Raw genomic sequence first — 60,948 nt, 5'->3', positions numbered from 1 at the left:
GCCAGACTGATTTATTTGCTATGCGTGTGTGCATGTGTCTCCTTGCTTTGCCCAGTAAAAAGTACTATAAGTACTGTAGTGTAAGATGGTAAAAATGAACATACAAGCTGATACCATGCAAAGCAATCTTAATGATCAATGAGAAAAATTATGATTGTTCTGTGACTTTCAAAATTTTTTGCCAAAACATTAAAAACTCTTTCAGTTTTAAATGTACAGGGAAATGAAAATAGTAAAACTAATATTTGTCTGGTACTATGTAATTTAATACATTAGACATATTGAGGCCAGGTGCAGTGGCTCACACTTGTAATCCCAGCACTTTGGAAGGCCAAGTTGGGCAAATCACCTGAGGTCAGGAGTTTGAGACCAGCCTGGTCAACATGGTGAAACCCTGTCTCTACTAAAAATACAAAAATTAGCCAGGTGTGGTGGTGGGCGCCTGTAGTCTCAGCTACTTGGGAGTCTGAGACAGGAGAATCACTTGGAACTGGGAAGCGGAGTTTGCATTGAGCTGAGATTACACTATTGCACTCCAGCCTGGGTGACAGAGTGAGCCTCCGTCCCCCAACAACAACAGCAAAAAAAAAGAGAGAAAGAAAGAAATACTGAGAATTAGTTTTCTTTGTAAAAACCTACCAAGAGGCCCAGTATGGTGGGAGACAAGAAGCAACACAACCACATGCCTTTCTGTGCATGAGTGAACGAAATAACAGACTTTCAAAAAATTATGCAACTTGTCACTGATCATGTACACTTGTTATTCACACAGTGCTTTGTGCACTGAGGAACTGGCAACGAAGTTTATATTTTATGTGATTGCTCATACTTAATATATTGTAGTAACTGATATTTGAACCCTGTTGTTGGGAGACATGTTACTTAACAAAACCATGGTAAGCGAAATCCATGCATATCTGGACCTTGTACAATGAAGTCTGGCTGTATAATGTATTTCTATGACATTGGACAAGTCCCTCCGAGAGATAAAACCACCCATCTCTCAGAGTTACCATGCGAAGTAGTGATCACATAAATATGTTCTACACAGCAGTGGGCAAACAGCTGCCAGGCTTTTGAGTAGGAATAGTTAATATTTGTGGCAGCAGAAACAAAATCTAATTTTTTTGTAGAAAATTCCAAAATTACAGGCGCGGTGGCTCACACCTGTAATCCCAGCACTTTGGGAGGCCGAGGCGGGTGGATCACGAGGTCAGGAGATCGAGACCATCCTGGCTAACACAGTGAAACCCCGCCTCTACTAAAAATACAGAAAATTCCAAAATTAGCCAGGTGCGGTGGCTCATGTCTGTAATCCCAGCACTTTGGGAGGCCAAGGCGGGCGGATCATGAGGTCAAGAGATCAAGACCATCCTGGCCAACATGGTGAAACCTAAAAATACAAAAATTAGCTGGGCGTGATGGCACACACCTGTAGTCCCAGCTACTCACGAGGCTGAGGCAGGAGAATCGCTTGAACCCGGGAGGCGGAGGTTGCAGTGAGCCGAGATTGCACCACAGCACACCAGCCTGGGCGACAGAACAAGACTCCATCTCAAAAAAAAAAAAAAAAAATCCAAAATCGCTTTTAGATTCCTACTGATGTGATTAAACAGAAGACTCAATACTTTATGGAAATACATATATTTCCTACGCCCAGCTAATTTTTGTATTTTCAGTAGAGACGGGGTTTCTCCATGTTGGTCAGGCTGGTCTTAAACTCCCAACCTCAGGTGATCCACCCACCTTGGCCTCCCAAAGTGCTGGGATTACAGGCGTGAGCCACCGTGTCCGGCCAGCAGTCTGAAACTTCTTAAGTCTTACCTAAATTATCTAGTTTTGAGAGGATGAAGGCAGTTAGAATGTCTAAAGCAGGGTACTGTGTAACCACAAAAGAGGACTGTTGCCTTGTTTCCAGGGATGGAGGAGGCAGAATAGCGGTATAAGGTGAGAAAAGGGATGGTGTTCCGCACAGTGTTCTGTGTTTTTCTGAGTCAAATCTACATGGGAGCTTCATTATTTGGTTTGCAATTTCTAAAATACTCTAAGTCTAGTCCCAAGTGCAAGAATGAACATATTCCAGTAACAAATAACAGATTAAATTTTTGACATCTATAATTTAAGTTTTCTATAGCATGTTCCTAAGTGTTCTCTTTTATTTTATTTTTATTTTTTTATTTTTATTTTTTTTTGAGATGGAGTCTCGCTGTCACCCAGGCTGGAGTGCAGTGGCATGATCTCGGCTCACTGCAGGCTCCGCCCCCCGGGGGTTCACGCCATTCTCCTGCCTCAGCCTCCCGAGTAGCTAGGACTACAGGAGCCCGCCACCTCGCCCGGCTAATTTTTTGTATTTTTAGTAAAGACGGGGTTTCACCGTGTTAGCCAGGATGGTCTCAATCTCCTGACCTCATGATCCGCCCGCCTCGGCCCCCCAAAGTGCTGAGATTACAGGGGTGAGCCACCGCGCCCAGCCTTATTTTATTTATTTCTTTCTTTCTTGAAATGGAGTCTCACTCTGTCGCCCAGGCTGGAGTGCAGTGAAGCGATCTTGATTCACTGCCACCTCCACCTCCCAGGTTCAAACTATTCTCATTCCTCAGCCTCTGGAGTAGCAGGGATTATAGGCGTGTGCCACCATACCAGGCTAATTTTTGTATTTTTTAGTAGAGACAGGGTTTCGCCATGTTGGCCAGGCTGGTCTTGAACTCCTGGCCTCAAGTGATCTGCCAGGCTTGGCCTCCCAAAATGCTGGGATTACAGGCATCAGTCACTGCGCCCAGTCTAAGTGTTCTTTCTATATGGAAGTACAGATATATTGATGAGTCATATGCATAAGGATAACAAAGTCCACGACTTTTTTTTTTTTTTTAAGAGACAGGGTCCTCTTCTGTCACCCAGGCTGAAGGGCAGTGGTTTGATTCCAGCTCACTGCAACCTCAACCTCCTAGGCTGAAGTAATCCTTCCACCTCAGCTTCCCAAGTAGCTAAGACTATAGGTGCACACCACCACACCTGGCTAATTTTAAAATTTTTTGTAGAGACAGGGTCTCGCTATGCTGCCAAGGCTGGTCTTGAACTGCTAGGCTCAATCGATGCTCCCGCCTTGGCTTCACAAAGTGCTGGGATTACAGGCATGAGCCACCAAGCCCAGCTAACTCACAGTCTTTAATACAATTTTTTCCCAGCATCTATAAAATGGTCATTCAGAGAGTGTAGAAACAGCTTCTCTGATGAGTGGATTGCTCATCAGATTCTGATAGTAGTCAGTGGAATTAACATTGGTAAGAAGCAGTTGAGACCTGTAAGAGCAAAGAGAGACGATTTATTTCAAGAGGGTGCCCAGATGACCTGCAAACAAGTTTGCTCCAATGAGGCCCCTGAATTTGGAGAAGCAATGAAGGAAGGAGAAAGGGCTAAAATAACATAGTCGGTTGTTGCAATATTCCAAACAGGGGAAGAATGGAAGAAACCACCAATAACATTTTGAAGTACATCCTTCCAGAACTTTTTAATGTATATTAAAGTATACATTATATATTTAATCACTATACCCTAATCCATCATTCTAGGGAAATGTACACAGGATCACTATAAAAGTTCTAGATTATCTCCCTCAGCCCAGCCCCAAGTCTTCCCGAAGGCAGAAAAGTTGACCACTTGTCAGATAGTAGGTTAACCTCTGCTGCGGGTGTTAGGATGGCAGAAAGAACTCAGCCTTGTCTCTAAGCACCCAGTTATTGAAGCATGGAGTACATAGTACAATTCCTTATCTCTGTTAGTGGCCTCTTGTATATATGAGGGTTCAAAAGGAGAAACACCACCAGTCACGCGTATGTGCGATGTGTTTCAGGGATCTGACGTTACGCAACCGCGAGAGGGAGTGGAGGGCTGCAGGAACATGCTGGAACGCACCTCGGGTCTCATGTTCTCCGCGCCTCTGACCTCGGCAGCGAGGACGTCCCGTAGAGGGAGGGGACCCTTCTCCATAGAGCTGCACACGCCTGGCCCCGGAAAGGCGAAAGGAGGAGCCAAAAGAGGCTCTCGGCCGGGCGCGGTGGCTCATGCCTGCAGTCTCAGCACTTTGGGAAGCCCAGGCGGGCGGATCGCTTGAGCTCCGGAGTTCGGGAACAGCCTAGCCAACATGGCGAGACCGCCGTCTCTACTAAAAATACAAAAAAATGTAGCCGGGAGTGGTGGCGCCCGCTGGTGGTCCCAGCTACAGGAGCGGCTGAGGCGAGAGGAGGCTGAGGCTGCAGTGCGCGGTGATCACGCCACTGCACTCCAGCCTGAGCCACAGGGCCAGAGTAGGTCTCAAGAAAAAAACAGAGGCGGTGGCAGCCGCTCTCCGCAGAGCCTGAGAGTCCGCGTCCCGCCCCGCGCAGCGCACCCGCCCCCCCCCCCCCCCCCGCGCAGCGCACCCGCCCCCCCCCCCCGCGCAGCGCACCCGCCCCCCCCGCCCCGCGCAGCGCACCCGCACCTCCCCCCCCCGCCCCACCGCCGCGGGCAGCGCTGGAAGGGAGCTCTGGGCCACGTGGTCCTGCAGCCGCCCCGCCCGCTCCGGGTGGGCTCAGGCGGCCTGCCCCGGGAGGATCCCGCGTTAGGCGGGCTCAGTGCTTCCTGATACCAGGCGGCTGTGAGGCAACTTAAGTTTTCTGAGGAAACTTTGGTTTATTTTTCTTTGTCCGCAAAAGAGGTCAGCCCTATCCCTTGTTTCTCATTTTTCGCGGGTCTCTCTCATTGCCATCACACACCAGTTTTAACCACAGTTAAACTGGGAAGGAGCTGGGCACGGTGGTGGCACGCGCCTGTGGTCCCAGCTACTCGGGAGGCTGAGGACGGAGAGATCGCTTGAGCCCGGGAGGTCGAGGCTGCAGTGAGCCGGGATCGCACCACTGCACTCCAGCCTGGGCGACACAGTAAGACCCTTCAACAAAAAATAATTTAAAAAAACAAGGCTGGGCGCGGTAGCACACGCCTGTAATCCCAGCACTTTGGAAAACGGAGACGGACAGATTGCTTGAGCCCAGGAATTCAAGATCAGCGTGGGCAACATAGCGAGACGCGTCTCTATAAAAAGAAAAATACAAATATTAGCGGGGCATGCTGGCGAGAGCCTGTGGTCCCAGCTGCTCTGGAGGCAGAGATGGGAGGATCGCTTGAGCTCAGGAGGCAGAGGTTGCAGTGAGCCCAGACGGCGCGCCATTGCACTCCAGTCCGGGCGAAAAAGTGAGACCCTGTCTCCAAAGAGTTTAAAAAAATTTTTAAAAAAAATTTAAAAAGGGAATGGTAGGGGGAAAGGAAGGATAAGGAGAGATTTGCTAAACGATATACATAAGTACAGGTATCTGGTTTTCTATGCCATACAATGACTGTGGTTAACCATAATAGTTTCAAATAGCTAGGAGAAAAATATTGAATGTTCCCAACAGGAAGAAATTATAAATATTTGAGATGATGCATGTTAATTATCCTAATCACTATACGTTATATGTATCAGAACATCACTATGTACCCCATGAATATGTACAATTATTTGTCAATTAAAAATTATTTTAGGCCAGGTGCAGTGGCTCACGCCTGTAATCCCAGCACTTTGGGAGACTGAGGTGGGCGGATCACGAGGTCAGGAGATCGAGACCATCCTGGCCAACACGGTGAAACCCCATCTCTACTAAAAATGGAAAAAATTAGCCGAGCGTGGTGGTGGGGGCCTGTAATCCCAGCCAGTAGGGAGGCTGAGGCAGGAGAATGGCGTGAACCCTGGAGGCGGAGCTTGCAGTGAGCTGAGATCATGCCACTGCACTCCAGCCTAGGTGACAGAGCAAGACTCCATCTTTTTTTTCTTTTTTTTTTTTTTTTTTGAGTCGGAGTCTTGCTCTGTCACCCAGGCTGGAGTGCAGTGGCGCAGTCTCGGCTCACTGCAAACTCCGCCTCCCGGGTTCACGCCATTCTCCTGCCTCAGCCTCTCGGAGTAGCTGGGACTACAGGCGCCCGCCACCACGCCCGGCTAATTTTTTTTTGTATTTTTAGTAGAGACGGGGTTTCACTGTGGTCTCGATCTCCTGACCTCGTGATCCACCCGCCTCGGCCTCCCAAAGTGCTGGGATTACAAGCGTGAGCCACCGCACCCGGCCTGAGCAAGACTCCATCTTAAAAAAAAAAATTATTTTGCCGGGCGCGGTGGCTCACGCCTGTAATCCCAGCACTTTGGGAGGCCGAGGCAGGCGGATCACGAGGTCAGGAGATCGAGACCATCCTGGCTAACACAGTGAAACCCTGTCTCTACTAAAAATACAAAAAAATTAGCCGGGCGTGGTGGCGGGCACCTGTAGTCCCAGCTATTCGGGAGGCTGAGGCAGGAGAATGGCATGAACCTGGGAGGCAGAGCTTGCAGTGAGCAGACATCGAGCCACTGCACTCCAGCCTGGGTGACAGAGCCAGACTCCATCTCAAAAAAAAAAAAAAAAAAAAAATTATTTTAAAAAGATCAACTGATCTTTATGAACTATCTTTTTTCCCCATCATCTGTTGTAGGAGGGAAGAAAACTTCAAAGTCAACATTATTAAGAACCATTATGATGAAGATTTTATAAAAAGCTCAGATTTGGCCAGGCACGGTGGCTCATGCCTATAATCCCAGCACTTTGGGGGTCCGAGGCAGGTGGATCACTTGAGGTCAAGAGTTTGAGACCAGCCTGGCCAACCAATGGTGGAACCCCATCTCTACTAAAAATACAAAGATTAGTTAGGTGTGGTGGCGCATGCCTGTAATCCTAGCTACTTGGGAGATTGAGGTGGGATAATTGCTTGAATCTGGAAGGTGGAGGCTGCAGTGAGCCAAGATCCAGCCACTGCACTCCAGCCTGGGTAACAGAGCAAGACCCCGTCTCAAAAACAAAAACACAAACAAAACAGGTTACCTTGGGTGAGGTATGGTGAGGTTAGATGCAGCACAGGAGTCACAAACCAGTTTTACAAGTTTTACAGTTTGTGTTTTTGTTTTTTGTTTGAGACAGTCTTTCACTCAGTCACCCAGGCTGGAGAGTAGTGGCGCTCCAGTCTCCCGGAGGAGGTTGCTCCTCCACCTCCCAGTTTCAAGCGATTCTCCCTGCTCAGCCTCCCGAGTACCTGGGACTATAGGCGCTCGTGCCACTACACCCGGCTAATTTTTGTATTTTTAGTAGAGCCAGGGTTTCGCCATGTTGGCCAGACTGGTCTTGAACTCTTGGCCTCAAGTGATTTGCCTGCCTATGCCTCCCAAAGTGCTGGGATTACAAGCGTGAGCCTCCACGTTGGCCCAAATTTTAGTTTTGTACTCTCATTTCCCTGGGGCTTCACACAAGGCCACTCAGCAGGAGCAGAAGGGGTCGCTAGGCAAAGGGAGTGAGGGAGGAACTGCGGAAGAGCCTTTGTTGTGGTTTTTGCAGGAAGAGAAGGGTTAGGCAAGGCCAACAGGTTTGGGATTGGCTAATTTGAGTAATTTCTGGGGGCTCAGGGGCATGGGGGCTGGCCCTAGTTGTCTGGTAACTGGCCCTGGAGTGATTAGGGTGTATAATGGTCCCAAGTGTTTGAGCCTGATAACGGAGGTGGTTGGGGGTGCAGACATAATCGGCAGCTCAAGAAGAGGAACTAACTGGCCTTTAGCCAGAGCCTAAAAACTAAGTCAAGACAGCACACACCCACACACAAACTACATTGCCTGAAACAATATTCTTTAAAGATATTTACCTAAAGGGCCACAAATTTTATTAAATCTCTGATCTTGAAACTTCAATACTCCCCACTGACTGTATAAAATTATCTTCAGTTTTTTTTGTTGTTTGTTTTTGTTTTTTTTTTTGAGAAGGAGTCTCGCTCTGTAGAGTGATCTCGGCTCACTGCAACCTCCACCTTCTGGGTTCAAGCAATTCTTCTGCCTCAGCCTCCCGAGTAGGTGGGATTACAGATGTGTGCCACCCCGCCCAGCTGATTTTTCTATTTTTAGTAGACACGAGGTTTCACTATGTTGGCCAGGCTGGTCTTGATCTCCTGACCTTGGGTGATCCACCCTCCTCAGCCTCCCAAAATGCTGGGATTACAGGCGTGAGCCACCACACCTGGCCTGTATTTTTAGTAGAGAAGGGGTTTCGTCATGTTGGCCAGGCTAGTCTCGAACTCCTGACCTTGGGTGATTCACCCTCCTCAGCCTCCCAAAATGCTGGGATTACAGGCGTGAGCCACTGCACCTGACCAATTTAGAAATATTTTATCATTCGGCCGGGCGCGGTGGCTCACGCTTGTAATCCCAGCACTTTGGGAGGCCAAGGCGGGCGGATCACGAGGTCAGGAGATCGAGACCACGGTGAAACCCCGTCTCTACTAAAAAATACAAAAAATTAGCCGGGCGCGGTGGCGGGCGCCTGTAGTCCCAGCTACTCGGAGGCTGAGGCAGGAGAATGGCGTGAACCCCGGAGGCGGAGCTTGCAGTGAGCCGAGATTGCGCCACTGCACTCCAGCCCGGGCGACAGAGCGAGACTCTGTCTCAAAAAAAAAAAAAAAAAAAAGAAATATTTTATCATTCAAAAATTAGGCGGCTTTCAGGGATCATTTCTATAGTTTGCTACTAGAGAACTTTCTGTGAAAGTGTAGAGCCCCCGGAAATGACAGGAGGTGCAGTTTTCTCCTGAGTGTGAAGCCAGCTCTTGGTGTTGCTTTCGCCATTGATGTTTCTTCTCCGTGGGGGAATGAGAGGGAGAGGACACAGGCTGAATGGTTTGAGTTACCAAACTAAAAAAAAATTTACAGTAATGCTTTTTAATTTTTATGTATTATTCCGAGACAGAATCTTGCTGTGTCGCCCAGACTGGAGTGCAGTGGTGCGATCTCGGCTCACCGCAAGCTCTGCCTCCCGGGTTCACGCCATTATCCTGCCTCAGCCTCCCGAGTAGCTGGGACTACAGGCGCCCACCACTGCGCCCGGCTGATTTTTTTTTTTTTTTTTTTTTTTGTATTTTTAGTAGAGACAGGGTTTCACCGTGTTAGCCAGGATGGTCTCGATCTCCTGATCTCGTGATCCTCCTGCCTCAGCCTCCCAAAGTGCTGGGATTACAGGCCTGAGCCACCGCGCTCGGCCACTAATTTTTGTATTTATAGTAGAGACGGGGTTTCACCATATTGGCCAGGCTGGTCGCGAATTCCTGACCTCGTGATCCGCCCACCTCGGCCTCCCAAAGTGCTGGTGTTATAGGTGTGAGCCATCGCACCCGGCCTGCTTTTTATTTTATTATTATTATTATTTTTTGAGACTGAGTCTCGCTCTTGTTGCCCGGGCTGGAGTGTGCAGTGGCTCAATCTCGGCTCACTGCAAACTCCGCCTCCCGGGTTCAAGCTATTCTTCTGCCTCAGCCTCCCGAGTAGCTGGGATTACAAGCACCGGCCGCCATGCCCAGCTAATTTTTCTATTTTTAGTAGAGACGGGGTTTCACCATGTTGGTCAAGCTGGTCTCCAACACCTGACCTTGTGATCCGCCAGCCTCGGCTTCCCAAAGTGCTGGGATTACAGGCATTAGCCGCTGCGGCGCCTGGCCAGTAATGCTTTTTTGTTTGTTTGAGAGTTTCACTCTTGTTGCCCAGGCTGGAGTGTAATGGCATGATCTCGGCTCACAGCAACCTGCGCTTCCCGGGTTCAAGCGATTCTCCTGCCTCAGCCTCCCTAGTAGCTGGGATTACAGGCATGCGCCACCATGCCTGGTTAATTTTGTATTTTTAGTAGAGACGGGGTTTCTCCATGTTGGTCAGGCTGGTCTCGAACTCCCGATCTCAGGTGATCTGCCCGCCTTGGCCTCCCAAAGTGTTGGGATTACAGGCGTGAGCCACCGCACCTGGCAATTTCTTTTTTTCTTTTTTTTTGAGATGGAGTTTCGCTGTTGTTTCCCAGGCTGGAGGGCAGTGGCGTGATCTCCACTCACCACAACCTCCACCTCCCGGGTTCAAGTGATTCTCCTGTCTCAACCTCTCGAGTAGCTGGGATTACAGGCATGTGCCACCACACCCGCCTAATTCTGTATTTTTAGTAGAGACAGGGTTTCTCCGTGTTGGTCAGGCTTATCTTGAACTCCTGACCTCAGGTGATCCGCCCGCCTCAGCCTGCGAAAGTGCTGAGATTACAGGCGTGAGCCACCGCGCCTGGCCCAGTAATGCTTTTTAAAGAGTCGAAAGCACCGCAGAGCACTGGTTTATCTGTATCTTTTTTTTTTTTTTTTTTTTGAGACAGTCTTGCTCTGTTGCCCAGGCTGGAGTACAATCTCACTGCAACCTCCACCTCCCCGGTTCAAGTGATTCTTCTTCCTCAGCCTCCCGAAAGCTAGGATTACAGGCACAGGCACATGCCACCACACCTGGCTAATTTTTGTATTTTTTGTAGAGATGGGGTTTCACCATGTTGGCCAGGCTGTTCTCGAACTCCTGACCTTGTGATCTGCCTGCCTCGGCCTCCCAAAGTGCTGGGATTACAGGCGTGAGCCACTGCACCTGGCCTATCTGTAATCTTTTGTCCAAAAACAATCAGAGCAAAATGTCTGTTAAATTTGTTATATATCTATAATTTTCTGTATGTTTAAAATATTCCATAATTTTTTTTAAAAAAATGTACGTTAATAAGAGAAAAAGAAAGGCAGAGAGAAAGACAAGGTGCATGCTATCCTGTCCCTTGCACATTTTGATCCAAATGAAGTTTTCTGACTCTCCTGAGGCTCCATAGAGGTGAAGGCATCTAACTGTACACAGTTTTTGGTAGGAAAACTCATGATCAGACTAAAAGATGATGACTTAGAATGAAGAAAGAGCTGGCCAGGTGCGGTGGCTCATGCCTGCCTATAATCTCAGCACTTTGGGAGGCCAAGGCAGGCAGATCACTTGAGGTCAGGAGTTCCAGACCAGCATGGCCAACATGGTGAAAACCTGTCCCTACTAAAAATACAAAAATTGGCTGGGCGCAGTAGCTCACGCCTGTAATCCCAGCACTTTGGAGGCTGAAGCAGGCGGATCACCTGAGGTCAGGAGTTCAAAACAACCCTGGCCAACATGGCGAAACCCCATCTCTATTAAAAATACCAAAAAACAAAAACAAAAACAAAAAAAACTTTAGCTGGGCATGGTGGTGGGTGCCTGTGATCCCAGCTGCTCAGGAGGCTGAGGCAAAAGAATCACTTGAACCCAGGAGGTGGAGGTTGCAGTGAGCTGAGATCACACCATTGTACCCCAGCCTGGGGGACAAGAGGGAAACTCTGTCTCAAAAATAAATAAATAAAATAAAAGTAAATAAATAAAAATACAAAAATTAGCCGAAAATTGCTTGAACCTGGCAGGCAGAGTTTGCAGTGAGCCCAGATCGTGCCACTGCACTCTAGCCTGGGCGACAGGGTGAGACTCCGCCTCAAAAAAAAAAAGGCGGGGGGTGGGGGGGAAGAAAGAGCTAGAACTTAGCTTACTAACATCCAAGTGAGTCCCTCATTTGCTTGCTTGGCCTGCTGGGGAAATGGGCAAAGTAAGGGCAGCCACTCCACCAACACTGGCCACTACCACCTAATCAAGCTGTGGTCTTTTATTGGGCAAAGAAACCAATTCAAGCAAGTAACCAGCAAGCTCAGGTATCCCATAATCCTTCTTTCACTATTTAATACATAGTAAAAAGTGTTATTTGAAAGAACTGTCAAGTTCTCTGGAAGAATTGCAAATAACCTAGGGGTCCAGCCTTCCTAGTGGTAGCTCACTTCAGTGAGCATCAGAGCAGCTTCAAAGTTGCACTTTTCTTTTTTTTCTTTTTTTTTTTGAGACGGAGTCTCGCTGTCACCCAGGCTGGAGTGCAGTGGCACCATCTCAGCTCACTGCAAGCTCCACCTCCCAGGTTCATGCCATGCTCCTGCCTCAGCCTCCCACGTAGCTGAGACTACAGGCGCCCGCCACCTCGCCCGGCTAATTTTTTGTATTTTTAGTAGAGACAGGGTTTCACCGTGTTAGCCAGGATGGTCTTGATCTCCTGACCTCGTGATCCGCCCACCTTGGCCTCCCAAAGTGCTGGGATTACAGGCGTGAGCCACCGCGCCCGGCCTCAAAGTTGCACTTTTCTATATTGGTCATGAAAATTAACCAGACAAAGCTGTGACTGCCGAATGTGCCTCTTCCCACCTGGGTTATCTCTGCCTCCTAGAGCACCTCGCTTCAAGGAGAAAAGTGACATTTGGACAGGGCCTATACTGACTAGACAGGTCAGTTGGCTTTCTCACTTCCTTCATTCTCCTCTCAGATGGGAAAGGGAGGCGACGAGAGGTTTAGGAGACAGCTTGAAAAACCCCGTTTCTCACTAGGATCTAGACTGCAGTAGATGAGAATGGACCCTGGAATCAGATGGGGCCTCCAGCCTCCATATAACTTCCAGCTCAGCCATCTAGAAGCTGGGTGACTCAGTTTCTTTCCGCCAAATGGTGGTAGTATCTACTGCTGGGTTGTTACGAGGTTTCAATGGGATTAAGTAGAATAGCGCAAAGCATAGTGAGAATGCAGTATGTGTTAGCTACGGTCATTGCTATTTAACAGATACTATGATTTTTGAGCAAGAGACATCTCTGAACCTTGGTGATCCCTGCCTACTTAATGGCACTGTCTTGGAGGAAGGGGGAATCTCAGCTTAATAGGTAAGGTGATTTTTCAAGAACTACTAAGGAGAAGATTTAAAAACCTCTGTAACACTCCAAACCTGTAACCAATTGTATGGATGAGTAGTTTCTAGAGGGGAACTTATTTTTAAAAACTGACAATATTGGCCAGGCGCGGTGGCTCACACCTGTAATCCCAGCATTTTGAGAGGCCGAGGCAGGTGGATCATGAGGTCAGGAGTTTGAGGCTAGCCTGGCCAACAAGGCAAAACCCCGTCTCTACTAAAAACACAAAAATTAGCCGGGCCTGGTGGTGGGCGCCTCTAATCCCAGCTACTCGGGAGGCTGAGGCAGGAGAATCGCTTGAACCTGGGAGGTGGAGGGCACGGTGAGCCAAGATCGTGCCATTGCATTCCAGCCTGGGCAACAGAAGCAAAACTCCGTCTCAAAAAAAAAAAAAAAACCTGACAATATTTATTAAAAACTATTAAGTTTTTGGCTGGGCGCGGTGGCTCACGCCTGTAATCCCAGCACTTTGGGAGGCCAAGGCAGGCGGATCACGAGGTCAGGAGATCGAGACCATCCTGGCTAACACGGTGAAACCCTGTCTCTGCTAAAAATAAAAAAAATTAGCCAGGCGCCATGGCGGCCGCCTGTAGTCCCAGCTACTCAGGAGGCTGAGGCAGGAGAATGGCGTGAGCCCAGGAGGCAGAGCTTGCAGTGAGCCGAGATCGCACCACTGCACTCCAGCCTGGGCGACAGAGCGAGACTCCGTCTCAAAAAAAAGAAAGTATTAAATTTTTGATAATAATGAATGTACATAAACAACAGAAAATAATCAGGCAGGTCAGTCTGTAAGGGTCAACATCTTGGAATTCAATTGTTTTAAAACATAGATCTTAAAGGTTCACCTCTGTGAAGATGCTCTCAAGCATCAAGGTGCTCTCTGAATGTTTAGATTTCAGAGCTTAGGTAAGACATTTCTATGGACACAGAGGTGAAAGGGCTACAGATAAGGAGGTAGTCCAGGTGGACCAGGTGTGGATGAGCATTTGCCAGTTGGTGAAGTGAGCCCAGTGTGGAAAAGGCCTAGGACCTGTGGCATCATTCTGAGTGATGCCACGTCTTCACTGTGGAAGAAAGCCTACATGTGACTGTGCTGGTACTCAATGCTGAAAAGATATAGTGGACACCTGGGATGACTCCTTAGGACAGCAGGAAGTTCATAATCAGGCCAAAGTACTTGTCTTTTTTTTTGAGACAGAGTCTCGCTGTTGCCCAGGATGGAGTGCAGTGGTGCGATCTCGGCTCACTGCAGGCTCCGCCCCCCAGGGTTCATGCCATTCTCCTGCCTCAGCCTCCCGAGTAGCTGGGACTACAGGCACCCGCCATCTCGCCCTGCTAAATTTTTTTGTATTTTTAATAGAGACGGAGTTTCACTGTGTTAGCCAGGATGGTCTTGATCTCCTGACCTCGTGATCCGCCCGCCTTGACCTCCCAAAGTGCTGGGATTACAGGCGTGAGCCACAGCGCCCGGCCAAAGTACTTGTCTTGCATTCAGAGAAGACCATCTTCAACAACTATTACCTCATTTATGAATAATGGAGAACTGTCAAATTTGAGTGAGGGGATCAAAGGTCCACTTAGCTCAGAGGCTTTTTTTTTTTTAAACTTTTAAAATACAGACTGGGTCTCACTATGTTCCCCAGGCTGGTCTTGAACTCCAGGGCTCAAGCAATCCACTGGCCTTGGCCTCCTAAAGTGCTGGGATTACAGGTCTGAGCCACCGCGCCCAGCCAGAGAGACTCTCTTAATACAAGGATTGCATGAATATATCTTCTTGCAGCTGGTTTAACAGTCCCTGAGTTCTGAAACATTACTAGTCTTTTGGTTTAATTTTCTTTTCTTTTTTTTTTTTGAGACAGAGTCTTGCTCTGTCGGCCAGGCTGGAGTGCAGTGGCAAAATCTTGGCTCACTGCAACCTCCATCTCCCGGGCTCAAGCAATTCTCCTGCCTCATCCTCCCGAGTAGCTGGGATTACAGGCATGTGCCACCACGCCCGGCTAATTTTTGTATTTTTAGTAGAGACAGGGTTTCACCATGTCGGCCAGGCTGGTCTTGAACTCCTGACCTCAGGTAATCCACCTGACTCAGCTTCCCAAAGTGCTAGGATTACAGGCGTGAGCGCTTTTGGTTTAATTTTCCTAATATTCGATTTAAATTGGCTGCTTGAATTTTTCTCTCCAGAAACATCTTTCTACAGCATGAGCTGTGATGCAGTCACTGTATGACTTTTTTTTTTTTTTTTTTTTGAGACAGTTTCGCTCTTGTTGCCCAGGCTGGAGTGCAATGGTGCAATCTCGGCTCACTGCAACCTCCGCCTCCTGGATTCAAGCAATTCTCCTGCCTCAGCCTCCAGAGTAGCTGGGACTACAGGCACGCCCCACCACGCCCGGCTAATTTTTTTTGTATTTTTAGTAGAGACAGGGTTTCGCCATGTTGCCCAGGCTGGTCTCAAACGCCTGACTTCAGGCGATCCACCCACCTTGGCCTCCCAAAGTCTCGGGATTACAGGCGTGAGCCACCGCGCCCGGCCGGCCACAACTTATTAAGAATACCTACCTATCTGATTTTCACCCCTTTCCTATGATGCTGAATACCTATCTGATTTTTGCAGGAACTATTTTCTGTAATTTTGCTTCAAATTACGCAGTTTTCTCTTTGGACATTTTTACCTATTCTGACAGCTCCTGCTTTACTCTTTCCATTCTTTCTTGGAACTAGCTTTTTTTTTTTGACAAACTCCTTCCTTCATCACAGTCATCCCACTCATCATCTGACACTATTCTGAGCACTCCTTTACTTTCTCTGGTGATTTAAAAAATAACGTTCAGCCAGGTGCGTGGCTCAGTCCAGTAATCCCAACACTCTGGGAGGCGTAGGTGGGCGGATGGCTTGAGTCCATGAGTTCCCGACAAGCCTGGGCAACATAGCGAAACCCCGCCTCTACAAAAAATACAAAATTTAGCCCAGAGTGGTGGTGCTACTCAGGAGGTTGAGGCAGGATAGCTTGAGCCCAGGAGGTCGAGGCTGCAGTGAGCCGTGATTGTACCACTGCACTCCAGCCTGAATGACAGGGCGATACCCAGTCTGGAAATAATAATAACAATAGTAACAATGTTCAGCTTAACCTGTGATGAGTGCCTTGACATCATCTCTTCATGAAGAAGGTCCACCAAAATAAAATGGTTACAATTATTAGCCCTACAAAGCATCAAAAAAAAAAAAATCTGTCCCTGGCTTAGCCATTAGCCACCAAATCTGTGTGTTCAGGTGCTCTGTGACTGAAAATCTTGCCCTCGACCTGGGCCTGAGTTACACTCTGAGGTTTGGGGGTTTCTCACACCACGGAATTATCACCTGAGCAACTTCAACCTGACAAATCCCTCCTAACGCCCCGCTCTGAGACGCCTTTAGGCGGTCTCTGGAGTACGCAGTGTACGTTTTTTTTTTTTCTTTGAGACGAAGTCTCGCTCTGTCGCTAGGCTGGAGTGCAGTGGCGCGATCTCGGCTCACGCAAGCTCTGCCTCCCAGGTTCAAGCGATTCCCCTGCCTCAGCCACCCGAGTGGCTGGGACTACAAGCGCGCGCCAGCACGCCCGCCTAATTTTTTTGTATTTTAGTAGGGGTTTCACCATGTTGGCCAGGATGGTCTCGATCTCCTGACCGCCTGATCCGTCCGCCTCGGCCTCCCAAAGTGGTGGGATTACAAGCGTCAGCCACCGCGCCCGGCCCTCAGTGTACCACTTTCCTTATTTTATTTTTTGAGACAGCGTCTCGCTCTGTCGCCCAGGCTGGACGCAATGGAGCAGTCACGGATCACTACAGCCTCGACCTCGCGGGCTCAAGAGATTCTCCCGTCTTAGCCTCCTCAAATTAGTGGGACCACAGGCTTGCGCCGCCACGCCCTGCCATCGGTTCTCATTTCCTTTTCCCATCCTAGTCTTCAATCAGGCATCCTTTCGGCGCACATTTCAGTGTCCTGCGGGGCTCACCAGTGTCCTTCCTCCAGGGCCTCAGGGTCAGTCAGAGAGATCTTTCCCGCCGCTCCACTCCCTCCTCCTCCTCCCATCTCCTCCCCACCCCTCCCTTCTCCTCTCCAGAAACGTCCTCGCTAGTCCGCCTCCCCCACCCGCCGTGTTGGCTCTCTGCTCCGCGCCCTGTCGGCCAACCGGCGGCTCAGCTCTGGGCGCGTCACAATAGCGCTGTCGGCCCCGCCCCCGGACGCCGGACGCAGAAGCCCCGCCCTGCCGCGGTCCTTGCGTCCTTCCGGCTCCGTCGTGGAAGCAGGACTGCGCCGCGTCTTCCTTAAGGTGGGGTTCGGGGGGCCACCGAATCGCTGTCAGCCGGCAGGTAGCAGCGGGGTGGGGATGCGGGCTCCTTGGGCTTCTGTTTCCTGGTGCCCAGGGCAAAGGGCCGAGCCGGGGAGTATGACCTAGTCGGGGCCTGGCACGCCGCTAGCAGGAGGGCTTCCGGCAAAGCCGCGTGCGCTCGACGGGCAGGCGCTAAGGATTGGGGCCGGCAGCGCGCCTGACCCCGCCCCTCGTAGGTCCCGCCCCGTGCTCGCAGCCGGGGGTTTCCATGGTGATGGTCAACAAGCCTCAACTGCCTCTGCTACAACTGCCAAGTTCCCCGCGTCCCACCCTCCTCTAGGTGTTCCGAGGGACCACCGGGGTGCCTGATGTGAGAGCGGGAGTGTAGAGACTCGGAGGCCGAGGTGAGGGGCGGCCGAAGTCTCCGAGGTCGAAGGCCGCACACCCGGGACCGAGCGGGGACCGGGTCCCCCTGGGGGTGGGGACCGTGGGGCTGGGATTTAAGATTAGGGAGACCATCCGAAGTCCAGGGCCCCGTACCCGGACTACCTGGGCATTGGGCCTATTGGGGTGGGGATCGTTGGGCTGGAGCTGGGATTTGGGATCAGGGAAGAGAGATCTGAGTTTAAGCGCCGCACACCTGGGACCGAGCGAGGACTGCACATAATGAGGGGCCGTGGCGCTGGGAGATTTGGGTGACGGGATTCGAGGTCGAGGGGCCCGTACGTGGGACGGGTGAGAACTGGACCCACTGGGATCGGGAGACGCAGCGTCGGAGGTCGAGAGCTGCATGCCCAGACAGTGTTCCCACGCGGTGAGCACCGCGGGCTGAGATTTTGGAGTTAGGGAAGCGCGGGGAAGGCACGGACGGCCGGGTGCGTTAGTCCGGCCTCCTAGCGGGGCGCTGGCGACTGCCCTGCCGGAGGGCTCTGAAAGTGAGAACAGGCCTGGCGCAGTGGGAGGCCCAGCTGGGAGGATCTCTTGAGCCCAGGAGTTCCCGACAAGCCTGGGCAACATAGTGAGACTGTCTCTACTAAAAAGTAAAAAAAAAAAAAAAAAAAAAATTAGCCACGTGTGGTGGCGCGCGCCTGTTGTCCCAGCTACTCGGGAGGCTGAGGCGGGAGGGTCGCTTGCTCTGAGGTCGAGGCTGCAGTGACAGTGATTGTGCCACTGCATTCCAGCCTGGGCGACGGAAGTGAGACCTTGTCTCAAAAGAAGTAATAATAATAGTAATAATACCTGAGTAAAATGAAAGCCGCGCGCTCACGTGGCTGCAGGCGCCTGAGAGTTGCACAAGACTTCCTTGTGGGGAGTTGGCTCCGCCCTCCTCCCACGCCCGGTTCCCGGAGCCTTCGCTCTCGGCCCTGGGCCCTTTTTCTTCCTCCGCGGCGCCGCGTGTCCTCGGAGCGCGGTCCCTGTATTGGTCTCCTGCTTCTAGAGGTATCGTGTTTGTATTTGGGGTGAAAATCTGACTCGTGCGTGCTCTTCAGGTTAGTTTTCCTTTTTTGTTTTTTCCTGTTGCTTGTTTGTATGAAGTATTTTCGTCGATTCCGCCCTGCTCGTAGGAAACTTGTGGACGGGGCCCGGCTTCTGCTGCGCCGGCTGCCCAGCTCCCCCAACCGCAGAATCGTGGACCAGGGTTTTGAGGCGCAGGGCACCCGACTCGTCCTCCCCGCCAGGCCGCCCTGGGCGCGGGAACCCCTCCCACTAGGCGCCTGGGACCCCCGCTCGGCTCCGCGTGTGTCCCGGCGGGAGGGTGGAAGGAGAGCCGAGCTCGGCCATTGCCCGCGGGGCGCCTTTCGTTGCGGCTTTTCGGTCTCCAAGCGTCCCGGGGACGAGCTAACGCTCGCGGGCGCTGGGGGCTCGAAACTGCTCGCGGGCGTTGGGGGCTCGGGCCGGCCATCTGCGTGGTGGGACACGAGGCGCGCGCTGGCGGCTGCGCGCGAAGGGCAACGGGCGGCGGCGGCTTCCCGGAACCGCGCGGGGCGGGCGCTGCGCCGGGGTCAGGGCCACAGCCTCAGGCGACAGGGAGTTTTGAAAGCGTAGTCTTCAGTTGTTCCGTTCAAAAAGTCATCTTAATTCTTCCAAAAATATACACATATAATTCTTTCTAAGTTATATTTTTAAAGGTTAAATACGTGGTTGTCTCTGAATTCCTAGTAAGATGAAAATTTCTTGGGTTCTCCAGGTAGGTGAAAGATACCTTAAGTGCTATTCCTGCAAAGTGACTCGTTGCTCTTACAGAATTTATAAACTATAAAATAAGACATTACTACTTTAATGAATATTAAGAGAGAGATTGCTTTATTCCTAAGCAAGAAGATCTTTTGCCTTGTAGGTATTACATTCCGGTGTGCATTCTGTAAATTAGAGTCATTATCGGCCTGGCGAGGTGGCTCACGCCTGTAATCCCAGCATTTATGGAGGCCGAGGTGTGGGAGGATCGCTTGGGCCCCAGAGACCGACCCCGTCTCTATAAAAAAATACATATATCATTTTTTGAGACAGGGTCTCACTTTGTTGCCCAGGCTGGAGTGCAATGGTGTGATCTTGGCTCGGTGCTGGGATCCTCCAGCAAGCCCGGCAAATTTTTGTATTTTTTGTAGAGATGGGGTCTCCTTATGTTGCCCAGATTGATTTTCAAACTTTTGTGCTCAAGCGAGTCTCACGCCTCTGCCTCCCAAAGTGCTGCGATTACAGGCGTGAGCCATTGTGCCCGGCCACTTTTTTGTAAACTGGCAAGTTTTCTGTTAAGGGTAGCGTTACAAAGCTTTATTCAGGTAAAACTTGGAATTTATTTTAGGGAAAAGACTGAGTAAATAGAAAGTTATTTCTCCCACGTGGCCAGAACCTTGGAAAGCCTGGAGGCAAATGAGAGCCTGGTGGGGGTAGATGCCTGCAGGAGCTGCAGAAATGTGACAGGCCCTTTCCGTGGAGGTGACTTCTCTAATTCCCTCTCCCCCACTGAGCTCTGGTTCTCTGCTCTTGGGGAGAACCACATTAGTTGACTCTTACTAGGTCCTAGAAGTTTTACTCCATTTTCTAATTACATGCTCAGAGCTACTCCAAAAGGGGTTGCTATTAGCCCCATATTTCAGATGAGAAAATGGAGTTTGGGAGAAGTCATGTGTCCAGGGACACAATTGGGACTGGGTCCCAAGTTGGACCGGGACACCCCCTCCCCTGCCAGGGCCCTTGCCCTGTCTTAGTTGCCCTGAGCTACGGTTCTTGTGGAGGGCAACAGGGTGGGCAGAGGGAGAACTGAGCTCAGCCAAGACCACCCTGGCTTATTTTACAGCAAATCCCAGACCAATAAGGTCTTTATTAATAAATAAATCCGCAGTATTTCTAAGAACTTTTAAAACCTAACCATGATACTGCTCTCATACCTAAAAATACATTCCAAAATACCAAGTATCCAAGGTTTAAATGTTTCTGTATTAAATATTTTAAACAGCTGGTTGGTTTGAGTCAGCATCCAAAGTCACACCTTATATTTTGTAGATAACGTTTTAAATTCAGAGCAGCACTGTCCAATAGAAATATAATGTATGCTATAAATGTATTATATTCGCTAGTGGTGAGAGGAAACATGATTCATTGTATTAGTAATTTAATATATATCCACTACTATTTTGCATGTAAGTAATTTTAAAACACTTTTTCGTTTCTCCATGATCTTGACTAAAATAATTAAAAACAAAATCCTGTGAACTTGTCAAAATCCAGTGTGAGTTTTACACATTTCAAGTGTGGTGAATGGATGCTGTATAAGTGATCATGTAGAGGTTCCCCTTTCTTAAAAGGCTCCATTCCCCGTTATATTTGTCGGGTTGTGTTGCAGCATTCCTTCCCCACACTTCGCATTTTTGTGATTGTTTTTCCATGGTGGTCTTTGAGTGTCTGTTCTTTATATTTCCTGTAAAGTGATAGTTACCTCTAGAGGTAGTTTTGGGTTTGGTTTTATTTTTGTTTTTGAGACGGAGTTTTGGTTTTGTTGCCCAGGTTGGAGTGCAATGGTGTGATCTTGACTCACTGCCTCCTGGGTTCAAGCAGTTCTCTTGCCTCAGCCTCCTGAGTAACTGGGATTACAGGCGTATTTTTAGTAGAGACGGAGTATCAACTTGTTGGTCAGGCTGGTCTCAACCTCCTGACCTCAGGTGATCCACCCGCTTCAGCCTCCCAAAGTGCTGGGATTACAGGTGTGAGCCACCGCTCCCAGCCTGGAGGTAGTTTTGATTCAGATGAGAGTTTTTGGAAAGAAAACTTACTTGAGGTGCTGTGCTCCAGCCGGAGGCACATATTGGTTGGTATTTTCTCTTTTGTCATGTTACAGCAGCTATTAATGATCATTACCTAGATCCATTATTTTCTTAAATGGTTTCCAAATTAGTGATATTTTAATAATCGATTCCTTTTCATTTATTAGCAGGAATACTTTTAATAAGAGGATAACGCTTTCAATAATCATGTGATCGCTCTAAGATGTACTTTTGTTTTCCTTTTTTTTTTTTTTTTTTTTTTTTAAGAGAGATTCTCACTCTGTCACCCAGGCTGGAGTGCAGTGGCAGGATCCCGGCTCACTGCAGCCTCAGCCTCCTGGGTTCAGGCGATTCTCAGGCTCATAAGCAGCTGGGATTACAGGCGTGCAGCACCACCACGCCCATCTAAGAGATGGTGGGGTGGCAGGGGGTGGGGGTTTCACCATGTTGGCCAGGCTGGTCTCAAACTCCTGACCTCAAGTGATCTGCCTGCCTTGGCCTCCCAAAGTGCTGGGATTACAGGCGTGAGTCACCCACCACGCCCAGCCCTCCACATTTTTTTTTTTTTTTTTTTTCGAGAAAGGGTTTCACTTTGATGCCCATGCTGGAGTGCCGTGGTGGGGACGGAGCTCACTGCAGCCTTGACCTCCTGGGCTCAGGCAATCCTCCTGCCTCAGCCCCCCAAGTAGCTGGGATTACAGGTGTGTGCCACATGCCCAGCTATTTTTTTTTTGTATTTTTTGTAGAGAAGGGGTTCTGCCATGTTGCCCAGGGTGGTCTCCTGAACTCAAGTGATCTGCCCACCTCGGCCTCCCAAAGTGCTGGGATTACAGGTGTGAGCCACTGTATATGGCCTCAGTTCTTCCTTGACATAAATTCGGCTTAGCATTTCTCATAAAACATTAAAAAAGTACCTCTATACTTTGTCTCCATTAATACATCAGTATGAGAAATTGCAGTGATTGAGTTTGAAATGATCAACCACACTTGCATTCCTGAAATCCAACTTGGTCATAATATCGCTTTATATATTGCTGGATTAGGTTGACTGATACTTGGTTTGGACTTTTGCATCTGAGTTCTTGAGTGAAATTAGCCTGTGATACTTGATTAACTAATTGTAAAACTCTTTTGGAAATGAAAAAATCAATTCCAAGTTCATTGTAGATCTAAGTGTAAAAATTTAGAGAACATCAGCGCTTTGTAAGTTCAGATAACCATATGGGCTTGGGCTAGGAAAAAGATCTCTTCAAAATGACACAGGCTGGGCGGGGTGGCTCACACCTTTAGTCCCAGCAGGGCCAAGGAGGCGGATTGCTTGAGGCCAGGAGTCCAAGACCAGCCTGGCCAATGTGGCGAAACCCCATCTCTACTAAAAATACAAAAATTCGCCAGGTGTGGCGGTGTGCCTCTGTAATCCCAGGCTGAGGCAGGAGAATGGCTTGAACTCAGGAGGTGGAGGTTGCAGTGAACCGAGAGTGGAACAATGGTTTGAGCTCAGGAGTTCAAGACCAGCCTGCGCAAGATGGCAAGACCCTATCTTTTCAAAAACAGAATTTTTAATTAGCCACGTGTGATAGCGAACACTTGTAATACCAGCTACTTGGCAGGCTAAGTGGGGAGGATCCCTTGAGCCCAGGAGATAGAGGATGCAGTGAGTTGTCATTGCACTACTGCATACCACCCTGAGCAAGAAAGCAAGACCCCGTTTAAAAAACAAAAAACAAAGCCATCATAATTAAGGAAAGGCATGACAGATTAAGACTCCTATTAGATGTATCCTAACGTTATGCCTCCTGTTAGACAAAACTCTTCACCTAATACAAATACAGATACTCTTACTATGTTATATCCCGATAAACCCATCATAAATTATTTGATTAGAATAGTGCCATCTAATAGAATTATGATGTTTATGACAAATACATATCTTTTCTAATTTAAGGTGGTGTTAGATACCATATATGACCCTCTTAAAGTACATAGAATTCAGAAGTTAGTTTTCTTGTGATGTTTTTGTCTGGTTTGGTAACACGTTGTATTAGTGTGCTAGGGCTGCCATGCAAAGTAATACAGACTAGTAATAAATTTTCTCACAGTTATGGAGGCTAGAAGTCTTAAGATAAGGGTGTTGATAGGGTTGGTTTCTTAGGAGAAATAATGTGAATAGTAGGAATTCCAGAAGGAGAAAAAGACACAGATGGAGGCAGCAAGAGAAGCGATAAAGAATAGAAGTGAATTTTCCTGGCTTAAGATCCCTGTAGTTCCCATTAGGATATTTTGAAAAGACACAGCAGGCCGGGCACGGTGGCTCACGCTTGTAATCCCAGCACTTTGGGAGGCCGAGGTGGGCGGATCACGAGGTCAGGAGATCGAGACCACAGTGAAACCCCGTTTCTACTAAAAACACACACACAAAAAAAAAATTAGCCGGGCATGGTGGCGGGCACCTGTAGTCCCAGCTACTCAAGAGAGGCTGAGGCAGGAGAATGGCGTGAACCCGGGAGGCGGAGCTTGCAGTGAGCCGAGACTGCGCCACAGCGCTCTATCCTGGGTGAAAGAGCGAGACTCCGTCTCAAAAAAAAAAAAAAGAAAAGACACAGCCCAGGCGTGTGTTGGTAAAACTCCTAAATTTAAAGTATAGAGGAAACTGCTTTGGAAAAAGTATGTCCTCCACATCTCTTCTCCAGTTTGTTTTGATGTTTATTCTACTTGGTTTTCCTTTCTTTGAATTCATTACTAACTTTTAAGTTTAAAACTCAGTTTTAGTTCCAGAAAGTTTTTTTTTTTAAGTTTTGTAATGGAGTGGTATCTGAAGTTGCTCTTTTTTTTCCTATTAAAATCATTATGGTTTTTGTCTAGCATTTCTTGTTCCCTGAAACCTGCCTAAGTCTGAGGTGTGGTGCGTTATTTCTGGGTGCCAGAGCCCCCCTTCTGTAAATTGTCAAGTTCCTTTCCTCCTTCCATCTCTCTGTTCTCCACAATTCCCCCAAGGCAGAATGCAGTGGTCCCCTGGGCAGCACAGCTCAGGGCCAGCAGTCTCAGCTCAGGGCCTGCTGCTTGGAACCTGACTTAGGTGTCATGTTTCCATGGAGGCTTCAGGAAGAATTCCCATCCCAAGGAATGTACCTTCCTCAGGGGGCTGAGGATACCCCACAGGCCTCCTGTCTGTCCAGTTCCAGGGTTTGACTATGCACCTACTTAGGGGCTGCTTGCTCAAGGGAGGAGAGGTACAGGAGGTGGTCTGGGTAAAACAAAATTGATCTTCCTATTAATTGTATTTTTGTTTAGCAGAATCTATACACACCCATTTCTTTGGATATTATTTCCAGTTACTCCAGCTAATCCAAATAATGATATTTTCCCTCAGTTAAGAACAGATTTTATTTTTAGGAACAGAAGTCCAGTAGCAGTTTTGCTTTTTATTAACGTTTTAAGGAACATTTACCTTAGATATCATGATTCTTGAGCATTTGCAAAATGCAATCAATATCAAACAGCAATGGTTGCTTGTTTTATGATCGGTCAAAATTTGTCCTTATGTTAATTTCAATACAAACAGTATAGATAAAATTTATCTAACATTACATTATACTACTCTTGATGCTTTTTAGTAACACAGCTTTTGAGAAATGAACGCTGAGGGAAGCAGTGTGTTATTACCCAGACTTAGCTACAGCAAGTAAGTGAAAGGACCTGATAGATGGTAATGGAAAACAGCTTTCCTGTTGCATGCAGATCAGGACAGATCCCCTTTGGTGGACATAAATGTAGTAATAATGGAGTAAACATTTAAAATGTTAATATATGCTCCATCTGCAGCTTCTCGTTTTTTTTGTTTTTTTTTTTTTTTCTTCTTTGAGACGGAGTCTCGCTCTATCGCCCAGGCTGGAGTGCAGTGGCGCGATCTCGGCTTACTGCAAGCTCTACTTCCCGGGTTCACGCCATTCTCCTGCCTCAGCCTCCCGAGTAGCTGGGACTACAGGCGCCTGCCACCAACGCCTGGCTAATTTTTGTATTTTTAGTAGAGACGAGGTTTCACCGTATTAGCTAGGATGGTCTCGACCTTCTGACCTCGTGATCTGCCCGCCTCGGCCTCCCAAAGTGCTAGGATTACAGGCATGAGCCACCGTGCCTGGCCACTTCTCAGTTCTTAATAGCTTTTAGGATAGCTCTGTGTATCGAATTTGGCATGTTGTGTGAATTGGGTTAGAATTCTCACACTTCAGATCCATGTGCCCCTGAAAAGTTAAGTACAAATGTGTGCGTTGGTGCATTTTTTTTTTAATGGAATTAATGTCTTGTATCATAATTCTTGAGTTCATGACAGCAGGAAGTACTTAAGAGTGACTGAATAGGAATTTTATAAAATTGCTGGGTTGGAAGATACTTTTGAGGCCATTAAGTCCAATTTTCAGTATTTCCAACAGAAAAGGAAAACATCCATAACAAATACGGTCTATGATCTGCTCACATACTATTTACCATGATGGGGAATTTTTGCCCCCAAGACACATCTTATGCTTCTCATATGGTGAACAGACATGAGCAGCAGAAGCGGTATCCTAAAATTTCCTCAATCTAAAGGATTCACCACGAAATAAGAATATGAATACAAAGCATCCAGCACCAAAATGTATCCCAGTAAAGGGCTTTGGTAAAAAATATAAATAATTTGAACAAGTGTCCAGAGGGGAGATAACATACAAAAGGAAAAAAGAAAAATGGGCTTTTAACTTGTCTTTTTTTTTTCTCTCTGTTTTTTTCTTTTTCCTATGTAGAGATGAGAGTCTCACTATATTGCGCAGGCTGGTCTCGAACTCTCTTGGGCTCAAGTGATCCTCCCACCTCGGCCTCCCAAAGTGCTGGAGTTACAGGCTTGAGCCACTGCTCCTGGCCAGCTTCTACCTTAAACCTCAGCTATTTATCAAGGAAAAAAGAATTTCCCTTCTTTCTACATGAAATTCATCACTCAGTGTTCCCACTCACCCATGCTCCTGTGTTTAAATGTCACTTCCTCAGAACCCCAATCTGAGCTAATCCCTATTTTCTGTTTTTCGTTCATTCTAAAATTTGTCATCATATATTTGTACATTTCTTGAGTTCCCACTCCACTGTTACTGGACCCAAGGCAGGAACCGTGTCTCTTTACCACTACAGTTCCTGTATCTTTTAGGTGTGCCATATTTCTTGGTGAGTCAATCTCCAGATTCAGTCATTTTTCTCTACATTACTCAAATCCTTTCACATTCTTCAGTTCTCACCAGTCTTCCTAGACTTGTTTCATTCCTTCCCATCTTGTCTCTATGTATCTGTTCCCACCATTCATTTTCCAGATAGCATCTAGACTGTTGTGTTAAAAAGCAAAATTCCTTTCACACCACATTCCATTAAATGCCTTCCCACTGGCCTTTGGACACCAAACCAGGCCTTTAAGGCTATGTCGTCTCCTACCATTTATCTCAGACCTAGCTGCAGTTGCATAATACGACCCCTGGCTCAAGTCTTCTGCACACGTTGTTCCCTCACAGGCAGGAACCCTATGGTGACTGATCAATAATTAAAACTTGGCCTTGGGCCAGGCACAGTGGCTCATACCTATAATCCTAGCACTTTGGGAGGCCAAGGTGGATCAGTTGAGCCCAGGAGTTGCAGACCAGTCTGGGCATCATAGAGAGACCTTGTCTCTACTAAAAAATTGAAAAGAAAAAATTAGCCTGGCTTGGTGGCATGCACCTGTGGTACCCGCTACTTTGGGGAAGCCGAAGGTGGGAGGATCGTTTGAGCCCAGGAGGTTGAGGCTAATGTGCCTATCACAGATTCAACAGTTACTAATCATGGACAGTTATTCTCCATCTCCCCACCTACTACTTTGTGGACAACTTCAAACAAATCCAAGCCATCACAAATATTTCAAGATGGATTTCTAAAACTTAATTGCTTTATTTTATAACATAACCATAATTCTGTGGGTTCTTTTATCTGCCTGGAACTATTCTAAGGACTGGCTCATTTGTCCTTGTAGTTTCCCACAGTCTACATCACTATATGCAGTATGTTACTGTTCCCTCTAATTCCTGTTATCATCTAGTAAGTGCGTTCTAAAGACTTGCTTTCTCTCACTTTTACAAACAGTTCTATTAGCCAGATGTGGTTGCATGCCAGTGGTCCCAGCTACTCAGGAGGCTGAGGCTGGAGGCTTGCTTGAGCCTGGGAGGTTGAGGCTGCAGTGGGCCAAGATCATGCCCACTGCATTCCAGCCTGGGCAACTGAGCCAGATCCCGTCTCAAAATAATAATAATTCTGTTAAAAACGTAAAACAGGCGGGGCGCAGTGGCTCACACCTGTAATCCCAGCACTTTGAGAGGCTGAGGTGGGTGGATCACAAGGTCAGGAGTTCGAGACCAGCCTGACCAACATGGTGAAACCCTGTCTCTACTAAAAATACAAAAATTAGCCGGGTGTGGTAGCGCATGCCTGTAATCCCAGCTACTCAGGAGGTTGAGGCCAGGAGAATTGCTTGAACCTGGGAGGGGAGGTTGCAGTGAGCTGAGATTGCGCCATTGCACTCCAGCCTGGGAGACAGAGCAAGACTCTGTCTCAAAAAAAAAAAAAAACTCCAAACATCCCGGGCATGGGGCTCGCACCTATAATCCCAGCATTTTGGGAGGCCAAGGCAGGGGGAGGATCACGAGGTCAAGAGATCGAGACCAGCCTAGCCAACACGGTGAAATGCCATCTCTATTACAAACACAAAAACTAGCTGGGTATAGTGGCATGGGCCTATAGTCCCAGCTACTCGGGAGGCTGAGGCAGGAGAATCGCCTTAACCCAGGAGGCAGAGGTTGCAGTGAGCCGAGATCACACCACTGCACTCCAGCCTGGGTGACAGTGAAGACTGTCTCAAAAAAAAAAAAAAAAAAAAGTCAAACATACACAAAAGTAGAAACAAGTGTAATGAAACTCTATATGTACATCAGGAGCTTTAATAAAAAATTACTAGCTCATAGCACATCTTGTTTCATGTGTATTTCCACTTTCCAAGTAATCTGAAACAGATTCAAGAAATCAGGTATCATCTGCAAATATTTGTGGCTCTAAAAGGGGTCTTTTAAAGAAATAAAATTACAGTATAATTACAACAAAATTTACAATTCTGTAATATAAAGTATCACTGATCATATTATCTAAATTGCTTTATAATTGTTCTCCGGTTCATTAATTAAGATTCAGAGGTCCACAAAATTGCGCGTTAGTTAAAAGTTTTAGGAATTGGTTTAAAAAAAATTTTTTTCCAAGTTTTTTTTTCAAATTCTTTATGTGTGTCCATGGTCAAATGTACAAACCAAGGTACGTCCGCTAGTTCCATTTTAGAGGCGGCCTCCCGGAGAGGGGCTGTGTCTAACTTGCTGGCTTCTCTTCCACTCTGCAGTGCCCGCCCTTTCCCGTGGCTGGCACTCTGGACTTTCCCCAGGTCGCGCTCGCGCCCGGCTCCCTTCGGGAGAACTCGGAGAACTGTCTTCCCGCCGCCCTGACTCTCTCCTTCCCCCACTTCCTGCCTGGGCCCAGCGCGCGGGCCACGGGGCCGCACCTGCAGGCACGCGTTTCCCATTGGTGACATCTTGGCGGGCCGGGCAGTGACACTTCCTCCTCTGCACCCCGTGACCCACGTCCGGCTGCCGGTCTTGGATCACGAGGCCTCCGCTTCCCGGACTCCGGACCCCGCGCCTCCTCGAGGCCGACGGCCAGTCCCTGGCGTGGTGAGCCGCCGCGCGGGCGCCCCGGCCCCGCCACTCCAGCCCCGGCCGCCCCCCCGGGTCCCTTTCCGCCCCCCCGGGTCCCTTTCCGCCGCCCCGGTCACTCGGAGACGGACCCAGACCTAGGAGCGCCTCTTCCCTTCCCTCTCCTTAGCCGCGCTCGGCCCGCGGGTCCCGGAGCTCCCGCCCAGGCAGCGCTAGCCTGGTGGGCCGGGGAAGCAACCCCCACCCCATCGCGCCGTCGCCGTCTCCCTCGCCCTCAGGGCCCCGGAAGCCCGCCAGGCGCCCCCTCCTCCCCCGCGCCCTTCCCTCCGGGAACCCTCCCGTCCCTGCCCTCCCTCCCCCCGCTGCGCCTCTCGCTCCGCCCCCCGCCCGGAAGCTCCCGCCCGAGCCCGCGCAGGCCCTGGGGCCGACCTTCCTGCCGGGCCGGGCGGTCCGAGGCTGCTGGAGCGCCGGGAGGAGGCCGCGGGAACGTCGCCGTCACCTTGTCTCGGGGCCTCGGCGCTGCTTCCCGCCAAAACACGCTTACCAAGCGCCCGGGCCTCCCACCTCGCGGAAGGGGCCCCCCCACCACTTGGATTTCTGTTGCAGGTTGAGAACAAAAAGATGCACCTGGACTTTCCCCGGAGCCCTCTGCGTGGTTGAGCTTCGGTGGAATTTCGGTGCTCTTGGCTGCCAGCCGCGCTTGCCTGGTAGCAACAGAAACCAGTCCCGCTCGCCTCCGTGGTAAGTCTAGAGCATGAAAGTCCGTGGGCCCGGCCGGGTGGACTTTGGTTTGAGAGTGAGTAATGGGGGCGGCGCGGCCGGACGCGCTCCCAGCCGCCTGGCGAGAGTGCTGCCCGGTTCCCCGGGGGCACGGGAGTGTGTCTGGGAGGGGAGGCCAAGATCCCTCCTCGAGTCCTGTCCTGAACAAAAGAAAACGAGGTGGGTGGTGCTTGAACGGCCCTGTTTACTGTGTAGATAGCCGAACTAGCAGGACTCCGACGCGCCCTATTTATCTTGATTGGCTCTGCCTGAAGGCAAGCGTTAATCCCGTCCAACCTGTATCACAGCGAAGAGCTCGTTCGAGAGCGCTTTTTGGAAATGCAGATTCTTAGCCCCCACCCAGATCTGTTTTAGGGTTGGTGTTTTAATTATCTAGGTGGCCCGCGTGCAAGCTTGATCTGAAAACCTCCCGGTCCAGTCACCTGGGGGAGCTGAGCAGCCCTCCCCGCCCCCAGCGGTTTCCTGGCGCTGCGGGCGGGGAGACCAGACTCTTCCTCTGCGTGCGTTGGCAGTGCGCCGTGGCCGTGGTCTACAGGCTCACAGCGGCAGGTCCATTGGGGTAAATAGGTGTACGTGGGTCTGGCTGCCAGCTTGTGCATGTCCCCAGAGAGGCCTCAGGATGTTGGTCTGTGGATCACGCAGGGATAAACGAGGGCATAAGTGGATCAGATCATTAAGATGACTGGGTTCCACCCTTTAGATCCTTCAACAAGTCGGATTGTTGAAGCCTTTTGAAAACCTGATTCCAGAGTACTTGAAACTATTTCACCCCTGAATAGGTTTCCTAATAAATGTAATGCTTTCCATTTGTACACCCCCCGCAAGAGTGTCTTAAGTAATCATCACTGGAAGTTTGCAAGACAAGGCAGATTTGATTATATTCATTTTAAGATGACAGGTTCAGCAAAATTAGCTGATTTTACTAATTTCACATTTCCAAAACTCAAGCAGCTTAGTTCTCAGAATTCCATAGCCCTCAGCCCGTGTCCTAGTCCTTTGGGGCAGCGTTATTACTGGGATGTTGGTCATCTAGTGATTATGATGTATTTTCTAGTGAAGCATATTTCAAAGAAGTTACCCAATAAAACTGGAAGTGTGTTTTGGATGTGTCTCCACACTGCTTACAAAGGGGTTCCTATAAATCAGATTGAACAATTTCTAGCAAGCACCCTTGCCCCATGCCCGTGCTATCCCAGTGAAAGAGGGGTCTTAAGGTCAAGTCCCCTGTGGTTGTCACTTCTCCCCCACCCACCTCCCTCCCAAGTGCCCTGCCCCCGATATTTAAATTTCCTCCCAGCATTTAGGGTCTTCGGTGTACAAACTTAGAATTGGGCAGAGGCGGGCGGATCACCTGAGGTCAGGAGTTTGGGACCGGCCTGGCCAACATAGTGAAATCCCATTTCTACTAAAAATACAAAAATTCGCTGGGTGTGGTGGCACACGCCTGTAATACCAGGTACTGAGGTGGGAGAATCTCATCAAGAGTAAATCTCAAGATCAATAAGGCGTTTCCCTTTTGTCATTCTCTGTATTGCCCTGTGAAAAGATAATACTTCCAAAATGCTGTTAAGGCGGATGGGGTGTGAGATTTAATTTAAATCCAGGGGCTATATAAAGGGCTTCCCAGCTGTCTCCTGTCTTTACCTGGAGTTCTGATCCCAGAGCCAGTGCCTAGGATCTGAGACCACACAGCCAATATCGCTCTGTTTTTTTTTAGGACAGTTCATTACCGTCCAGAAGTGTCTCCCACTGAAGGCATCCACAGTTGTTTTTAAGGTAAGCTATTTTAAGAAGAGCCCTTTTTCAGCTGCAGTATTTATATTTGTTATACTCAAATTTGCTTAGCAGCCTGGAGTGAAAAACGTTTTGTCCCTAACTTTAACCTTGAGCAGGACACCACAGGGCTTTTTACAGCTTGAGTTTTAGTTAATGAAAAGCCTTAGGACCTGAGAAATGGAACAGAAAATGAATTCTGGAGTAAAAATAAGCAGTAAGTGTTTTAAGTGTACACATGTGTTTTGGAAAGGAATGGTCTCTTCACCTTGCCTTCAGAGAGGAAGTCATTTTGCTTCTGAAACATTTCCTGATGCAGAACACTTATGACATGTAAGATATTAGGCATTTTAAGTAATTCTATGAAATGTTTTTATTTTTTATGCTTCTTATATGTCTTTTTCAGCCTAGCCAGGCCACTGCCTTCTTGAGGAAGGTGTTGACCCCCCTACACATGGGCAACAGTTAATCCTGGCTAATCTTGGACCACCTGGGTCAAGGCTGTGCTGAGGATGGGGTCATGGTGGCCAACAAAACAGGCACAAGTGTCTCCCCAGTAGGCTCCTATTGTGGGTTTAAGACCCCTTAACAACACAGCAAGAGTGCTGTGGTAGTGTAGAGCATGAGACTTAATTTGGATAATGAGAAGACCTTTGAGAAAGGTGGTATATTTGAGCTTAGACCTTAAGGATTAGTGGGATTTAGGTAGACAGAAGGTTCAACAGAGTATATCTGGGGAGAGAATTAACCATGAGTGTCAACTATGTGCGTCACATCCCTGAAGGGGCAGAGAGCTTGGCACATTCCAGGAGAAAAAAGGAAGTGATGTGAGCTTAGGTAGAAGAGTGTTGCAGGCAAGAGTTGCAAGGCCTGAGAGACCCCATTGGGCCTGTGGTCCTTGTTCTGAGGTCGGTGGGAAACCAGTGAGGACTTGGAAGCAGGACAGTAATGAGTTTTAAAAGTACACATGAGCCGTAGATGGGATTGCAGTAAGGCCTAGCCACTATGCTTGGAAAACTTTTTTTGAGATGGAGTTTTGCTCCTGTTGCCCAGGCTGGAGTGCAGTGACGCGATTTTGGCTCACCACAACCTCTGCCTCCCGGGCTCAAGCGATTCTCCTGTCTCAGCCTTCCTGAGTAGCTGGGATTGCAGGCATGCACCACCACGCCTGGCTAATTTTGTATTCTTAGTAGAAACGGGGTTTCTCCATGTTGGTCAGGCTGGTCTTGTCCTGATTTCAGGTGACCCGCCTGCCTCAGCCTCCCAGAGTGCTAGGATTACAGGCATGAGCCACTGCGCCCGGCCTATGCTTGGAATTATTTGAAAGATATATCGGTAATCTGGAATTGGCTGTTTGTACATACGGGAATTAGAATAGGAGAAGTAACAACATGAGATACAGAAAGAAAATGACAATTTGATAACTCACATTACAAAGAAAAGAATTCAGTGTGTTAGGAACAGGGTAGAGCTGTGAGGCACCTTTATTGCTGAGGAAATGGAAGAGTTGAATAGGATTTAGGGATGAGGATACTGTGGAGAATGGGATCACCCAAGGGAGTTGAGTTGATTGGATTTGAGGGCTTGGGAGAAGGTCAAGGATTACTCCAGTTTCTTTCTAGAGCCTCTGGGTGCAGGTAGGGGCAGTCATGCTGCTATTGGAATGGGACAGAAGAGAGAATGTGAGGTTTAGTTGTGGCACAGAGGAGAACCTGTGGAGTGGAGTTGTATCTACCTGTCTGGGCTTCAGGGAGCCGAAGACTGGGGGTTTGTGTATCTCCTGACCCTGGAGATGATTATGGAGACCCTGGGAGCAGGTGAGTCCACTGAGAAGAGGACTGGGCCCAAGCCCGATTCCCTACAGTTAATGGTTAAGGAAGGACTGTCTAAGGAATTAACTGGAAAACCAAGAGTAATTGCCAACAGGAGTGAAAGGGAGAGGATTTCCAGGAAAGAATGGTTAAGTAAGATGAAGATGGAAACATCTGTTCTTTCTCTTGCCATGGAGATCTGTATAGTAGGGCCATGCAGTTTTTTTTTTTATTTTGTTTTTGAGACGAGTCTCGCTCTGTCACCTAGGCTGGAGTGCAGTGGCACGATCTCAGCTCACTGCAACCTCTGCCTTCCAGGTTCAAGTGATTCTCCTGCCCCCATGTCTGGAGTAGCTAGGATTACAGGTGCCCGCCACCATGCCCGGCTTTTTTTTTTTTTTTTTTTTTTTTTTAGACGGAGTCTTCAGTTTGTCGCCCAGGCTAGAGTGCAGTGGTGCAATCTGGGCTCATTGCAAGCCCCGCCTCCTGGGTTCACGCCTTCTCCTGCCTCAGCCTCCCGAGTAGCTGGGACTACAGGCGCCCGCCACCACGCCCGGCTCATTTTTGTATTTTTAGTAGAGATAGGGTTTCACCATGTTAGCCAGGATGGTCTGAATCTCCTGACCTCATGATCTGCCTGCCTCGGCCTCCCAAAGTGCTAGGATTACAGGCGTAAGCCACTGTGCCCGGCCAATTTTTCTGTATTTTTAATAGAGACGGGGTTTCACTATGTTGGCTAGGCTGGTCTGGAACTCGTGACCTCAAATGATCTGCCTGCCTTGGCCACCCAAAGTGCTGGGATTACAGGCATGAGCCACTGTGCTCAGCCTAGGTGTCCACCACTATGCTCGGCTAATTTTTGTATTTTTGGTAGAGGCAGGATTTCACCATGTTGGTCTGGCTGGTCTTGAACTCCTGACTTCGGTGATCCACCCTCCTTGACCACCTAAAGTGCTGGGATTACAGGCGGTGAGCCACCACACGTGGCCTTGATCATGCAGTTTTAACGGAGGGGAGTGGAAGTGACAGTAGAGGCCTTTTGACAAGATTTTGCTGAACAAATCGACAAGTAGCTAGAGGCAAAGCTGGCACAGGGGAGGTATGACATGATTGGGTAGAACTGAGCATGTTTAATTACCAAGTAGACAGTGCTCAGTGGAGAAAAGGGAAAGAAAGAATAAAGCATGGCCCCGGGGTATGTGAGGTTGGACCCAGAGCAGAGCTGTTGTTCATGATGTCCGCTGTAAGGGGCCCACTACGTGCTTACAAACTCCTAGACTCTGACTTGACTTCACAAAGTCCACTTCCAAGAGTAATGTCGACCAGCTGGAGAGGAGGTGAGAATCTGTAAGGCTGCTCCAGACATCTGAAGGGCTTTGGACAAGCAGGGTGCTGGGGTAGGACAGTGGGCGATATTGAGGGCCCGCTTACTCTATGGCTGTTCACTCTGATTTTCTTTTTTTTTCTTCTTCTTCTCGTGTGGTGTTTTATTTATTTTTTTTTTTTTTGGAGTTAGTCTTGCTCTGTCACCTGGGCTGGAGTACAATGGTGCGATCTCTACTCACTGAAAACTCCACTTCCTGGGTTCAGGTGATTCTCTTGCCTCAGCCTCCCTAGTGGCTGGGACTACAGGCGCCCGCCCTCACATCCAGGTAATTTTTTTTTTTTTTTTTTTGAGACAGTCTCGCACTGTCGCCCAGGCTGGAGTGCAGTGGTGCGATCTTGGCTCACTGCAACCTCTGCCTCCCAGGTTCAAGCGATGCTCCTGCCTCAGCCTCCCAAGTAGTTGGGACTACAGGCGCCCGCCATCACGCCCGGCTAATTTTTTGTATTTTTAGTTGAGACAGAGGTTTTGTCTATTGGAACTCATGACCTCAAGTGGTCCCACCCACCTCGGCCTCCCAAAGTGCTAGGATTATAGGTGGGAGCCACTGTGCCTGGCCTCACCCTGATTTCTACAGTATTTCACAACTTGGGGGCAGCATTAGCCACCACAGAACATTTGGGAATGTCTGGAGACATTTGGTTGTCAGAACTGGAGGTGGAGGGTGCTACTGGCATCTAGTGGGCAGAGACCAGGGATGCAGCTAAACATCCTACAGTGCCTGGGCCTGCCTCCACAACACAGAACTGTCTGGTCCAAAATGTCAGTAGTCCTGAGGCTGAGAAATTGTAGCCTAGAGGCACCATTTCACCTGGGGGTGTGCAGCTGAGCCACTCAGTACATCCATGGAGTAGTCAGATATTTGTTTGGAATCTTCCAGAGCTCTGGTTTTACTGGGTGCGTACAGTTAATAAGTTCATTGAATGAATTCCATGTATTGTGAGGAAGGAATGTAAAATGATACTTGCTCTAAGCTGGATTATGAAGAATGAGGAGAGAAAGAGGCTGTGTGGATAAGGAATCCAAGGTCTCTACAAAGGAGAGGGGATAGCAGTTGTGGTGGAGGGAGTAGGATGTGATTAGGGTGGGGTTTCCTGCAGGGAATGGTGAAATCATTGGAGGTAGGAGTCCAGGAGAAAATGGTTAGTGGATTATGGCTTCATCTCCTCGCACCCGGAATGATGGCTGGACCTAAGGCTGTGAACAGAACTCGAGGGAGGCCTTCAGATACTTTTCATGTGTCAGGAGCAAGACGGTGCCTAGCGTGACCGGGTGTTGAGAATGGAATTGCATAAGAAGCCGCCACCTGTAATTGAGCGGTCCCAGACCCATTATCCCAAGAGACACAATACAAACTTGCCCTGACTCTCCAAGGAGGAGCTTCTGAACTGTTAGTACAGAATTCCCTCCGTGGGCAGGAGAGGAAGAATCTGCTGTGACCTTGCTCTGCCAGGTCAGCATGTTGCAGTGGCCATATGCTGCTGCAGGGGATTTAGATAAGGCCCTGGGGAGGCGGGGACCATTACTTTCTAAGGTGGAGGCTAAACCCCAGGGTTTGTTGCAGACCCAAAGCACAGTTTGAGAATTGGGGATAGGATTATTTATGCCCAATCCTTTGCCCTTCGGGATTATTTTATAAAAGTTGATTGAGTTTATGTACATAGTCAATACATTTGAGGTGGGCAATGAGCAATCCAGGTTAGGCTCCCGTTGACTCTTCCCAGAGGCTTCCATGTTCCACTCTCATTAGCAAGGGTGACATCTTTTACTTAGGCTGTATACTTTCAAAGCCCTTGCATTCCAAATCACAGTTCGTAAGTAAATGCCGAGTGTTTGGTCTTGGTGATGTGTTCAGGATATCACATACCGTTATGTTTCATTTGTGCCATTATGCTTGTTATTGGGAGAGGAGACATGTCTTGCTATCTTTATAATCTGGTGTAGACACAGGTAAATTTGAAAGATTTACACAATTATCCTTTTACACATTGTCAATTTGAAATGATGAAGCACTGTATGATACTATGTCATTATCTGCAATGGCTACATCAAACTTTAAAATTACTAATTTTCCCTGAAGCTAGTGCAGTTGAGCATTTATTTATTATGAATTTGCTTTTCCTTTTCTTAAATTACACTTACCTATACTTTTTGTCTGTTTTTTAAATTGTGGGTTTTTTTTATGGAGCTTTTTTCCCCACATGATGAGCCCATATTTCTTGAAAAGGCCGCCAGCTATGTCTATTATGCTTGATGTAAAATGACACTTTGAAACATTAGATTCCCAGTTGTGCATGGTGGCTCACGCCAGTAATCCCAGCACTTTGGGCAGCTGAGGTGGGCGGATCACCTGAGGTCAGGAGTTCAGGACCAGCCTGGCCAACATGGTGAAATCCCGTATCTCCTAGAAATACAAAAAATTAGCTGGGCGTGGTGGCTGGTGCCTGTAATCCCAGCTACTCAGGAGGCTGAGACAGGAGAATTTCGTGAACCCGGGAGGCGGAGGTTGCAGTGAGCCGAGACACACCACCGCACTCCAGCCTGGGCGACAGCGAGACTCTGTCTCAAAAAAAAAAAAAAAAGAACGAAAAAGATTTCCATATACTCCTATGCTCATTTTGAGCGTCACCTTTGACGATGTTCATATAAAAATACGTCTTTGGCGCCATGATACTGCAGTATTTTTCTTGCTTGTAGCTATGTTATATACCCTGCCGTCTAGGTCAGCTGCTCCTCTTTCTCAGAAGACTGCCTTCCAGTGTGTGGTTGGCCTTACTCTGAGTTTGGACTTCCAGGTGCCATGTACCACCCTGGTGGGAAGGGCATTTCCCAGCCCTCTTGTGATTGCCCTTTCTTCCTGATGCCCTCTTCCAGATCTTCAGCAAAAGGCAGCAATTCTGCTATATTTTATATGAACCTGTGAATCATCTGAGCTGGTTTCTCCATTTATTTGCAGTGTACATAACTAAGTCTGCTGGTGAATTTGTCTGCTTGTCTGTATATGTCATCAGTTTGGCCTCATACTTGACTGGTATTTAGTTTGAATTGACAATTTAGGAGCAAAATCATACTTCCATAGACACTGGAAGCCATTGGTGTCTTGTATCCTGGCAACATTACTGCTGATGAGACCGCTAGAAAATCTTACCCTATGTTGTGGTTTAAAAACAGCCTGCTATGTTCCCATCCCTTATTTTTTACTCATGAAAGTAAAAGTATCCTACCATAGACAAGCAAATTTACTAAATTTACTGTTTAACCAAATGTAAGGCCTATAGTTTAGGAAGAACAACTCAGGAGCTCTTATAAGTGAACTGCCACATATTATCATGACAAACGTGGAATAAATATAACAAGGAAATGGCGCTTGCTCTAACCTGAGTGAAACTTACATTTCTCTGTATTCAAGGCACCACATTCACATGCATCGTCCTGTCTTGTAAACTCCTGATTTGTTTTTCAAACTGCCTGTGACTGATCATGTAGTTTTTTGAGAGACCTGGAGTCAAATCTTAGCTCTCAATTGTATTTGGTATATTTCTAAATGTCTTGCTACCTCTCTCATCTGTAAAATGGGGACAATTTCTGTTGCATACTTTAGTTGTGCATATTAAATAAACTTTTCTTTTTTTTTTCCAGCCACAAAAAAGCCACACCCAAGATCACCTGACACCTACCCTGTCAAGTGTCCATGATGCTGGGCCCTGAGGGAGGTGAAGGCTTTGTGGTCAAGCTCCGTGGCCTGCCCTGGTCCTGCTCTATTGAGGACGTGCAGAACTTCCTCTCTGACTGCACGATTCATGATGGGGCCGCAGGTGTCCATTTCATCTACACTAGAGAGGGCAGGCAGAGTGGTGAGGCTTTTGTTGAACTTGGATCAGAAGATGATGTAAAAATGGCCCTGAAAAAAGACAGGGAAAGCATGGGACACCGGTACATTGAGGTGTTCAAGTCCCACAGAACCGAGATGGATTGGGTGTTGAAGCACAGCGGTCCCAACAGTGCCGACAGCGCCAACGATGGCTTCGTGCGGCTTCGAGGACTCCCATTTGGATGCACAAAGGAAGAAATTGTTCAGTTCTTCTCAGGGTTGGAAATTGTGCCAAACGGGATCACATTGCCTGTGGACCCCGAAGGCAAGATTACAGGGGAAGCATTCGTGCAGTTTGCCTCCCAGGAGTTAGCTGAGAAGGCTCTAGGGAAGCACAAGGAGAGGATAGGGCACAGGTACATTGAGGTGTTTAAGAGCAGCCAAGAGGAAGTTAGGTCATACTCAGATGCCCCTCTGAAGTTCATGTCCGTGCAGCGACCAGGGCCCTATGACCGGCCCGGGACTGCCAGGAGGTACATTGGCATCGTGAAGCAGGCAGGCCTGGAGAGGATGAGGCCCGGTGCCTACAGCACAGGCTATGGGGGCTACGAGGAGTACAGTGGCCTCAGTGATGGCTACGGCTTCACCACCGACCTTTTCGGGAGAGACCTCAGCTACTGTCTCTCCGGAATGTATGACCACAGATACGGCGACAGTGAGTTCACAGTGCAGAGCACCACAGGCCACTGTGTCCACATGAGGGGCCTGCCATACAAAGCGACCGAGAACGACATTTACAACTTCTTCTCTCCTCTCAACCCTGTGAGAGTCCATATTGAGATCGGCCCAGATGGAAGAGTGACGGGTGAAGCAGATGTTGAGTTTGCTACTCATGAAGAAGCTGTGGCAGCTATGTCCAAAGACAGGGCCAATATGCAGCACAGATACATAGAACTCTTCTTGAATTCAACAACAGGGGCCAGCAATGGGGCGTATAGCAGCCAGGTGATGCAAGGCATGGGGGTGTCTGCCGCCCAGGCCACTTATAGTGGCCTGGAGAGCCAGTCAGTGAGTGGCTGTTACGGGGCCAGCTACAGTGGGCAGAACAGCATGGGTGGCTATGACTAGTTTTGTTAGGAACATTTGAGTTATTTCAATCAAATTTTCACAGGCAGCCAACAAGCAATTAAGAGCAGTTATAATAGAGGAAGCTGGGGGACCCATTTTGCACCGTGAGTTTGTGAAAAATCTGGATTAAAAAATTACCTCTTCAGTGTTTTCTCATGCAAAATTTTCTTCTAGCATGTGATAATGAGTAAACTAAAACTATTTTCAGCTTTTCTCAATTAACATTTTGGTAGTATACTTCAGAGTGATGTTATCTGAGTTTAAGTAGTTTAAGTATGTTAAATGTGGATCTTTTACACCACATCACAGTGAACACACTGGGGAGACGTGCTTTTTTGGAAAACTCAAAGGTGCTAGCTCCCTGATTCAAAGAAATATTTCTCATGTTTGTTCATTCTAGTTTATATTTTCATTTAAGATCCTTTAGGTTAAGTTTAAGCTTTTTAAAAGTTAGTTTTGAGAATTGAGACACAATACTAATACTGTAGGAATTGGTGAGGCCTTGACTTAAAACTTTCTTTGTACTGTGATTTCCTTTTGGGTGTATTTTGCTAAGTGAAACTTGTTAAATTTTTTGTTAACTAAATTTTTTTCTTAAAATAAAGACTTTTTCACAATGACTGGCACAGATTATCTACTCAGCAAAAGATAGCAAGATGGGTGGTTGAAGATAATTCATTTTAATCGTAATGTATTTTAGTGTGAATTTAAAAATTTCATACATCAAATCTATGATCTCCCTTATATTCTTATGATGAGGCTAAATAAAAGTCTAATAAAACTTAAATATGTGAATGGTGGAAATGGTGACTAGCAGCACACATTCCGGGAAGCATCAAATAGACACACGGCCCCAGCCACCTGCAACTTTCACATGCACCGTTCTAAACCATTCAGAGTTTCCTGCTAGGCTCTTGATGCTGGAGTCACGTCTGTTGATCACTGGAGAACTTTAAAGTGCTACATTGTGAAAGCCATTATTTGTAGTTTTTATAAAACGCTGATTTAAACTTTTTTTTTTTTTTGGTCACGCTCCTGATTTCTATAGGGCGCATTTGTTAATTAGGTTATGACAGGATACACGTTATCAAGCTTGAGACCATTTTCAAATTGCTATCCACCTTGGCAACAGCAGTGTTGAAATTCAGGCAGCTCTACATAATAGCATACAGTATTACTACCATTTTAAGCCTTATGCTAAATACAAACCATCAGGACTTTAAAATGTGGAGTTTATTTAAAGCCATTCTATGCAAAAATGCTATCTACCATTGGGAATTCTTCAACTTTATTTTCCCACTTCACTAGCTGTATAATGTAACCTATGTGTTATGATTTTACCAATATTAAGGGTCTTCATTAGTATCTTAGAGTAAATGCTCTTGGTAAAACCCCCGAGAGTTGCATTAAAAATTAGGTCTATGAAGTCTTCAGCCTTTTCTAGCCTCATTGGGCTTTAGAGGCTCAGCTTAGGTACAGCTCTTCGTTCCAGTGTTCAGCATGCTTGGATGGCCTGATGTGGGCAGCAGCATCACCAGGAAGGGCAGGGTACAGGGATGCAGAAAGAGGCACTCGTAAGACTGGCATGGGGGAAACCTAGGGAGAACTGTCCTTGCTGTAATCCTGATCCAGGATCTCTGCCCACCCATGGGCCTACCATGCTTCAAGTGTCAGCACTGCATGGGGAAGCAGAAGACTGCAGGTGAGGGAGACCCAGAGAAACAGGTGGAGTTTCAGCTGGAAATGGGGCTGGAATGCCATGAAGATGAGACCTCAGATTTCGTAGAGTGGTGGAGATTCAAAGACTACCTTCACACCCCTGGAAGTCTGCTAGATTTAGGATGCATGGGTGGAAAGGGCTCCAGGGGATGGGAAAGGTAATGTGTTAGATGACCTGACATCCCAAGGTAACAACATGGACAGCAAAACACATCCCCTTGCTCTAGGATTGTTAACTTTTGTTGGGGAGGGGCAAGTCTCCCCCTGATGCCCAGGCTGGAGTCTAGTGGCGTGATATTGGCTCGCTGCAGTGTCAGCCTCCCGTGCTCAAGTTATCCTCCCACCTCAGCCTCCCAAGTAGCTGGGACTGGAGGCACACACCACTATGCCCAGCTGATACCTGTATTTTTTGTGGAGATGGGGTCTCACTATGTTGCCCAGACTGGTCTTGAACTCCTCAGCTCAAGTGATCTGTATTCTTCGGCCTCCCAAAATTCTAGGATTTCAGGCATGCACCATGGCACCCAGCCATGCCCATTTGCTAATACTGTCTATGGCTGCCCAGGTACTACAGCAGGCAGAGAGATGGGTAGTTGTATCAGAGACCACATGGCCCACAAAATCTAAAATATTTACAGACACTACAGGAAATGTTTTTCAACCTGTGGCCTTAGGCATAACTAGGGCATTCCCTGCAAGGTGAAAGTCAAGATACTGCATCTTGTTATGTTGTAGAACCCCAAATTCAGGCTTGCGTACCTGATGTGTAGCTGATGCCAAACATGGAGACACAGGTGCTTGGAGATAAAGGTTTGTTTGATTTGGCCAAGGTGAGAAATCTGCCTTAAAGAAGCAGCGTGGAGGTTTTTGTTGCTGTTTTTTGTTTGTTTTAGAGAGGGGGTGGTCTCCCTATATCGCCCAGGCTGGAGTGCAGTGACTTTGAGAGAGTCTCAAAGTGCTGGGGTTACAAGTGTGAGCCACCGCGCACGGCCTCAGCATGGAAGTTTTGACCTCTGTTTTCAACCTGGGCCAATTCACCCCTCCTTAGGCAACATGGTGGTCCTCCACTCCTGGGAGGTCATAGTGAGGCCGAACTTGCTGCAGATACCCAATCGACATAGTACACTACAGCCTCGGCCTCCCAAAGTGCTGGGATTACAGGCATAAGCCACCATGCCAGGTATGGGGAGTTTTTACACAGCTAGAGACTAAGGGAGGGGCAGTTGCAGAGAACAGAGAGGGGAAAAGTCTGTGTTTCATTAGTCTCACATAGTGTCTTGAATAACCAGACTTCTGGGTGTCTGCAGCTGGTCGCAGTGTGTTTAAAGACATTCATTTCTTCTGCAAAATTTTTTTATGGCCCTGAAGTTATCCCCTCCTTCACAAGGAACAGTATTTCAGTAGTTTATAATTTCATTATGGGAACAAGGAATACTGGGCAAAAAGTGAGTGGTTAATGTGTAAGCAAGTAAGGGCCTGATAAGAATTTTCATTCCTTGAGTCACTAAAAATGCCGGGTGTTGAAAGAGGCATAATTTTGGGTAGTAGTTTTTGGATTTTGGAGAAAGCTGCTTTAACACTTGAAAATACCCTGAGGCGTGGCGCAGTGGCTCACACCTGTTAATGCCAGCACTTTGGGAGGCTGAGGCAGGTGGATTGCTTGAGCTGAGGAGTTTTTTGTTTTTTTTTAAGATGGAGTCTCACTCACTCAGGCTAGAGTGCAGTGGCGCGATCTCGGCTCATTGCAACCTCCACCTCCCCAGTTCAAGCGATTCTGCCTCAGCTTCCTGAGTAGCTGGGATTACAGGTGCGTGTTGCCATGCCCAGCTAATTTTTGTATTTTTAGTAGAGATGGGGTTTTACCATGTTGGCCAGGCTGGTCTTGAACTCCGGACCTCAGGTGATCCACCCACCTCGGCCTCCCAATGTGCTGGGACTACAGGCATGAGCCAGCGTGCCTGGCCAAGCTTAGGGGTTTGAGCAGCTTGGGCAACATGGCAAGACACCGGACTCTACAAAAAATACAAAAATTACTCGGGCATGGTGGCTCACACCTGTAGGCCAGCTACTTGGGAGGCTGAGGTGGGAGGATCACTTGAGCCCAGGAGGCAGATGTTGCAGTGAGCCAAGATCGCACCACTGCACCTCAGCCTGGGTGACAGTGAGACCCTGTCTCAAAAAAAAAAAAAAAGAAAATACTACTCCTGCTAATTACTAGGTGACCAGAAGGATGCAAGGACTCCACCAGCTGCTCTGCCATCTGCTACAAATGACAGCATAGGCCCCATCAAAGAGGTACCTGTGTTCCTAAATGATTTCATGTGGTACCTCTGATAAGTCTCAGTAAACACTCACAGGCCAAATCCTGAAACTCTGAGTGTTCTGAATCAAGGCCACGTTTTCTGCAGGAGAGGGCTAGTTACCTTTCTTTTCTTTTTCTTTCTTTTTTTTTTTTTTTTTTGAGACGGAGTCTCGTTCTGTTGCCCAGGCTGGAGTGCAATGGTGCCATCTCAGCTCACTGTAATCTCCGTCTCCCAGGTTCAAGTGATTCTCCTGTCTCTGCCTCCCGAGTAGCTGGGATTACAGGCACCCGCCACCACACCCGGCTAATTTTCGTATTTTTAGTAAAGACAGGGTTTCACCATGTTGGCCAGGCTGGTCTCAAACTCCTGACCTCAGGCGATCTGCCGACCTCGACCTCCCAAAGTGCTGAGATTACAGGTGTGAGCCACTGCGCCCAGCCTAGTTACCGTTCAAGAAGCAGCCCCCAAGTACTTAGCAGTATGGGAGATAAGTCACCTGCACTAAGACTACCCTCATGATTTGGGTGCTGGCAGATGCATCAAGTCTCAAGGCATCTCAGTTTTATTATCAGTTTTTGTTTTTTTTTAAAGACAGAATTGGGCTGGGCGTGGTGGCTCATGCCTATAATCCTAGCACTTTGGGAGGACGAGGTGGGCGGATCACCTGAGGTCAGGAGTTCCAGACCATCCTGGCCAACATGGTGAAATCCCGTCTCTACTAAAATTACAAAAATTAGCTGGGCGTGGTGGCACACGCCTGTAGTCCTAGCTACTTGGGAGGCTGAGGCAGGAGAATTCTTGAACCCAGGAGGCGGAGGGTGCAGTGAGCCGAGATCACGCCACTGCACTCCAGCCTGGTGACAGAGCAAGACTCCGTCTCAAAAAAAAAAAAAAAAGAATCTTACTCTGTACTCTGTTGCCCATGCTAAAGAGCAGTGGTGAGATGATAGCTCTCTTTTTTTTTTTGAGACCGGGCCTTGCTCTGTCACCCAGGCTTGAGTGCAATGGCATGATCGCGATCACGGCTCACTGCAGCCTCAAACTCTCAAGTGATCCAACTGCCTTATCCTAAGTAGCTGGGACTACAGGCATGCGCCACCACACCCAGCTAACACGTTTTTTTTTTCTTTTTTTTTGAGACGGAGTCTCACTCTATTGCCCAGGTTGGAATGCAGTGCACCTCTTCCTCCCGGCTTTAAGCGATTCATCTGCTTCAGCCTCTCGAGTAGCTGGGATTATAGGCGCCTGCCACCACGCCTGGCTAATTTTGTATTTTTAGTAGAGACAAGGATTTCACCATGTTGGTCAGGCTGGTCTCGAACTCCTAACCTTAGATGATCCACCTGGCTCAGCTTCCCAAAGTTTTGGGATTACAGGTGTGAGCCACCATGCCCGGTCCTAACATTCTCGAAATAACAAAATTATAGAGATAGAGGACAGTTTAGTGGTTAGGCCTGGGGGGCCTAAGTAGGGAGGGAAATGGGTTTGGCTATAAAAGAGGAGCATGAGGGATCCTGGTAATGAACTGTTCCAGATCTTGACTGCGGTGGTCACAGGCATCACAGGTGATAAAGTTGCACAGAACTAAACATACATACACACACAAATGAGTGATGTAACACTGGTGAAATCTCAGTAAGGCCAATGCTTCTAGCAGTTTCAATATTCTGCTGTGATATAGTGTACTATAGTTATGCAAGAAGTTGCCACTGGGGGAAACTGGCTTATCTCTCTGCATTATTTTTTACAATTTCATGTGAATCTACAAGTATCTTAAATGTAAGGGTTTTTTTGTTTTGTTTTGTTTTAGTTGAGAAAAAAGAGGCAGGCCAGGTGCTGTGGCTCATGCCTGTAGTCCCAGCACTTTGGGAGGCTGAGGTGGGAGGACTGCTTGAACGCAGGAGTTCCAGACCAGCCTAGGCAACACAGTGAGAGCCCATCTCTACATAAAAAAAATTAGCTGGGCTGGGTGCAGTGGCTCATGCCTGTAATCCCAGCACTTTGGGAGGCTGAGGTGGGTGGATCACCTGAGGCTGGGAGTTCGAGACCAGCCTGACCAACATGGAAAAACCCCATCTCTACTAAAAAAAAAAAAAAAATTCGCTGGGAATGGTGGCACATGCCTGTAATCCCAGCTAATCAGGAGGCTGAGGTAGAAGAATCACTTGAACCTGGGGGGCAGAGGTTGTGGTAAGCTGAGATTGTGCCATTGCACTCCAGCCTGGGCAACAAGAGCGAAACTCCATCTCAAAAAAAAAAAAGTAGCTGGGCATAGTGACATGCACCTGTGGTCCTAGCTAATCTGGAGGCTGAAGTGGGAAGATTGCTTTAGCCCAGGAGGTTGAGGCTGCCGTGAGCTGTAATCATGCTACTGCACTCCAGCCTAGGTGAGAGAGTGAGACCCAGTTTTAAGAAATAAAAAAAAAGAAGAAGAAAATAAAAAAATACAGAAATTAAAAAAAGAGAGCTGGGTGCCATGGCTCACGCCTGTATTCCAAGCACTTTGGGAGGCTGAGGTGGGCCGATGGCTTGAGCTCAGGAGTTTCAGACTAGCCTGGGCAACATGATGAGACCTCATCTCTACAAAAAATATAGCCGGGTGTGGTGGCATGTGCCTGTAGTTCCAGCTACTTGGGAGGCTGAAGCAGAGGTTGCAGTGAGATGAGATTGCACCACTGCACCCCAGCCTGGGTGACAGAGCCAGACTTCATCTCAAAAAAAAAAAAAAAGTATTATTTTAAATCAGAATAATAAGTCCTTTCTGTAGTCCTCACCTTTGGGTTCTGAAACAATAGCTTTTTTTTTTTTTTTTGAGACCAAGTCTCACTCTGTTGCCAGGCTGGAGTGCAATGGCACAATCTCAGCTCACTGCAATCTGCGCCTCCCGGATTCAAGCAATTCTCCTGCCTCAGCCTCCTGAGTAGCTGGGATTACAGGCATGTGCCACCACGCCCAGCTAATTTTGTATTTTTAGTAGAGACAGGGTTTCACCATGTTGGTCAGGCTGGTCCCGACCTCAGGTGATCTGCCCACCTCAGCCTCCCAAAGTGCTTGGATTACAGGCTTGAGCCACTGTGCCTGGCAATAGCCTGAGTTCTGATCCCAAACTCACAAGGCCAGCTCCCAAGTACAAGAGGGAAAAGATGATTTGAAAGACTAGCGAACATTTTTTTTTTTTTTTTTGAGAGGGAGTCTTGCTCTGTCGCCCAGGTTGGAGTGCAGTGGCGCAATCTCGGCTCACTGCAAGCTCCGTCTCCCGGGTTCACGCCATTCTCCTGCCTCAGCCTCCGAGTAGCTGGGACTACAGGCACCCGCCACCACGCCCGGCTTATTTTTTGTATTTTTAGTAGAGACGGGGTTTCACTGTAGTCTCGATCTCCTGACCTTGTGATCCGCCCGCCTCGGCCTCCCAAAGTGCTGGGATTACAAGCACGAGCCACCACGCCTGGCCATTTTTTTTTCTTTTGCAAACTTTTAAACTTGATTATTTTGGGGTGCTAGGTTAGAAGTTGGTTTACTTTGTGAGTAAATGTCTCTGTGATGTTTTCTTTTCTTTCTTTTTTCTTTTTTTTGGGGGGGAGACAGAGTCTCGGTCTGTCACCCAGGCTGGAGTGCAGTGGTGCGATCTCGGCTCACTGCAACCTCCACATCCTGGGTTCAAGTGATCCTCCCACCTTAGGCTCCTGAGTAGCTAGGATTACAGGCATGAGCCACTGCACCTGGCCGATTTTTGTATTTTTAGTAGTGACAGGGTTTCATCATGTTGGCCAGGCTGGTCCGGAACTCCTGACCTCAAAGTGATCTTCCTATCTCGGCCTCCCAAAGTGCTGGGCTTACAGGCGTGAGCCACTGAACCCAGCCCTGAAAAATAAAAAGATTTTTAAAATAAAAAAGTGAGGAAAGATGTATAGTCACCCAGCAGCACAGTCCCTGGGCTCTGTCTTTGACAATGATAAACAGCGGGAAGGCAACAGGCCCCAGTCCTTTGGAAACAGGGCTCAGGAGCAGGACACCAGGGTTGGAGGCTGGCTGTGAAATTCGTTAGCCCATGAGAACCTCTGGGTGCCTTCTCTCCTCTAACCTAACCCTAACCCTAATGTCATCCGCATCTCATAGGTTGCTAGGAAAATTTGACATGTGTGAAGTGTTTACAGTGGTGTCTGTCACGCAGGAAATCCCCAGTTGAGTGGAAATGACACTTTGCTTTCCCTGGTCCCCCCCACCTCTCCCCGCAGCCCCTCAACTAGGAGAGGATGACAAGGGGAAATCACCCCCCACCTCCGAAACAGGCCCCAGGAAGGGGTTTCTGAGGCACAGCCAGTAATCCCACAAAGGGAAGCCTGGAGAGCCTCTGTCATGTCCTAGTCAGCACATTCCTCACTCCCAGAAGGGAGAGAGGAGAGCTCATTTCCCCCTGGGAACCAGGAGCCCAACTCCAGGGACCGACCTCGTCCATCTGGGGCTAACACCGACTCCATCCTCCACTGTCACCAAGGCCTGGCCTCCCATCAATTTCTGACTCCTCCCACCATGATTTTCCCAGGCTCCATGAGCGAGAGCCGTCACCCTCCACATCAGAGAGATAAGCCTGTCACTAGGCAGTCACACCTAGGGACTCATGTGCGGTAGGGCCTCCTACATGAGTGGTCACTTACAGGACTTGGGGGAACTGTGGCACCTGTCCAGGAGAAGTTTAAATGAAGCAGCATGAGAGCTTGAAAGCAGAGCAGCAGGTCTCCACCACGATGTGGCCCCAGGATACATGTGAAGGTGGAGGTGGGTGGATGTCATGTCCAGAAACCTCTGCTCCCCAGTGGGGCACTGGGGTTGGAGGTTGAGGCTGCATCTCTTGTCAGGGTCATGGGGCCACCATGCAAGGACAGGGTTTGCTAGGATTTCAAACAGCAGAGCTCCTGATAGTTGTGACTGTGCAGCCCTGCCCTGGGTTCCTCAGTCAGAAAGCATGCACTGCTTCTGGTCACCTTTGTGTGGCTTCCCCTGGGTCTGCCACTCCAGACTCGGCTTTCTTACCTCACTTTTCGTGTTCTCAAAAGCAGTCTCTCACACCAGTGTCTTCCCGTGCCAACGAGGAGAGAGCTCTGCACTGCACCCCCTGGATGAGGAGGCGTGCTCAGGAGCCCCCCTCTACCAGCCCTGCTGGGTGGCTCCCACCCCTGCCTCTGTGTCCTGCAGGGCTGGGCCTTGCCTCTTCAGTGATCCTATCGCCTGCATTCCAGTCGTGCTGCTAATTCCCTCCACCAGGGTGGTTTGCGCACAGGCCCCTCCCTGGGTCCACCTGTGCAGACTCAGCGCCGCCTCTGGGCTGGCCATACCAGCTGGGGCTGCCGGTAAAGGGCGGCTTCCCCAAAGCACTGGGGCTTGCCAGGCCTTCTGTGACCCGCCCAAGATTCCCTGATAGTGGCTGGACTCAGCCAGGTATCCTTAGTCCCACTCAGCCCCACCTTGGAACCTTGCTCTCAGCCCCTATGTGTCCTGTTGCAAAGGCCCTGGAAGACGTGCGGACCTCATTTTTACACCTCTGGGGCCCTACACAAGTCTCTGATCCCAGCTCACAAGTCAGGAGACCTTAAGTCTAGGATACATCATACTTCTCAAGGTTGTGGCCCACCCTGAGACGTGGAGGGAGGGTTCATCATTGGAGACAGCTGCCCAGCCCAGGCCCTGGCCTCAGATTGGGAGCTGCTACCTGGCAGGGACTCCATTGTACTCTGGCCTTTGCTGGAGGCAGAGGCTAGAAGTGGGCTCAGTTCCTTCTCCTGGGCTGTCAAGGGGCAGGACTGCAGGATGGGCACCAGGCAGAAGTGGCACTTCACACCCCTGCCTGAGGTGCTACAGGGACATTGCCAGGGAGGTCTTCCTGGAGGGGAGTTCAGGCATGCCAAAGAACTTGGATTTGCACACATGGTGTTTGTCTCCCACATGCACTATGCAGGGCTTCTCGAGACATACTTCTTCATGGAATTTCACAGGATATTTCCTGGGAGGAGGGGGGCCCATGGGGTGAGCTGAGGATTTTACTGGGATGGGTCAAAGGAATTGCTACATTTTCTACCATAGAGAGCACTCAGTGGGTGAGATGAGGTCTCAATGGGGGGCGAGCCCTGGGGGTCACTCTAGGTTAAAGGAAGTCGTGGGTACCTGAGGCATCAGGACTTCTAGGGCACCCGTGCAAGTGGCGGAAATGGAAAGGTCTTCTGTTATAACACTGTGGTGTCTCATGGTGCATGGGTCTCTCTGTGGGGCTTGCTGGAGTGGGAGCCATAGGAGACAGTTGGGTGGCAGGGACTCAGGGATTGGGAAGCTTGCTGGGAGTGGGCATCCAGGGAAAGTCAGCAATCCAAGGGATTACCCACCCCCAGACCCAAAGACGATGGATGACAAGACTACAGAGGAGGGGCTGGTGGAGCGAGTTTAATTCATAAAGAAGCCTCCTGATCGGGAGGGGGCCTAACAGCCTGCCCTTGGAGAGAAGTCCTTCCTTGAGGATAAGGCCTCCCAGGGGAGGAGGTGCTGGGGGTCAGTGTTAGGCTTCAGGCCATCCCTGGAGGCTGGTCCTGTGCTCAGCAAGTAGTGGCAGAGCCTGCAGAGAGTGGCGAGCAGGCCATCAGACACAGTCCTTACACAGATATCCCCTCAGCCCTTGAAAGCCCGTCTCACCTGGAGTGATGAGTGGGATGGCTTTCTCAGGTACAGGACTAGAGAAAGGACCGCATCAGAGCATCAGAGTAGTAGTATCAGGTTAGCCTGGAGGACCTTCTCCCCTACATCCAAGACTCTTGCTGCCCGGCCCCAGGAGTGCACCTCCTTGCTCTCCTTCATTGGTCACTTCCCACAATACTGAGGTCAGAGTTTTCTCTGACTGGGGCCCTTCAGGGTTGACTATCTGAATAACAAAGCCGGCTGCAAGCCCAGCGAGTGGCCAGGACGCTGTTCACTCTCCAGGTCAGGACTGTCGCCCCATAGTTCTGCCCTGAAGGAGGAGAGCACCATAGGGTCGGGCTCACCTGTGCTGCTTCTGGCTGCTCTTGCATTTGCATTTGCCACCTGGGAGGGAGAGAGGGGTCAGCACCAGGGTCAGTGCTGGAATGAGAGCACTCTCTCTTTCTGCCCCACCCTGTCCACCAGCCCCACCCTGTCTGCCAGCCCCACCTGTCCTGCCACTCACTCAGAACTGCCACGATCCCAGCAATGGCCAGAAGCCCTCCGCAGATCAGTCCGCTCAGCTGCAGGTTTTTCCAGTCTGGTGTGGGTACAGAGAGTGAGCTTGCACCAGCCTGGGGCCTCACTCATTCGTTCAAAAGACATTCGTGAGCCCCTGCTTGTGCCAGCCACTGCCATATACATAAAGACAAGCCAGCAACAGAGGCATCATTCTATGTCTGGTGGGGAAACACTAAGAAGAAAAAAAGTGAGGCTGGGTGCGATGGCTCACACCTGTAATCTCAGCACTTTGGGATGCCAAGGCGGGCAGATCACCTGAGGTCAGAAGTTCGAGACCAGCGTGACCAATATGGTGAAACCCCATCTCTACTAAAAATACAAAAATTAGCTAGGCGTGGCGGCAGGCGCCTGTAGTCCCAGCTACTCGGGAGGCTGAGACAGGAGAATTGCGTGAACCTGGGAGGTGGAGGTTGCAGTGAGCCGAGATCATGCCACTGCACTCCGGCCTGGGCGACAGTCAGAATCTGTCTCAAAAAAAAGAAGTGGACGTGCACAAAGAAGGGGCTTTGAAGGATGATCAAGGAAAGCTGTCCTGGAGCTGAGGCCCAGGGGAAAGGAGGAGAGGAGGACCCCCTAAGGGCTGGGGACTAGGGAAGGGGAGGGTGAGGGTGAGTGAAGGCAAGAGGGCAGGGGTGATGTATCAGGGGCCTAACCGCCCAGGCACCAGCCCTTCTCCAGGAGGGTTCCTAAGCATCCTGTGGCCACCCTCCCCTTGTTGGAGCGACACTCTCACAGAGACCAGGTTTAATCCCCCATCCCACTTTGTCTGCACTGGGTCCACACCACTCCTCACCAACTTGTCTGGCAAGGAGGTCCAGGATAGGCAAGGGCAGGGTGGGGGTGGGAATATCAGGTCTTACCATAGTAGAAGGGATCGTCTTTATTGGCTAGAAAAAATGAGGGAAAAAGACTTCAGAACCAGAACCAGGATACAGGATGTGGGTGTCAGAGGGGAGATGAGGGCAGAGTGGGCAGGCTGTTTGGGGGGCCTCACTCACCAAATGGGTCATTGGCTTCCAAGGCAGTCAGGCCTGTGTGGGAGGAGCAGAGAAAATGGGTGGGAATTCATGACACTGGTGTCCAAGTGAGCCAGGCAGCAGGACCCCAGCCCGGAGGTTGTGGGGTGACCCTGGAGCCACCAGTTCCCTTCCTCATGCCCTCCCCAGCCCCACACAGCCTCAGGGTTTGGACCCACCCAAGCCCTGCTGTCCCAGGCTTCCTGATGCTCCTGTGTGCATGCTGACTGGGATGGTTTGTTACGTCTCTGACCCCTGAAGAAACAGGGAGTGCTTGTCTTTTTTTTGAGTCAGAACCTCTCTCTGTCACCCAGGCTGGAGTGCAATGGTGCAATCCTAGCTCACTGCAACCTCAACCTCCCAGGCTCAAGTGATCCTCCCCCCTTGGCCTCCCAAAGCACTGGGATTACAGGCCTGAGCCACTGTGCCACCCGGCTTTTGTCTTCAAGCCACAGGTGGTTAATGTTTTCCAGGTTGAATTCCTCTGGAGCTATTAGGACCTTTTTGCAATATTCTCATCCTACCTGTACTGTCCTTTCCTTCATGTTTCTCTCTAAATTGGCAGTTTGAATAAAGCATGCTGATTGAACACCAGACTCCCTTTGGGAGATGTTGTCTGGCTTTTGCTACCTTTGTGGGTGGGGTGAATGCAAGAGGGTCCCAGGAGACTGGTAGGACTCACCTGCCAGTAGGAGAAGGGCCAGGGTCACTCTCTCCATGTCACAGTTCGAGGGGCAGGGCTGCAGGGGCAGAGGCACTGGGGCTGGGGTCTGTAGCCCACGGATCTGCTCCAGGCTCACAGCTCACTTGGTCAGCTAGAGGGGGTGGGGGCAGGCAGAGCCCCGTGGTGAAAGTAGGTGTACAAACCCCAAGGATACACTTGCTTGTGGGGCGATCTTGGGAAAGTAACTACTTTCTGTCTTCTCATCTAGAGATGGTGATGGCCTAGGGGAGTTGTGTGGATTGAGTAAGCACAAGCTAAGAGCTCAAAACTGTGCCTGCACAGAGTAAGTGCTGTAGAAGGTGTTGTTAAAATCCATGCGACAAACCCACCGCCTACTCCTCCCCATGAGGAAGATACTATTATTGTCTTTATTTCAGAGAAGAAAAAAAAAAAATGGAGCTTAGAGAGGTGTAATCAGATGCCCAGGGTCAGGTGGCTGCTATTCTAAGTCAGGGTCTGGAGCCTGCCTTCCTAACCCCACACAAAGGGCATTGTTATCAGGCCCCAGGCTATTGTACCCAAAGGTCTGGGCCTGGGGTGGCCAGAGTCCAGCACCCTCAGTCTGAATTCCCAGAGAGCCTCCACAAAAGCAAGGGTGCAGAGGAGGGAGGGAGCGCTGAGTCCTGGGATGAGGCGACTGCAGCAGCCAGGACCTCCCCTGCCAGCCCTGGCAGGGGACCCTGCTCCAGCAGACCCAGATTCTGCTCTCAGAGTATAGATATCCTGTAGTATGACATTTCTCCCTCAGGTTGGAAGTAGCCAGGACCCCATTTACTTGTGCTTGGGGAGGCTGAGTCTTTGAGCGCAGGCCCCCTCCCAGCCCTCTGCATATTGTTAGCCTAGTGTGGTCAAGTTTTCAATACTGAAGCCATTGTCATCATCTGCTGTACCCAGCTCTGGCCTCCTGATGAGATCATAGATCCAGGGCCAGCTGTCTGGGCTGGGTCCCTTCTCAGCAATTTACCAGCTGTGTGACTCTGCAGGTTCCTCACTGCTCCTTCACCAGTGTCCTGTAAAAGGAGGATCATCAGAATAGTAGCAACCTCATAAGGTTATAGCGATGGAATTATGTGAACTACTGTTTGTCAAGCCTAAGAACCATGCCTAGCACACAGTAAGCACTAAAAACCTGTTACAATAAATACATCCATAGGCTGGGCGCAGTGGCTCACACCTATAATCCCAGCACTTTGGGAGGCTGAGGCAAGTGGATCACCTGAGGTCAGGAGTTCAAGATCAGCCTGGCCAACATGGCAAAACCCCATCTATACTAAAAATACAAAAATTAGCTGGGTGTGGTGACAGGCACCTGTATTCCCAGCTACTTGGGAAGCTGAGGCAGGAGAATCGCTTGAACCTGGAAGATGGAGGTTGCAGTGAGCCGAGATCTTGCCACTACACTCCAGCCTGGGCAACAGAGTGAGACTCCATCTCAAAATAAATAAATAAATACATCCATAAATAAACACACAGTCCTTCTGCAGCAGGAGGGAGGCACTGGAGGGAGAGACTGCTAGGCACTGCTTCTGAACATCGGTTCTTGGGCTAGGAGCAGTCTCCAAAGCTGGCTTCCCCCAGCCTTCACTGGTCTCTCTCTACCTTCACCAACCTGGAGTTCCTGGAATATGAGGGTCTCAACTCTAGGCCACATTTTTTATTTTATTATTATTATTATTATTACTTTTTTTTTTTTTTTTTGGAGACAGGGTCTTGCTCTGTTACCCAGGATGGAGAGCAGTGGCGTGATCTCGGCTCACCACAGCCTTGAACTCTCTTGGCTCAGGTGATCTCCTCACCTGAGTATCTCAAGCAGTTGGGACCAGAGGTGCACCCCACCAGCTCCTATATTCTTTAGCCAAGGGCTAGCTTCTGTTTCCTCCAGCCCCCAACTCACCATCCATATGACAGTGGGTGCAAAGCAGGAGGCCTTCAAGCGGCTGCTGTAGCCATATCTGTCCTCAGACCCCTCAACAGGCTCCTCATTACTCAGAATTCTTGGGCACCCACCCCCTTCACCCAGCAGCCCCAAAGTGGACGCCTGCTCACCTGCGAGGTCACCTTGGCAAGGGCTCACCTGAGCTGGCAACGCAGAGAACGGATCTGAGGAGGCTGCTGGGCAGGTGGGTCAGCTCTTTAAACCCTGCAGCCACGCCCAGGGCTCCATGACGCAGGCTGGAGGGAACTGGTCGGGCTCCCTGCCACACCCAGGGCTGTAGGGGAGGGGCGGGCTGTGCCGAAGACCCTCTTTTGGCTTCTTTTTTTTTTTTTTCTTTTTTTGAGACGGAGTCTCAATCTGTCACCCGGGCTGGAGTGCAGTGGTGCAATCTCAGCTCACTGCAACCTCTGCCTCCCGGGTTCAAGGAATTCTCCTGCCTCAGGCTCCCGAGTAGCTGGGACTACAGGTGCACCCCACCATGCCTGGCTAATTTCTTTTGTATTTTAGTAGAGATGGGGTTTCAACGTGTTGCCCAGGCTGGTCTCCAACTCCTGAGCTCAGGCAATCCGCCCACCTCGGCCTCCCAAAGTGCTAGGATTACAGGCATGAGCCACCGCGCCCAGCCTTTCTTTTGGCTTCTTTAGCTCACCCAGATCCTAAAAGAGGGACCCGGAGGGTGCTGGGCAGGGTGTTTCTGGGCTCTTGTGCCAGCTGTCGGGGTTCTGGGACCTCTGTGTGAGGGTGTCCTGGGGACCGCGGAGGATACCAGGAGCCAGGCACTGACCTTGAGGCTCCCTGTGCTCAGTGGTGCCATGCCACTGCTGTCACTTGCGCTGGGTGTCTAATGAAGGGAGGCTGGTGGCCGATGGGCACCCCCAGGGGTGGCTCACCCTCTGACAGGGCCCTGACACCCACTTAGCCTCCCCCACAGGTGAGGGATGGGGCCAGGAGGAGGATAGCCGCCCCCGGCTGAGGAGTGGGCTGCCTCCCTCTGCGGACCTCAGGCCTGCCTTGTTGCTGGGGGCCAAACTCACCCCACACAGGCGTGCGGAAGACCCCAGGCTCCCTAGTCTGCTGTTACCCCTCCTTAATTCTTTTCCAAATAAGGGACACTTGTCCCTGTCCAGAAGCTAAGAGGGGATGGCTGACAAGGGACGGGGGTCTCTGGGCTGGGAGGGCTGGGGAAGGCAATGACGGTTTAGTTTGTTTGTTTGTTTGTTTGTTTGTTTGTTTGTTTTTGAGCCGGAATCTCGCTCTGTCGCCCAAGCTGGAGTGCAGTGGCTCGATCTTGGCACACCACAACCTCCACCTCCCAGGTTCAAGCAATTCTGTCTCAGCCTCTCGAGTAGCTGGGATTACGGGCACACACCACTGTGCCCAGCTAATTTTTGTATTTTTAGTAGAGATGGGATTTCGCTATGTTGAGCAGGCTGGTCTCGAACTCCTGACCTCAGGCGATCCACGCGCCTCGGCCTCCCAAAGTGCTGGGATTACAGGCATGAGACACTATGTCTGGCCCAGACATACTTTTAAGTGGAAAAAAAGTATAGGGCAGTCTGAATAGGATGCTGTCACTTGTGTAAAAATATAAAATATTGGCTGGGAAAGGCGGCTTGCGCCTGTAATCCCAGCACTTTGGGAGGCTGGGGCGGGCCTGTGTCTGTGTGCACGCTGCATGGGGCTTAGCACAGAGGAGGTGTCCAGGTGTTTCCTCGGGCAGCTGTTTACTTGAGCTCATTGCATATATGACTGCACTTAGCCCTCACAGAAGTCCTTGGAAGTTCATACTCTCATTAGCCTGCCAATCTACAATAGTCAAACAGGTCAGATTTTAGTTTTTTTTTTTTTTTTGAGACAGAGTCTCGCTTTGTCACCCAGGCTGGAGTGCAGTGGCACCATCTCGGCTCACTGCAAGCTCCGCCTCCCGGATTCACACCATTCTCCTGCCTCAGCCTCCCAAGTAGATGGGACTACAGGCGCCCGCCACCAAGCCCGGCTAATTTTTTTTTTTTTTTTTTTGTATTTTTAGTAGAGACGGGGTTTCACCGTGGTCTCGATCTCCTGACCTCGTGATCCGCCCGCCGCGGCCTCCCAAAGTGCTGGGATTACAAGTGTGAGCCACCGCGCCCGGCCTAATTTTTTGTATTTTTAGTAGAGACAGGGTTTCACCGCGTTAGCCAGGATGGTCTCGATCTCCTGACCTCATGATCCGCCTGCCTCTGCCTCCCAAAGTGCTGGGATTACAGGCGTGAGCCACCACGCCCGGCCTAGATTTTAGTTTTAAAGGAGTTTATTTAAGTGTACAGGTTAAGGATTGCCTGCTCAGGAAGTATGGATTGTAAAGAATGGAAGTCTTGGCTGGGGGCGGTGGCTCATGCCTGTGATCCCAGCACTTTGGGAGGCTGAGGCAGGCAGAACATGAGATCAGGAGTTCAAGACCAGCCTGGCCAACATGGTGAAACCCCGTCTCTACTACAAATACAAAAATTAGCCGGGCGTGGTGGTGCACTCCTGTAGTCCCAGCTACTTGGGAAACTGAGGCACAAGAATCGCTTGAACCTGGGAGGTGGAGGTTGCAGTGAGCTGAGATCGTGCCACTGCACTCCAGCCTCAGCGACAGAGTGAGACTCCATCTTAAAAAAGAAAAAAAGAGAAGAATGGAAGTCAGAGTTTTAAAGTCTCGGTGGGGTGTGGGGGTTAAATCCTGACACTCTGGGAGGCCAAGGTGGGCAGATCACTTGAGCCCAGGAGTTTGAGACCAGTCCGGGCAACATAGTGAGACCCCATCTCTACAAAATAATAGAACAAACAGCCTGGCGTGGTGGCACACACCTACACTCCAGCAGAGGTGGGAGGATTGCTTCAGCATGGGAGGTCAAGGCTGCAGTGAGCCCAGAAAGCACCACTGCACTCCAGCCTGGGTGACAGAGGGAGACCCTGTCTCACAATAAATAAGTAAAACGTAGAAGTTTGGGATCATTTATTTTATTTTTATTTTTTTGAGACAGAGTCTCATTCTGTTGAGACAGAGTCTCATTCTGTTGCCCAAGCTAGAGTGCAGTGGCACGATCTCTGCTCACTATAACCTCCGCCTTTTGGGTTCAAATGATTCTTGTGCCTCAGCCTCCTGAGTAGCTGAGATTACAGGCCCGAGCCTCCATGCCCAGCTAATTTTTTGTATTTTTAGTAGAGACAGGGTTTCACTACATTGGCCAGGCTGGTCTCAAACTCCTGACCTCAAGTAATCCACCTGCCTCGGACTCCGAAAGTGCTGGGATTACAGGCATGAGCCACTGTGACCGGCCTGGGATCATTTATATAGACACAGTTTAGGAACATTTAATAGGATGTTAACTGTTTTTTTAATCTTTTTTGAGACAGTGTCTCCCTCTGTCACCCAGGCTGAAGTACAATGATACAGTCATGGCTCTCTGCAGCCTCGACCTTCTGGGCACAAACAATTCTCCTGCCTCACCCTCCTGAGTAGCTGGGACTACAAGTGCACACCACCACTCCAGGCTAATTTTTGTATTTTTTTTGGTAGAGACAGAGTTTTGCCATGTTGCCCAGGCTGGTCTCAAACTTCTGGGCTCTAGTGATTCACTCACCTTGGCTGCCTAAAGTGTTGGGATTACAGATGTGAGCAACCCACTGCCCCTGGCTGAATTTTAACTTTTTAAAATGTAAGGTTTAATGTATAGTTATAATGATCTGGGCCGAGTGTGGTGGCTCACATCTGTAATCCCAGCACTTTAGGAGGCCGAGGCAGGTGGATCACCTGAGGTCGGGAGTTCGAGACCAGCCTGACCAACATGGAGAAACCCTGTCTCTACTAAAAATATAAAATTAGCTGGGCATGGTGGTGCATGCCTGTAATCCCAGCTATTTGGGAGGCTGAAGCAGGAGAATTGCTTGAACCTAGGAGGCAGAGGTTGCAGTGAACCAAGATTACGCCATTGCACTCCAGCCTGGGCAACAAAAGCGAAACTCCATCTCAAAAAAAAAAAAAGATCTGATCAGTTGAGGTAGTCTTTCTTTAGGAGGAAGGTCTATTTAACACTTTATTTATTTAAAATTTAAATATTTGTTTTTTTTTTTTTTTTTTTTTTCAGGGAAATATTTACTTATGTTTATTATAAAGGATATTGTAAAGGATACAGATGAAGAGATACATAGAGTGAGATATAGGCATGGGGTGTGGGGCTTCCATGCCCTCCCTGAGCATGCCATCCTCTGGGAATCTCCACCTGTTCAACTATATACAAGCTCTCTCCAACTATTACTGAATTGTCTATTTCTTCCTCAATTCTGTCAGGTTTTGCTTCATGTATTTTGAGGCTCTGTTATTAGGTACATATGCATTTACAATTGTTATATCTTTTTTTTTATTAATTTTTTTTGCATACAAAAACAATAAACATTTTCCAAAAATACATACAAACAAAAAGATGCGTATCAAACATATTAGGAAGGTTGCACATGGAAAGTCGGGGAATAGAAATGGGGGGTGGGAGTTAAAATAAATGAGAGAGGGACTTTATATGGATCAGTGATAATAACTCAATCCTCTATTTGACAAAGAAGAGGGAGAAGGAAGAGGAAGAAAAAGAAAGTGGGATAACGGATCAGAAAGGGAGGAAAATAGAAAAAATTAGAGTATGACTCCAGGGTAGACCTGTTTTGTTGTCACTGAGTTGGTTGGTTGGTCTGTCTGTTGTATTCTTCATGTTTCGCCAAGTTGGCCAGACTGGTCTTGAACTCCTAGCCCGAAGTGATCAACCCGCCTCGCCCCCCAGAGTGCCGGGACCACAGGCGTGAACCACCACGTCCAGCCCCCACATTGCTTCTGGCCTCCGTGGCAGACCTCCCAGACGGAGCGGCCAGGCAGAGGAGCTCCTCACTTCTACCCAGACACGGGGCGGCCGGGCAGAGGAGCTCCTCACTTCCCAGACGGGGCGGGAAGGCAGAGACGCTCCTCACTTCTTCCCAGACGATAGGTGGCCGGGCAGAGGCGCTCCTCACTTCCCAGACGATGGGTGGCCGGGCAGAGGCGCTCCTCACTTCTTCCCGGACGGGGCGGCCGGGCAGAGGCACTCCTCACTTCCCAGACAATGGGTGGCCGGGCAGAGGCGCTCCTCACTTCCCAGATGGGGCAGCCGGGCAGAGGCGCTCCTCACTTTCCAGACGATGGGTGGCCGGGCAGAGGCGCTCCTCAGCTCCCAGACGATGGGTGGCCGGGCAGAGGCGCTCCTCACCTCCCAGACGATGGGCGGCCGGGCAGAGGCGCTCCTCACCTCCCAGACGATGGGTAGCCGGGCAGAGGCGCTCCTCACCTCCCAGACGGGGCGGCTGGGCAGAGGCGCTCCTCACTTCTTCCCGGACGGGGCGGCCGGGCATAGGCGCTCCTCACTTCTTCCCGACGGGGCGGCCGGGCAGAGGCGCTCCTCACTTCTTCCCGAACGGGGCGGCCGGGCAGAGGCGCTCCTCACTTCTTCCCGGACGGGGCGGCCGGGCAGAGGCGCTCCTCACTTCTTCCCGGACGGGGCGGCCGGGCAGAGGCGCTCCTCACTTCTTCCCGACGGGGCGGCCGGGCAGAGGCGCTCCTCACTTCTTCCCGGACAGGGCGGCCGGGCAGAGGCGCTCCTCACTTCTTCCCGGACGGGGCGCCCGGGCAGAGGCGCTCCTCACTTCTTCCCGGACGGGGGCAGAGGCGCTGCTCACTTCCCAGACGGGGCGGCCGGGCAGAGGCACTCCTCACTTCCCGGACGGGGCGGCCGGGCAGAGCCGCTCCTTACTTCCCAGACGGGGCGGCCGGGCAGAGGCGCTCCTCACTTCCCAGACGGTGGGTGGCCGGGCAGAGGCGCTCCTCACTTCCCAGACGATGGGTGGCCGGGCAGAGGCGCTCCTCACTTCTTCCCGGATGGGGCGGCCGGGTAGAGGCGCTCCTCACTTCTTCCCGGATGGGGCGCCCGGGCAGAGGCGCTCCTCATTTCTTCCCGGACGGGGTGGCCGGGCAGAGGCGCTCCTCACTTCCCAGACGGGGCGGCCGGGCAGAGGCGCTACTCACTTCTTCCCGGACGGGGCGGCCGGGCAGAGGCGCTCCTCACTTCTTCCCAGACGAGGCGGCCGGGCAGAGGCGCTCCTCATTTCTTCCGAGACGGGGCGGCCGGGCAGAGGCGCTCCTCATTTCTTCCGAGACGGGGCGGCCGGGCAGAGGCGCTCCTCACTTCTTCCCGGACGGGGCGGCCGGGCAGAGGCGCTCCTCACTTTCTCCCAGACGGGGCGGCCGGGCAGAGGCGCTCCTCACCTCCCG

The 60,948-nt window shown here is 49.6% G+C and overlaps 3 protein-coding genes and 1 pseudogene across 9 annotated transcripts; 2 read left to right on the top strand and 2 right to left on the bottom strand.

Annotated features, from left to right (window-relative positions):
* Positions 1–1,293: 1,293 nt before the first annotated feature.
* On the bottom strand, positions 1,294–20,005 carry LOC134736327 (uncharacterized protein DKFZp434B061-like). The gene is made up of 3 exons (XM_063637109.1): positions 19,845–20,005; positions 18,244–18,996; positions 1,294–3,299 (listed from the first exon to the last, which is right to left on the bottom strand). Exons 1-3 carry the CDS (start codon positions 20,003–20,005, stop codon positions 3,200–3,202), a joined length of 1,014 nt encoding a protein of 337 aa, XP_063493179.1. The 3' UTR covers positions 1,294–3,199.
* LOC129481501 (uncharacterized) lies at positions 8,567–8,748 on the top strand (annotated as a pseudogene).
* On the top strand, positions 14,950–40,315 carry HNRNPF (heterogeneous nuclear ribonucleoprotein F). 6 transcript variants are annotated; one of them, XM_063637383.1, is made up of 5 exons: positions 17,025–17,408; positions 28,699–29,026; positions 29,615–29,749; positions 31,506–31,564; positions 38,396–40,315. In XM_063637383.1, exon 5 carries the CDS (start codon positions 38,448–38,450, stop codon positions 39,693–39,695), a length of 1,248 nt encoding a protein of 415 aa, XP_063493453.1. In that variant the 5' UTR covers positions 17,025–17,408; positions 28,699–29,026; positions 29,615–29,749; positions 31,506–31,564; positions 38,396–38,447; the 3' UTR covers positions 39,696–40,315. The 6 variants fall into 6 exon arrangements, with proteins under 6 accessions (XP_055131224.1, XP_055131222.1, XP_063493453.1 ...); XM_055275246.2 differs by lacking the exon at positions 17,025–17,408 and adding an exon at positions 18,336–18,494; XM_055275249.2 differs by lacking the exons at positions 17,025–17,408; positions 28,699–29,026 and adding an exon at positions 14,950–17,004.
* A 9,814-nt stretch (positions 40,316–50,129) lies between these two features.
* FXYD4 (FXYD domain containing ion transport regulator 4) lies at positions 50,130–54,807 on the bottom strand. Of its 2 annotated transcripts, none has more exons than XM_055275255.1 (9): positions 54,746–54,807; positions 53,664–53,709; positions 52,658–52,920; positions 51,958–51,990; positions 51,820–51,846; positions 50,904–50,978; positions 50,743–50,782; positions 50,396–50,433; positions 50,130–50,318 (listed from the first exon to the last, which is right to left on the bottom strand). In XM_055275255.1, exons 3-9 carry the CDS (start codon positions 52,692–52,694, stop codon positions 50,299–50,301), a joined length of 270 nt encoding a protein of 89 aa, XP_055131230.1. In that variant the 5' UTR covers positions 52,695–52,920; positions 53,664–53,709; positions 54,746–54,807; the 3' UTR covers positions 50,130–50,298. The 2 variants fall into 2 exon arrangements, with proteins under 2 accessions (XP_055131230.1, XP_055131231.1); XM_055275256.1 differs by having other exon boundaries at positions 52,658–52,790; positions 54,746–54,799.
* Between the last annotated feature and the right edge of the window lie 6,141 nt (positions 54,808–60,948).

Source organism: Symphalangus syndactylus, chromosome 4 (assembly GCF_028878055.3).
Source record: "Symphalangus syndactylus isolate Jambi chromosome 4, NHGRI_mSymSyn1-v2.1_pri, whole genome shotgun sequence".
Taxonomy (NCBI): Eukaryota; Metazoa; Chordata; class Mammalia; order Primates; family Hylobatidae; genus Symphalangus; species Symphalangus syndactylus.
The sequence above is the reverse complement of the archived record's forward strand: the minus strand, read 5'-3'. Positions and strand labels throughout refer to the sequence as shown.

What these genes read in the sequence shown, in the direction of transcription:
- LOC134736327 (XM_063637109.1), bottom strand. Translation starts at nt 20,005, where the DNA reads ATGTGGTTCTCCCCAAGAGCAGAGAACCAGAGCTCAGTGGGGGAGAGG. An exon ending in CTTTCCAAGGTTCTGGCCAC is followed by an intron (nt 18,997 to 19,844) that starts GTGGGAGAAATA and finishes ACCCCGGCGCAG; the next exon opens with CGCCCGCCCCGCGCGGTTCC. An exon ending in GCGGCTTTCATTTTACTCAG is followed by an intron (nt 3,300 to 18,243) that starts GTATTATTACTA and finishes TTGCTCTTACAG; the next exon opens with GTCTCAACTGCTTCTTACCA.
- HNRNPF (XM_055275249.2), top strand. Translation starts at nt 38,448, where the DNA reads ATGATGCTGGGCCCTGAGGGAGGTGAAGGCTTTGTGGTCAAGCTCCGT.
- FXYD4 (XM_055275255.1), bottom strand. Translation starts at nt 52,694, where the DNA reads ATGGAGAGAGTGACCCTGGCCCTTCTCCTACTGGCAG. An exon ending in GGAAGCCAATGACCCATTTG is followed by an intron (nt 51,847 to 51,957) that starts GTGAGTGAGGCC and finishes CATTTTTTCTAG; the next exon opens with CCAATAAAGACGATCCCTTC. An exon ending in CATCCCACTCATCACTCCAG is followed by an intron (nt 50,319 to 50,395) that starts GTGAGACGGGCT and finishes CACTCTCTGCAG; the next exon opens with GCTCTGCCACTACTTGCTGA.